Here is a 61,472-nt window from a genome sequence, read left to right as displayed (position 1 = left end):
TTACATACACCTGGAACTCCCCCTTATTCTCCCTTGAATTCTGTGGGTCCACTGTGACCTTCAGTCTCCTCCCTGGGAGCTGCCACAGAAGCAGCCTGGTCTGTGCATCTCTTAGTGAAGAGAATGTGATGGAATTACAGAACTTTGGTGCTGAGAGGCCCCCATAGAGCTGGGCTGGCCCAGTCACATTTCTCTACTTTATAAAGGCTACGGAGCTAGTGACTCACTGGCTCAGGTTGGATCTGCAATTTCAAGTCGTGTGGGCTTGAAGCACGCCCTCAACCTCCAAGCCTCAGTGTCTTGGTCTCAACAGGAGAATAATGTCAATATCTGCACCACCAATCTCACACAAATGAGAGGAGGTACAAGAAAAAGCTTCTTAAATGTAAAGTTCCTACTAGTTATTTGCATTGTTTTCAGATGTTCAAGTAGCTAAGTGTTTCCCCAACTTAGCTCGGGATCGGACTCACCACAGCCTGACCTTTGTGCCTCCTCCCTTCCCTGGTCCACAGAAGGGATGAGGTGGCCAGTCCAGGGAGTGGAGCTGTGCAGCCCTGGGGCCAAAGGCAGGCTCTAGCATTGACACTCCTAATTCAGTGCTAATAGCTGACGTGTGGGACCCCATCCTGTGTGCCAGGCCCCGGACATGCTTGGCTTATTAATCTTCCTCCTGGCATCCCCAACATGCAGATGCCCTGACTTCCCTTCCCAGTCTTCCTGTGTGCAGCACATGCTGGGCATTATGTTGTGCCAAGGAACACACACACAATCGGGAATGACCCTGTCCACCAGGGGAGTATGACTTAATTATAGTCGTGACCACAAAAATGATGGTGGCTGCCACTTACTGAGTGCTTACTACACCCTTGGAGGTTGGTCCTATTACCTACTTCTGCCTTTTTGCACTGGGGCATACTCTTAACCTCATTTTATAGATGAGAAAACTGAGGACTAATTAGACAATCGGCTGAGATTAGATCACAACCTGGGTCTTTCTGACATCAGAATTCTTGCCCTTCTTTCTACCATTCTTCTAAATACTCTTCCTCCCATCTCCTTCATCCTGTGGAATAAGCCTCTGCTCCAAGCACATCTTCCAGCTTCTGGTAATTCTAAAAATGTGAGCCATTCTTTTCGGCCCCCTGTGTAATCCCGCCCTCTTTCCTTTTAAACCACCAACACTGAGCCGTCTTTTGGAGTAAGGCTGCTTCAGTTATCTTCTGAAGGATCCTGTAGACTTCTGAACTCTGGGGTCCGCCAGGCCCCATGTGACCCAGATCAGAGTCATGACGGTGACAAAGAGGCTCAATCTATAGCCCCCCATGAGCTTTCTTCCCCAAGGGCAGTGTCTTCTCAATTCCTAGTCTCTCCCTTCCACTCCCATATGAAACAATGACATCAAAGACAAAATTAATATCTAGACTATTACCCTTCTCTACCTACTTAACCCTGCAATTAATTAGTTTATGATTAATTAATACATGAAAGAGAAGAAAGAGAAGGGAAGGATTCTCATCCGTTAGGTCTGAGGGAACCCATCTTGGCTTCTAGAAATTGCCACAGATTTTCTAAACATTTGCAATACCTGAAGGCAAGCTCCTTTGTTCCCTAGAACAGGGCTTGGCATATAGTAAGTTCTCAGCAAATACTTGTTAAATGAATAAATCTGAAGCCCTTTCTGTGTGGTTCCCTCCACCATATTTGTTCTGGGTCCTGGTGGCTCAAAGAATTTCTCTGGGCTTTGACTTCTCCTCTCTCCCCATCACCGAGCCTGTTTTCCTGGGGTTCTGCATGCTGCCTTGGCCCTGTCTCCTGCCTCAAAACTTTTCCTGTACCAGACGCAGGGTCCCAAGCACATTGACTCAGACTCCTCCTGTTTGAAAGGATAGAGATTCAGGAAAGAATTGCCTAGTGATTGATTAATAAGTCAAAATCTTCAGATACTTAATTCAGTCTCTTTGATTTCAACCTTTCACCTTGGTCAGAACTGTTCATAAGAATCTCTGTTAAGGGCAGTCCTGGTGGCTCAGCGGTTTAGCGCTGCCTGCAGCCCAGGGTGTGATCCTGGAGACCCGGGATCAAGGCCCACGTCAGGCTCCCTGCGTGGAGCCTGCTTCTCCCTCTGCCTGTGTCTCTGCCTCTCTCTCTCTCTCCTCTCTGTGTATTCTCATGAATGAATAAATAAAATCTTAAAAAGAAAAAAAAAAGAATCTCTGTTAAAAGATTTACATTTCCTCTCATCTCTTTTCCTCTGCACATGTCTTAGAGTAAGCAAAGAGGTGGCAAGAGACACTAGGATGAGAAAATGAGAAGTCTGGAAAATCCCCAACTAACAATCAAGACTGAGTTTCCAGAGCTCACAACAGCTAGTCTAGTAGGTTTGCAGACTGTAGAACATAAGAATTTTGGAGCCAGGTGAGACCTGATTTCCCATTTCGTCAGCCTGTATGTCCAGTTACAGAGGGGTCTCTAAGGGAGGTCTCACACTTGCCTGTGGGCTCGTATTCTTTATTGTGCTCATCTGGCCTCACCCACCTAGAGCCTCAAGATCATTTCATGTCCTGCTTCCTTGAGTTCAGAATCTGCCTTGGAGTCTCTTGCTTTCTATTTCCTGCCTCCGGATTCTGCTGGAATAAGGTTGAGCCTTTGATGCATGACATACTAACTTGCTTGTTTGGAGTGAGCCATCCACATTACTCACTGGGCCTTCAGCAGTACCCGGAACATGGCAGGCCCACAGAAAATAGTGAATGAGTGAATGGATGAATGGAATGAATGAATGCCCTAGTGGAAACCCTGCATGTCCTCATTCCCACCTCCCACTCTACCCACCATCTTCTTTTCCCCTTCCTCGTCCGAGACTAGCAGGCAAATGCCTTGGTTTTAACAACCCATGTGGAAGAGACCGTTGGAAGTCATTTGTTCATGCTCCTTCCTCTAGGAATAGGAAGCAGAATGTTTCAAGCAATCAATGTCTGTGTTCTTAAAGGCCTCCGAGGAAGAGGTCTCACTAATCCCTGGGGTTGTGTTTTAAACACTCTTTGATTGATGGGACATTCTTCCACGTTGTTCTCTGTTCTGATTTAAATCTCCCACACCCACCCACCCAATTCTTTTCCCCTAAGAGATGTGGGAGGCAGCTAGGAGAAACAGGTGGAGAGTGCCACGCTCGCTAAAGGGAGAAGAGTGAGAAGAGCTCAGTCACCTTTTAAGTAGTACCAGCCAAGACAAAATATCACGAGGATTGATGAGGTTTCTCCTGAGGCTGGAGATGGATTGTGTGGCCCCAAGAACTCCCCTTTCCAAGTCATGGAGTTCTCAGAGTTTGTGAGGCCACATGAAGATGGCTCTGAAGAGCCCAGGCTGTGTGAGCTGCCATTTTGGTGCTTCTCTCTGATGAGTGTGTGTGTTTCCAGGACTCAAAGGGAGGCTAATTAGTGGTTTCTGAGTCTCAATGAAAACCCAAAAAAGTAAAAAAAGAAAGAAAGAAAGAAAGAAAGAAGAGAAAGAAAGAAAGAAAGAAGAAAGAAAGAAAGAAAGAAAGAAAGAAAGAAAGAAGAAAGAAAGAAAGAAAGAAAGAAAGAAAGAAAGAAAGAAAGAAAGAAAGAAAACAAAGAAGAGACACCTCGATGTCTCAGTGGTTGAGCATCTGCCTTTGGCTCAGGTTGTGATCCTGGGGTCCTGGGATGGAGTCCCACATCGGGCTCCCTGCTTCTCCCTCTGCCTATGTCTCTGCCTCTCTCTCTTTCTGTCTCTTATGAATAAATAAATAAATAAATAACTTTAAAAAAAGAGAAATAATCGTGCAATAAAAGGGCACCATGGGAAAATATGAACAAATAATGTCAAAACTCATAAAAACAAATTAAGCAAATGAATTCTATCTGGCAACAAGAAGGGAGAGGATCCCTGACTGAAGGATCTGCTTGGCTGAAAATATAAGGAAATTCTTAGATGGCCTGATCTCCTAAAATCCTGTTGCCTTATTTGAAGTTGAATCAGTTTTCCATAGATCTTAAAGATTATGAATAACTAGTGTTATAAGAAGACAATATGTGTAGTGGATACATGGTTAATCAAACATATTTGCAGAATATACACCACTATGGCCAGGTGGTTTATTCCCACAAAAGTAATCACACTGATATTTTCCAGTTAGTGCACTTCACGTGAGAATCGATACAGGTATTATATCAGATATTTCTAAATGATGTGCTCTATAGCCTAATATAATCAGAGACTACTTGAGAGAGCAATACCTAATTAGCATTTTTTAAAATGTGAAAAATACTTCAATAAAGAAGTCTGTGTCACCTTGCCATCTAATATTTCTCCAAACTAATTTTCTACAAAAGCCTCTGTCCAGCAATATCTGTCACTCTAAGGAAATAGAACTTCTTGGGACATATTTAAGAAAGTGCTTAAGTATGTCATTCAGATATCCTTAACTCACTCCATGATTCATTAAACAGTTGATGTCCATTCATAGAGATGGACTGCAGAAGCACAAGAGACACAGTCTTTACCCACCTGAAACTCACACTGCACAGTTTGAGTTTGGCAACTGGCTTGGCAGGGGCTGTGTAACGCCATGAAACAATTCAATAGGAGTTAGAATAGAGAAAGCAGGGGCAGGCGCAGCAGTTTAGCGCCTCCTGCAGCCCAGGATGTGATCCTGGAGACCTGGGATCAAGTCCCACATCGGGCTCCTTGCATGGAGCCTGCTTCTCCCTCTGCCTGTGTCTCTGGCTCTGTGTGTGTGTGTGTGTGTGTGTGTGTGTGTGTTTCTCATGAATAAATAAATAAATAAATCTTAAAAAAAAAAAAAAAAAAAAAGAATAGAGAAAGCATAGGCTGCTGGAGACACACAGGAGGGCACTTACCCCAGGTAGGCAATTAGGGAAGGCTTCCTGTAGAGGAGCTAGCCAGGTTCATCTCTGACAAAGGCAGCATCCCGGCAAGCAGTTTTTATCAGGGAAGCCAACAGACTCACAATGGATAACATTCTCTGCATAGGCAGTGATGAGCAGGTGGTTCTGGCATCAGGTGTGAGGCCTATGGCCTGAGACCAGAGGACAAGACTTCGACCCTGGGCAAAGGGAGGAGAGATGAGATGGAGATGCAACAATAATAGGGAAGCTTTTTTTAAAAAGAGGAAGCTGTGGTGAAGAGGTAAAAGAGGGTAGTAGGAACTGGTACAAGTGAGAACTTGGTGTCAAGGACAAAAATCCAAAGCTTTGGTGATACCATAATAAGATCAGCGGGTAAGCATGACAACCAGAGCTCCTTAAAACTGTGGTGACTAAGATTGAGATGGGTGTTGAAGCTTGGGGTGCGGGTGGTGATTAGGTGGCCTTTGCTGTGAGGTGGAGGAGCTTCACCAACGCTGGAGACCAGGCAGGTCCCGGAGCACAAGTTGGTGAGAAAGCAACAAAACTGTTCTGGTCTATGCTGCCATCTAGTGGCCGGCCATAAAACTAGGAGCCCCAGATCTACTGGCGCACCATCTCCCGCTTCTCTTTTGAGAAAACACTGTGCCCTCACCTCTTTGCAACATCCCTTGGGTCGCCATCCAAAGCTTAGTGCACTCCAGAGCCAACACTCGCTCACATTAACACTCCTCTGCTGTCCTAACTCCCGCATCTCAGCCTGAGAGCTCATCCAGGTGCCTCGGAGGAAAGTTTCTGATCTTGTTTTCTCCTATTCTTTTCTGCATTTTGTTTTGAGACAGAAGCAGATTTTCTTAAAAGACCCCAATCATAACTGGAGAAAAGATAGCAAAGGGTCTGTACTAATGGAAGAACAATGTGTTAGGCTTGAAGCTAAGGACAATTTTTTTAAAACACAGCATCTTCACAGTACAGCACGAATTGGTGCTCAGGAGCCCCCTTAGATGAATTCAAAAGTCTCCAACTCTCTCTCCACTTCTGATTAAACCTATCTCTCCTCAGGAGCTTGCATTCAAAGAAGGAAACTGATTGCTTTTTTTTAAGAATTTATTTATTTATTCATGAGAGACACAGAGAGAGAGGCAGAGACACAGGCAGAGGGAAAAGGAAAAGCAGGCTTTATCAAATTTGTCATTTTGTTCCTTTAAATTATGAGTTTACGATGGCATTTACTTTTCATTACAAACATATGGCATTTTAGGCCCTGGGCTTAATAGATTTGAGGGTTTGGAGGATTGGAAGTATTACTGTGTTTGTACAGGGCGGTGTGTTACAATTTCGGGATGAAGCCATCTGTGAGCAGGGGCTGCCTGCGCCACCACTTCCTCAGCTTTAAGGCTGAGACAAGGTCTATGGCGACAGGTGGAAGTACACTGGGGACACCAGATCCTGACTGCCTCACATGAAGAAGACAGAGAACTCACTGACTGCATTTGTCTTTCTGGAAGTACTACCAGGACACCTGTACTGGACGGGGGAGCCAGGGGCCGAGGGCAAAGCCAGAGCGTTGGGAAAACCAGTTACTCCTAGCAGCTGTGCTGTCTTTGCACCCTGGGCGGGGCACCTCCAGACGGGAGGCAAGGTGTCCCTGACAAGTCCACAGGCAGGACTTCCATGAGAGACCAGCCAGGTCTGGCTAGCCAGAGGAGCCCGGGCAGTGACCATGAGGCTCCCCCAGAATGCACACGAGTTAGGAAACCAGAATAATATTTTCGGGCACCAGTACAGCTCAGCAGCTCCAGCTGCAGTTCCAAAGCCTAGGAATGATGGCTTCTGTGCTCCTGGTTCTGGGATAGGAGGGGCTGGTACGGCTCCTGGATGCCCATCTCTGCCTGCCTGTCCTGTCTGTGTCTCTCACTCTGTCACACACACACACACACACACACACACACACACACGTACACATGCACACACATGCACACATGCGTGTAAGCCCATCCTCACCTAAGACCTCTCCTTATTTGGGGCTGAGTGGTGACCCGTGTTCTCCCGGAGGCCAGAAGAGCCACAAGCCCCCCCAGGGACACTCTGCTCCTGCATTTGTAGAGTGACCTCCCAAAAAGCAAACTGACAAATTTCACTTGAGCAGAAACTCCTGGCAGGCTCTTCTCCTCCTCGGGGCCGCAGAGGGCACACTCTCGCCCTGCAGTGGAAGGACTGGGGTCCACGGTGGCAGCTACAACAGTGACACGCAGGACTGCAGGTGAACTCTACGCTCTTGTGATTTTGTAAAAGAGACTATTGATGACATTAAGGTTTGAGTTTTTTTCCCCTGTCTTTTTTCTTGTTTCTTTTCTTGACCCTTCCTTTCTTTCGGGATTTCCCATTCCTTTGAACGCCTGGGTGGCTCAGGGGTTGAGTGTCTGCCTTCAGCTCAGGTCATGATCCTGGGGTCCTGGGATTGAGTCCCACATCGGACTCCCTAGGAGGAGCCTGCTTCTCCCTCTGCTTATGTCTCTCCCTCTTTCTGTGTGTGTCTCTCATGAATAAATAAATAAAATCTTTTAAAATTTTTTTTAAAAAGGATTTCCCATTCCTATTCCGTGCCTTTGATTCTGGAATGTCCACATAGAAGGGTCTCCAGGCTTTTCTGCACAGCACTTTTCATAAAGCTACTTGGAAGATTGGGGGTGCCCAGGAGGTTGGGGGGGTCTGAGCCCCTCTGCTCACTCACCGTGCCCCAGCCCGACTCCAGTCCTCCTCTCAGCCCCCATCTCTCCTGGTCCCTGTCCCTCCCCTGCAGACTGCCGTCGTCCGCTTCACTCCTTGCAGCTCTCCTGTCCCGCAGGGTGGCTATCTGGCTGCCCATCAGCTGGACAAAGCATTTGTCAGCTTTAATGGACGTCCAGCTTCCAGCCCTGACATGTTTTATGCATCCCCAGGGGGCTTTGATCTCGTTGTCTGCAGACATAAATGAGAGGATTACCGGGACATCCAGAACAGGGCACCAAAAATGTCTTTCACTGAGGTGCTTTTGCCTCCAGCAGATAAGAGTAATAAGCTGCAATCCCCGGGAGCCATTAGGGCCCTGAGCTAGAGGGAAACTTCACTCAGGAGAAATGGTGTAGGGAGACTGGCCTAGAAGGATCTCCCTGTCATGATTCCCCGATATTGTTTATATCTGGGTGATGTGGATAAAGAAACCGATCACTTCTGGCACCGCCTTACCTCCCTGAAGATTACAAGCAACTGTGGCTGACATTTGCCAAGGGTGCTTTGACTGACTCGGTGGTGGCATATGGTTACTGTCAGGATTTCTGGACGTGGGGGCTGGGAGAGGACACTGGGCTGGGGACTGGTATTTTTAGGACACTTGGAGTCCTCAGCTGGACTCAGGCCAGCCCTCCAGACTGTTATGAAGCCTCAATGTCACTCCTGCTTTGCCCCATCTCCTAAGAGAGAAAAGAAGAGCAGAAGAGAGTTTGGGGGCTGTTGCCCTGGCCATTTACAGCCAGTGGATGCTGGGGGCCGGTGTTTGGGGTGGGGATTCTTTGAATGCACACCCACAGTTTCAAGATGGCAATGCAGAAAGCTGAGCAAGCAACAGCTCCATCCCAATTCTCTGACCCTCTTTTGTTGAATAGGCTACTCTATCTACTGCCGTATGTATCATATGTGCCCATATGTTCTAGGGACAGGGAGTCCATGACAAATGAGGCATATATCTTTCCTCAATAAATTCAAGACTTTGCCATCATTTTCTTCTTGGTGAAATAATGGTAAGCTTTCTGTGTTGGTAAGGGATCCTGAAAGACTGTCTAAACCAACTCATCTAAAGTTTGAGCATCTTTTACAACATCACTAAGCTCGATCACTTCTGGTGATGGGCACCTCACTATCACAAATCGTTGACACCTTTGATTATTATAAAGCTCTTCCTGTGTTGGGCCAAAATTTGCTCTCCCCTATCATCTACTCCTTGGTCTTCATCCTTGTCTCAAGGGCTGAGTAGAATAAGTGTGACCTACCTCCAAAGATCCAGTGTGGAGTAGTCTCTAACCTACTGGCAGGGCATACCCCACATTTGTCAAATGGCAAAGGAAAATCAGGTAATGTCTAAGTCCTGCCCTCCACCCAACCCCAGGCCACCCAACCCACACATGGCCTTTGTGGGAGTTAGAAAATGGCATCCTTCTCACGGACTCACTACTGCCACCTGCTGGAAGATTGTGCAATGCTCCCAGGGGGATGGACAGACTGCACACCACTCCCTAGGGTCCTGGCCTCCCTAGGGCCCCAGGCCCCAGAGTCAGGGCTCTCTATTTCCTTCTATTCACTCTGGGATGTGAGAAGAAAAAAAGTTCAGGAGTCTCAACAAAGGAAGGGGGCTGGTGATGTGTCATCTAAAGCCAAAGTGAGTTCTTAAATTTGTTGTAACAATCAAAAAATTCTTAAGCATCTAAACCGATGCTCCCAAATTTCAGAAAGCATCTCACAGTTCCAGATACTTTTAGCCTCTGTTCTCACCCCCTTTTTCTTTCTTTGTTCTGCCTTTTCCTTCTTCTTTCCTATGTTGGTGCATCATTCCAGGGCCCCAACCCCTGCTGCCTCATTCAGGATTGGATGGAGAGGTTCTGAGGCAATGAATTATGGATGCCTGCTAAAGAATAAGCCAGTTTTACCATTTTTCCCAGCTGCAGCAAGCAGGAGAGGCAAGCTCAGTCATCCGCACTCGCTCAGGCTCTGAGTACTGTGCTGGGAACCCCTGTGGGGGCAAGAGGCCCAGCCTCACCCTCCAGTAGCTTCCAACCCAGTAGAATATCTGACTTGGACTCGAGACACACATTTCCTTCTTGGGAGAAAACACTGCTCCATCTGTCTGATTTATTCAGTTACTTCCAACAAATGACTTTCAGTGCCAGGCATTCAATACTGAGCCCCGATTTGACAGAGCCTGTGAGCAACATGCAGACCCTTGCTGTCTATCCTGTTCAGGCCACCTGAGGATGCTGGGTAGGAGAGGGCCTGCATCCCCAGTGCGAATTCCTGGACAGCTCTCATCCACCAGTCCCGGACACAATTATGTGCAGTGCAGGTTTGTGGAGGAGGTGACATTTGAGCTGGGTCTTGAAAGTAGGTAGATTTGGGCAAGTGAAAACAACCCAAGGGATCCCTGGGTGGCTCAGTGGTTTAGTGTCTGCCTTCAGCTCAGGACATGATCCTGGAGTCCCAGGATCCAATCCCACATCAGGGTCCCTGCACGGAGCCTGCTTTTCCCTCTGACTGTGTCTCTGTTTCTCTCTCTCTCTCTCTCTCTCCTCTCTGTCTCTCATGAATAAATAAAATAAATAAAATCTTTAAAAAAAAGAAAAGAAAAGAAAACAACCCAAGTTACCATGGATAGGTGAATGGATAAACAAACTGTGGTTTACAACTGGTTGTGTGATCTTGATCAAGTCACTCGATTCCTCAGTCTTGGTTAACATCATCTGTAAAATGGGGTCCACATAAGTGCCCTCAGGAGATGTATCAGTCAGGGTTCAACCTGGAAAAAGAAAAGTGTTCTGACACTTAAAACTGGGGGATTTTTAGCAGAGGAACTGGTTAATCAGATGACGCAATTGCTGCCAAGCCTAACAAAGTGGCAGTGAGGCCCCTGGAGATGAGCAGTGCAGGAAGACACCACCCTCGGACTGGGGGCACCAGGAGGAGGCTGTGTTCCTGAAGCCCAGGAACCAGAGAGGTCCAGACAAGATGAGAACATTGAGAGGGAGCAAAGGCATGGATCTGAGGGCAAATAAGACAGAACAGAAATGAGGTCTACTGGGCACCCAGCCCATGCCCTTGTACCAGTATTGAATGCTCAAACAACTTTGCTTGACAGGGGCAACTTTCCCTCATAATCCAGCCTAGCAGAGGCCTGAGGGCATGGAGGCGGCCACAGTCCACGCAAGTCAGGTCCTAGAGTGGGCCAGGTGGGAAAGTGGGGCCCAGGGAGATGTCTTGCACTTCATGTGCAGGAGGGAGCACTGGGCCCTTGAACCTGCAGTGGGGGCTGGAATTCTCTAGGCTCTCTCTCTACCTCCGCATGGGTCTACACTGGTTGGGTCCTGCCTTGAACTGGAACCCTGATCTGGGGCTGACAAATCACTGATCCGGTCTTGGGCTTGGTCAGGGCTGATGTAGCCCCACCTCTGCCCTGGTTGGGAGTCTGACTGTCCTTCCATCCTGCCAGAGTGATCCCTAAGCCTCAGCCCAGCCACCTCCCTGGAGGCTCACCCACCCAGCAGGGCTCAGCCAGCCCCATCATCTGGGTCCCTTCCCCACCACACAGGACTAACCCAGAGCCTCTCCACAGCTTATCATCCCGGGCAATGGAGGCTTTGCTCTGACGTGGCACCCTGGTCAGTCACCCTGAGTGGCGGTCCCTCCCACTGCACCACAAGGCACAGAGCAAAGGCCCCCATGGCATCCCTATTGCCCGCACCCTGCCTAATCTGCCAGCCCCTCTAGGAGCTGTGTGGCCAAGAAGAGGCTGGGGTACACCATCCCACCACCCACTTCCTTCTACTTCCCACTGTCTCTTCTTCCATCCTCTGGATGCCCGGTCGCAGAAGGAATTCGCTTCCCCTCCATTGGGCCAAGCCACTCCTTCGGGTCACACTCGTCCCACTCCTGAGATGACAGCTGCCTCCCCCTTTCCTCCAGGCCCAGTGCTCTGGGGGGTGAGGTGCAGGAGCAGGAAGCCAGCTGAGCAGTAAGGGAACAGAAGTGAGAAGGAGTTTTGTTCAGGTGACAGTAAACAAGCTGAGCTCGGGCCTGGAGGGCAAAGCCAGAGGGCCTCCCAGTTGGCCAGAAGCTGCCCTCTCACCAGTTGGAGGATTCTGAAGCTCAGCTACCTTTTGACAAAGGTGCGGGAGCCCTTGTGAAAGTCAAAGTGTCTTCTTTGCTTTGGATTCATAGATTTGAATTGGGTGCTTTGGGCCTAAATGAATTGAGGTAATAGACGTACATTAGTCAAAGATAGAGTCTATCCAGTTATCCGTTATGAAGAACCCAGTATTACAGGCCAGCTTCACCTTCCTGAGGGCCCTCTCCCACAAACACCCATTCAGGCCCAGCCAATCTTTTTTTTTTTTTTTTTTTTTAAGATTTATTTATTTATTTATTTATTTATTTATTTATTTATGAATGATAGAGAGAGAGGGAGAGGCAGAGACACAGGAGGAGGGAGAAGCAAGCTCCATGCCAGGAGCCCGACGTGGGACTTGATCCCGGGACTCCAGGATCGAGCCCTGGGCCAAAGGCAGGCGCTAAACTGCTGAGCCACCCAGGGATCCCCAGGCCCAGCCAATCTCCTCTCTCAGCTCTCCGAATATCCTGATCCCAACTAGAACCACATCACCTTCCTCCTCCCCTCCCTGTCCATGTCCCTCCCTCTCTGGATCCATCATGCTCCTGGGAACCCTTCCCTCCGTGCACTGGGGGCATTCTTCCTTCAGCCACATGCCTGCCAGGCTGAGATGTGCTCTAAGTGGAAACTTGACCTGATCCATCGGTCCCCTAGACGCTGAACCAACAATCACCACTGGGGACCATCACACCACACCAGGCATCCGCCTGTGTAGCTCTTCTGTGGGTGGGACAGATGGAGGAGCCAGCGCACAGATGCAGAATTAGAAGACCTGTCCTTAGACTTGCTCTTCTACAGCCAGGTCACACTGTGGATCTCCCTCATAAGAACTGGGAGTAAAGCAAGACTGGGCCACTTTAAACGACTTCATTTTCAGTGACATTCAGCTCACATCAATTTGGGGTTTTAAGTGTGATCACTTCACTAATGGAATTATCTCAGAGCAAGATGTGGGGCTGCAGGATGGCAAGATCCCCTTACAAGTTCTGCCAGTGCTCAGTCCAAAGGGCCAGCCCTCACCACTCCAGCTCTGTGGGTCCCTCTCCTTGCTGCACCCATGAACAAGTGTGTGGTGAAAGCCTGAAATAAATAAGTATAAAATGGAAACTAAAAAAATTAAAAAAAAAAAAAAAGAAAAGAAAAGCTGCAGAACAGTGTCATAGTATTACCAACAGAAGGCTCTAAGTTTTTTTTTCTTTTTTTTTTTAGACCCCTCTTTCAGAGCTCCTGTTGAAATGCTGGTTATGTCAGCTCAGGCCCCGTCAACCTAATTAATATTAATATTGATTGTTTGAAACATGTGGAGAAAAGGGAACCCTCCTGCACTGTTGGTGGGAATGTGAACTGGTGCAGCCGCTCTGGAAAACTGTGTGGAGGTTCCTCAAAGAGTTAAAAATAGACCTGCCCTAGACCCAGCAATTGCACTGCTGGGGATTTACCCCAAAGATACAGATGCAGTGAAACGCCGGGACACCTGCACCCCGATGTTTCTAGCAGCAATGTCCACAATAGCCAAACTGTGGAAGGAGCCTCGGTGTCCATCGACAGATGAATGGATAAAGATGTGGTTTATGTAGACAATGGAATATTCCTCAGCCACTAGAAATGACAAATACCCACCATTTGCTTCGAAGTGGAGGGACCTGGAGGGTATTATGCTGAGTGAAATAAGTAGATCGGAGAAGGACAAACATTATATGGTCTCATTCATTTGGGGAATATAAATAATAGTGAAAGGCTCTAAGTTTCAAACCGCTCCAAAACTCTCTTGCCCGTAGACACCCCTGACAGGCTCCACCCACAGGCAGAGAGGAATGAATCACAGGAGGCCTCCAGATGCCACGGATTCTTTAAAATATGTCTATTTCAGTCTCTGAATTACTGTTTTAAATTTCTGAAATGCCGGAGAAGCAAAAGCTGCGTCTGACCACGTGTTGCTGCCTCCCACCCTGTCTCCCGTCCTCCCAGAGGCCTCCCCCCCCCCCCCCCCCCGTGAAGGGCAGAGGGGCCTCCCCCCGCTGCTCCGCACTGCGCGGCCCAGAGCCTGGCGCTTGGAGCCGGTCCAGCCCCGAGCCGAGCCGGGATAACAGCGCAGCTCTCCTCCGAGCATTTGAGCCAATTAAAAAGACAAATGACCATCCGCTTATCTTCCCTCCTTCTCTGCCCCTCTCTCCCTTTCCACCCCCACACTTCGGGCCCTCCCCTCCAGGGAAATGGGGCTAGGGACCTCCAGGCTGTGATTCCCTTCTGGGACAACTAGGCTTCCCACCCCCCCACCACCATCCCACCCTCTCTCCTGCCCCTCAAACCCGCCCCGGGCCTTTCAAGGTCTTGATGGATGGAGCTTCTCCAGCCTCCTCTTGGAGCTTCTGAGTGTTTCTGAGACCTTGTGTTGATGGGAGGACAGTGGAGGCTAAAGGAGTGGACTGGGAGAAATCAGAGCAGAAAGGACACAGGCTCAAAAAAATTGTTTTTTTTTTTTTTTTTTAATGAAAAAGCCTTATTTTCCAGATCTGGCCTTGGGGCCTGGAGCTTTAGGACCAGGCTCTAATTCTGGAGGGGTGTTTAATATATTCACTCCATGGTTAAGATGACCAGGTCCTCTGCCTTGAAGGAGGGCCAGCCTTTCCAGGAAAGAACAAGACTTTTGGAGATGGAAAGCCCTGGGTCTAATCCAGCCTCCAGCCCTAGTGAGCTCTGAGGCCCAGAGCAAGTTACTAAAGCCCTCTGAGTCTGCACTCCCATATGTCAAGTGCCTATCTCATGGGAGGGTTAGAAGGAATAAGTAATATTTCATGCATTAAGTGCCTGGCATGGCACTGGGACATCCAAGACATGCTATTAATATCCCTTCCTCCTTTTATCCTAATTTCTCTGTGGCTCACACCTTTACCTTCTATCATGACCTTAAGGGTCTCATAAGTATTGATAGGAAGTTTATCATGAAGTCTAACTGAAAGGGGGAAAAAAAAAACCTTTGTTGGTACCTTTACTCCCTAATGAACTCCTATTCATCCTTCAAAACCCAGTCCAATTGTCACCTCTCTGGCTTTTACTTTCTCCACTGTTCTCCCAGAACCTTGATCACACTTTCATTCTTATTCTGTAATTTTGTCATTGTTCCATTAAGTTAGTCAATATCTACTGAATGTCTGCCACATGCAAGGTACACTTCCAGTTCCAGGGACTACTTTGGTGAGCAGGATGCAGGAAATCGCCACTCTCCTGCAGCAAATATTCGAGCTGGAGGAAACAGACATTAAAAAAAAATTCTAAAAAATAAGCAACGTGTCTGTCTCCTAGACAGTAGACTCCTTGTCTTCTTCCTCTTTATATTCTGAGAAACCACATAGTGCCGACAGAGTGGAAGCACAGCAGATGTGAATTCTCCTCTCTAGACCACGCTTTATTTTCCATGTTTCTCTCCTCTGGGAAGATGACGAAGGCCTGTTCACAGGCCCTTTGGGCAGTCAAGGTCCATTGCTCCTTAGGTCTGAACAGCTCTGAGCGCCCGGTGTCATGGACATACCACTAGACTCAACAGCCTCCCCTGAGACAAAGTTCGAGCAAAATTTCGCTGCCTCTGAGGTGGAAAACGCAGCAAGGAGTCTCACCTGCTGCTCACCACCAAGCTGGGACCCCGGCCCTGGGGTGAGGGCTCCCTCCATGGGTGTGTGTGTGCAAGCTGGAAGGGAGTCTTGCTGACAATCAGGAACTGCCTGCTGACTCGTGGAGCTGCTTCCCAGAGGACCCGGAGAGGCAGGAGCCAGGCAGGAGCTGGTTTCCTTCCTGTTCCCGGCTGGGGCCAACTTTTTGTAGAGGAGCATTTGGGGTAATGTTTGGCTCAGCTGAGGCCCAGAGTCACTGGGATCCTAGAATGATGGAACGAAAAAGGAATTCAGAGGTCAGCCAGCTCAATTCTCTCATTGATAGAGAAGACAACTGAGACTCAATGTGGGGAAGAGTCACATTTTAGACTAATAGGATCTTACAGATCACCTCCTTCGAGAAAGGAAAACTCATGGATTTCATGCTCCTAATCCACTTTTTGCACACCTCACCAATCAATTTTGGCACTTTTCCTGCTGAACGGAAACAAGACCCCCATCCTCCCAGCATGAACCCCCAGGCCAGATTGTGAAGCTAACACATCAAACAATAATGAGGGTAATGATTATTTAGAAACTTGTTCTGTGTCGAATCTCTACATGCATGCCTCATTTGACTCTCACAACTCTGTGGGTCACTTTTATCATTCCTATCTTGCAGACAAGGGAGAGGAGAGAGAGTAGTGACTAACTCACCCGAGGTCCTACAGCTATAACCAGTGCTCACACAGCCTTTGAATTTGAGCCATGGTCAGCAAGGAGGGAGGACAGGTGTACAGAGAGGCAGGCTCATCCTGAGCCACAGGTGCCAACACATTTTCTCAGGACTGTACATCAGGGACTTGGCCCCCACCATGCTAATCAAGGTATTACTAGTTGCCATTTACTAAGCTTCTACTACCCATCAAGTGTAGCGCCAGATAATTGATATACGTGATCCCATTTTCATCCCCAAGGCAGGCCTACAAAATAGGCATCATTGCATTCGTTTCACAGGTGGAAAAACTAAGGTTCAGAGAAATTAATTAACACCCACAAGGTCAAGCAGCTCATCGGTGGCAGCATCAGAATTTGGACTTGGGCTCTGACTCCCAAGCCCATGTTCTATTTTCCCATGATGCATGCCTCTTTCCAGGAGTGGTCACCCCCAGCAGAAAGTGTTGGGGAAAGGCTAGGTGCTCCTATGATTGTAGGCTCAAGAGCTGCAGCCAGCACAGTCCCTGGCTCATTGAGGAGATGTGGCAGCTGGGGCAGGGACTGCGTGGGCTAGTCCCCTGGCCAGTGCACATACTCTCTGCCCTTCCAGCCACCATTGGTCTCAAGAAGCCACACTGTAATCACACTGAGGACAGGGCTTGGTCCCAAACCTACTGGGTCCCACCTGTCCCAGGAATGGTGATGTGATGGAGGAAAAAGTGCCCGAGATCTGAAGTCAGGAGAATCCATTTAAGTCAACTCTGCCACCAACCACCTGCATGATCTTGACCACTCACATAATCCCCGAGTGTCAGCTTCACCTGAGAAATGAAATGCACTGGACTCTCCTGTCAGGGTTGTTGGGGGGATCAAATGAGCCTGTGCAGGCATAGAACACCCCTTGGCAGCCAAAGGGCTGGTTCCCAGCTGCAAACGCACCACCTAACAACTGAGCAACCCTGGGAGCATTATTCCACTGTGCTGACTCTCAGTGTCTTCACCAACAAGATGGGGGTATGGGCACCCCTTACTGTGCAGACCAAATGGAGGGATATCTGTGAGGAAACTCTAGATTATTAAGCACCAATTAGATGGTATTTGCCACATGCTCAATAAATAGCCACCCCCTGACAAAACAAACCCTTATTTGCAAAGTAGCAATGTTAATGGCACAAAACCAACTGTTGTTCGGCTGCCTCTAGTCCTCTGAATGTCCTTGTGCATTCCCGGGGTCCTAGACAACTGGACCCTCAGGATTGGGGCTCTCAGGCCCTTCCTCAGACTGGCCTGGTTGTCAGGACCATCCCCTCCAATGCACAACAAGCAGCTAGAACCTTCTGGCTCTCCCTGGGCGGCTGCAGCTGCTGCCCGAGGCATCTCCTTGCCCTTGGAAGGTGGCTTGCCAGTGCAAGTTTAGTCTGAAATTCCATTCCGAGGCCTCCCCCTGCCCCAGAGCACAAGGCCTTGAAGATGTTGCATGCTGTGTGGGCTGGACCAGGCGAAAGTAACAGTGTGAGAGAAAAAGGAGCAAGAGAGGGAGACTGTGAGCATGATAGCCAGGAGGTCAAGGCCAGAAAGCAGAGCACAGACCGGAGGCTTCCAGGATCCCTCTTCTGGCTGAAGCAATTGTTAGTGGTGATAAATAAAAACAAGCCTGTTCTGTGGCTCCTTCATCTCACGCCCTCAGCTTGTTTTCCCAACCCAAGCCCCTCTCACATCCTCTGTCCCTGAATAGCAGCAATGCCCTCGGAACAACAGCTGAGTGATGTTCAGGCCTTTGCACACATTTCACCTGCCCCTTTTAAGTGGTGGACACTTGAGGTCTCCACCACCTTCCAGCCCCACAGCCTGCTCTAGTTTAGCTATGGCCTGAGTATGTCCCCTCCAAATTCCTGTGTTGAAATCCTAATACCCAGGACCTCAGAATACAACTGCATTTGAAGTTAGAGTCTTCAAAGAAATAGCTACAGTTAAGTGAGGTCATGAGGATGGCCCTAATTGATATGACTAGTGTCTTAATAAGAGGAGATTAGAACATGGACATGTACAGAGAGAAGGCCATGTGAGGACCCAGGCAGAAGATGACATCTGCAAGACAAGAGAGAGAAGCTTCAGAAGAAACCAACCTCACCTCATTCTCAGGCTTCCGGCCTCCAGAATTATGAGAAAATAAATTTCTACTGTTTGAGCCACCTGGTCTATAGTAATTTGCTATGGCAGCCTGAGAAAATGAATAATGGTTTCATATTAGCTTCATTCAATTCAAGAGATACAGACTGCCCAGCCACTGTGTGCCAGGTACTGAGCCAGACAGTGTAGATTTGAAGATGAAAAAGACACAGTCCCGTGCACCTGGTGGGGGACAGGGGGGTCAGTCAGGTAAGGGTCTGCCCTCAGCTCACATTATGATCCCAGGGTCCCAGGATTGAGCCCCACATCAGGCTCCCTGCTCAGCAGGGAATCGGCTCCTCCTTCTCCCTTTGCCCCTCCCCTGGCTTGTGCTCTCTTTGCTCACTCTCTTTCTCAAATAAGTACACAAAATCTTAAAAGAAAAAAGAAAAAGGCACAGCCCCTGCCATCAGTTTGCTCATAGTCCAATGCACAGACAGATAATTTCGAGGAAATAATTCATTTTGGGGGGGTTCAGAAGGAGCACAGAGTATAGGATGATTAATTACGTGAGAACATCAAGGATGACTTCTCAGAGGAGGTGAAACCTGAAGAAATTCTATATTGTAAGATGTTATTTATTTATTTTAGAGTGGGAGGGTAGTGGAGAGAGGAGCAGAGGGAGAGGGACAAGCAGACTGGATCCCATTACCCAGAGATCGCGACCAGAGCCAAAATCAAGAATCGGATGTCCAACCTACTGAGCCACTCAGATGCCCCATCTGAGGAGGTTTTAAAAGGATGGAAAAAGATGGACAATTTATCAGGCAGAGAAAAAGAGGGACAGAGTGCTTGGCAGACACTGACACACAAAGTGAAATTGTAAATTTGGGAAATTAACCAGACTATAGGAGTAAAAGAAACACAAACTGAGGCTCGTGGTGGGAAACCATATAACCTCTCTGAGCTTGGTTTCTCCATCTGTAAAGTGGAAATATTAATATTGCACACAGTTATATGAGTCAACTACAACAATGGAGGAAGAATGTTTAGGGCAAAGCACTCCAATCTTACTTCAAATAAACTCATCATAATCCCTTACATTCCAAATTCTACTCACCTCCCCCCAACTACCACCTGCAATCTTCATTTGGCATGGGCATCCATTAAATCAGGTCAGGCTTGATTTTTTTTTAAAGATTTTATTTATTTATTTATTATTGGAGAGAGAGAGAGAGAGAGAGAATGAGGGTGGGAGAGAGCGGCAAGGGGAGAGGGAGAAGCAAGTTCCAGCTGAGCAGGGAGCCTGACATGAAGGTTGGTCCCAGGACCCTGAGATCATGACCTGAGCTGAAAGCAGGTGCCTGACTGAACCACCCTGGCGCCCAGGCCTGATTTTTTTAAACAAAAAAATTTAGAATAGATTTAGATTTACAGAAAAGTTGAAAAGACTGTACAGAGAGTTTCCATACACCCCCACCCAGTTTCCCCTGTTGTCCACATTTTACATTAATATGATACACTTGGTACCATGAAAGAACCAATACTGATACATTATTATTAACTGATGTCCATAGTTTATTCAGATTTCCTTAGTTTTTACCTAATGTCCTTCTGTTCCAGACTTCCAGTCCAAGAGACCACATTACATGTAGTCGTCATGTCTCGTTAGGCTCCCCTTGCCTGTGACAGTTCTGGCCTGATTCCTTTATTCCACACATATAATATTTGCTAAGAAAAGTACCAATGCACAGAAGTAGGGAGTGGGAGAAGGAGTTGGAGAGTTTTCTGAGAAAAAAAAAAAGTCCTCTTTTTCAGTATTGTATCATTTGGTTTATCAGCAACAGACATTGGTTACAAATGAGACCTGTCTGTTCACTGAAGGAGCCCTAAGGAGCCCGTCTGCTGTATTCTCAGGTCATTTTATCCTTTGTGCCAACATATAATAAATAATTTATATTAGTAAATGCACACTTTTAGAATTCTCCCCCAGTGGCAGCCTGAGTCTTCTCCGCCTTCCCAGTAGCGCTTCTGTGATCCAGGTGTCCTGTGATCCTCAGACCACCTGAGCCCCTGGCCAGCACCTGATGGAGAGGCAAAGAGCTACCTCCCCTCCTGAGGCCCCAGTAGGCTGGAGGGACGGATGACAAGGGCCTTCCATGCATGCCCCATGGCATCTGTTCTCTCTGAGGACCTTCACTGTAGCCCCCCAGGGTGCACATCCAATGCCACATTAAATGAGATGCTTCCACCCTCAACCTACCCAAGTGGCCTCCAGGGTGGAGTGGGCTGGGGTGGAACCGTTACTGGCTATTCCTCAGAAACAGGGTGGAGGACTGTCACTGCGAGTGAGGGTTTGCTACAAGAAGCACCTCCCCAGACTGCCTACCAGAACGAAGATCAAAGGAAAGTGCCTCACTGGCTTGCCAGAACAGCCTCTCTGTCCAGAACACTAGGTGCTAGGACTCTGTCCATTCATCGGTCTCACATCAAGGCCCCATCACAATGATGAGGAACCAGAGAAGAACTTGCTGTAGAGGCAAAATTTTTGAGGCTGGAGCGTCAGAGAACACCAAACCCCACCTCCCGCCCCACTTGCACCAGGCTGGCTGCAAGGCCACCAGTAATCACATCATGCTCTCAGCTGGGGGCATTTTGTTTCATCTTGGTTGTTGTTGAAATTAAAAAAAAAATTTTTAAATGGCCTGAATTATTGTAAAAAGATTCAAACAAGCAGATGAAGTGAAAATGCCTTTTGAACTCTATTCCATCTCTGTGCCCTCCCAAGGGTGGCTGATGCTATCAGCTGAGCACATGTCCTTACAGATCTTTTTCAAGGGATTTACATGATGTATGAGTGCATTTAGAAATAGAGTATATTTCTAACATACTATACTAATATACCAGATATGCTATCCTAATATACTATTCCCATAGTCTAGAAATACAAACTTTTGCATAGGATTTTTTCCCAAAGATTTCTTTATTTTAGAATGAGGTGAAAGGCAGAGGGAGAGGGAGAGAGAGAATCTTAAGCAGACTCCACACCCAGTGCAGGGCCTGATGCGGGGCTCCATCCAACAACCCTGATCATGACCTGAGCCGAAACCAAGAGTTGGACGCTTAACCGACTAAACCACCCAGACACACCTGCATAGGATTTCTAAAGTAAAAATGTTGTATGGCTTGTATAACTATTTGCCTATAGAAATTTGGGGGTTTTCCCCTCACTTTTCTTCTATAGAAACCATGCTGTAGTTAAAGTGTCCCTTTTTTTAATTTGTAGGCATGGCCGGTGGGTGTCCCTGTCCCCGCACAGATGACCATGTATCTTTCTTTTCATCCTGGGAACAGCAAGAGACCACCCCTTGCTATGCATATTTACCCAATGTGGCTCATGTAGGTGGCCAACAGCACCCAATGTTCTCCCCAAATTATGTGTACTTCCACTAATACAGCTGATGAATCATTTAAAAGATTGGTATTGTTGAATGGTATTCATAGTCCTAACTACTTAGGCTTCAGACTGTTTAGCCTGAGGATGATCATAGAGATAATATAGATAGACACTGAATTCCTGTGCTGTGACTGTCATAACAAATGATCGCAAACCTGGTGACTTAAACAACAGAAAATTATTCTCTCACAGTTATGAAGATCAGAGTCTGATGTCAAGATTTCTGCAGAGTCGTGCTGTCTTTGAAGGCTCTAGAAAAGAACCCCTCCTAGCTTCTTCCAGCTGCTGGTGGCTCTAGATGTTCCTTGGCTGGTGCCTGTATTACTCCACTTTCTGCTTCTGCCTCCATGTGGCTTTCTTCTCTGTGTGTCCGTGTCTTCTCTTCTGTCTTTAATAAGGACACTTGTCACCAGCTAATCCAGGATGACATCATCTCAAGATCCTTAACCTAAGTACATCTGCAAAGACCTTTTTTCCAAAGGAGGAAATTCATAGGTTCTGGGGGCTAAGACATGGACAGAACTTTTTGGGGCCACCATTCAACCCACCACTGATCATTGGCTCAGTCTTCCACTTCACAGATGAACGCACCCTTTCCTGCCAGAGGATGATAAATGCTCTGGAGAAAAATAAAGCAGAAGAGAGATACAGGGAGGTGCCAGGCTAAGGGTGGGTTTCCTCTTTCAAATAGGGTGGTCAGGGAAGGCCTCTCTGATAACATGACATTGACCAAAGAACTGCAGAAGTGAGGATGTGAGTCATACAAGTGCCTAGGGGGAAAGCCTTCTAAGCAGACAGAACAGCAAGTGCAGATGTGGCCTGTGTTTTCCCTTAGCATGTTGTCCCTACTGTTATAATAATTTACCACATTACTTTTGCTTTAACCATTTACATATTGGTCTCCAGGATTAGACTGTGGGTTCTTTAAAACTGTATCCTTCTCCTAGTAGCATCCCAGGTACCTAGTGCATAATGCATGATACATGGTCAGTAAATATCTGATGAGAAAGCAAATAAGTGACAGAAAGTATAAAGAGATACGTGGTTTAAATGCCTGAGGTCACACAGCTGGTCAGGGGCAAGGCCAAACTAGAACACCAGAACTCTAGTTCTCATGAGAAAGCAAGGTGGTGCATTTTAATGGAAGCTATTTTTCTAGCTGATTTTCCTTGAAGAATCAATTGTATCAGTATGTATTGAGAGACAGAGTAGATGTGACCATATCATGGGCCAGAACCACAAGCCTCCTCAAGTTATGGGCTTTATTAAGTATCCCCACTGCTCTAATTCCAGGAATCATTTCATAAATGGCTAGGTATGGGGCCAAGAAAGAAGAATGGAAAAAAGTCAATAAATTGTCTCTCGGAAGTCTATCAGATGAATAGGCACCCAAGAAACCAAGTGGCTTTGTGAGGAGGTAGGGGATAGAAATGTGTGCAGTGCTGGGCAGGTGGGTCAGCTGATAATCAGCAGGGACAATGGTAGTTAAGAGTGACCCCTGGACTGGCTTGGAGGCTTGGAGTCAAGATTATCATGGACAGAGTCAGGTGAGCTCAGGTGAGCAGGGCCTAGAAAATAAGGGTAAGTTACACAGGAAAGGTTTTGTGAGGTCCAAAGCCAGGAAAGGGAAGAAGGGCAAGAACACAGGTAGAGAGATGGTTGATTAAACAGAGCACAGGTCAAAGCATTTGCAGGACCTTGGATAGCTCCACAGGAGTTTCTGCGGAGGGGCGTTGGATGACTGGACTTTCAGCCTCTGGAGTCCCAAGGGTGAACATTTGGAGCCTCCTCTCAGAGGGAACTCTGAGATTTAAAAGACCTTGTACAATCATGGTGGATCTAACACATTCATTTTGAAGAACAGAAGGGCTAGTACTCTCTGAACACATTTTCCAAAAGTAGTGGCTTTTTCACCATGGTGAGGATGCTGCATTGACATGACTGAGGATTGTGAAAACTGCAATGAAGCATCAGAGAAATCAGTGGTCAAAGGAGGGGCCTTAGCTAAGTTCCAGATCTCCCAATGGTGCAGACCCCACTGCTGGCCTGGCCTGCCTGGTCCAGTTGTTGGAACCTGGCTATGTCTTGAGCAAGGGATAATCTTCACCTATGCAGGAACCCCCAGGCTTCCCTAGGCCATGCTAATACACCTTATAGTATGTCAGAATAAGCACGGACTTTGAAACCATCTCAAAGCAGAGCAAGTTATTTTGCATCTTTGGGCCTCTATTTTGAAACCTATAAAATGGGGTCAATAACATCTTGCAAAAAGAGTAGTAAAGCTATAGAAAGTGCCTGGCATGTAGCAGAGGTTCCACAAGCAATCACTATTAGTAGGATCAAGGCAACTCACCATCCTTCTTAGGGCTACACTAGGAGTCCAGTATGCACCTCTCAGAGGTAGCATGGTTTTTCTCCCCAGTCTTCATCTCTGTCACATCCCACCCAAGTTTGAAACCCAAGTCCAGACAGGATATTAAAACATGATAGAAACAGAGAGCCAGAAGTAGGATTTTCAAAAGCCAGTGGAGAAAGAACTCAGTTGCTTAAGAATTGCTTCTTACATTAATAAAACATAGCATTTGTGGAGAGCAACAGTGGCACAGCCTCTGAGGATGGCTGATGAGGAACTGAGTGACAGGATAGCCTGGCTAGACTTCTGCCTTCAAAGTCAGCCCAGGTCCAGTGGGATGTCTCCTTACCAACATAAAAATGCTGGGAGGGGGGCAGCCCCGGTGGCCTAGCAGTTTAGTGCCACCTTCAGCCCAGGATGTATCCTGGAGACCCGGGATCCAGTCCCACATCGGGTTCCCTGCATGGAGCCTGCTCTCCCTCTGCCTGTGTCTTTGCCTCTCTCTCTCTCTGTGTGTGTGTCTGTCATAAATAAATAAATAAATAAATAAATAAATAAATAAATAAATAACAAATGCTGGGGGGACCATTTGTGACTAAAAACTTTATCCCCTGTGAGGAAGAGAATCCAGAGTGCTGGAATCAGACAGTTCTGAATCCAAACCCTACCTCTGATTCTTACTAACTCTGTGGACTTGAGCCAATTACATAGCCTCCCTGTGCCTTGGTTTCCCCAGTTGTGAAATGGAGGGCTAACCCGTATTTCAAAGAGCTATGGTGAATACTAAATAAGAGAACATGTGTACAGTTCCTGGCAGATAGTAAGCACTCAGCAGTTGTTAATTCCTTATCTTCCTTCTTTAAAAAAAAAAAAGGATTTTATTTCTTCTCTTTTATTTAGTTTCAGACCAACTCCACACTGAGTGCAGAGCCCAACACAGGGCTTGATCTCAAGACCCTGAGATCACAACCTGAGCTGAGACCAGAGTCAGATGCCCAACCGACAACTCCACCAGGTACTCCTCAATACGTTTATTTTAATGAATAAAATAGTCAGTGGAGTGCTAGAGGTGAGGTGGTCTTCTGTTTTGCAACTCCTTTAGCTGCATATGACCAAAATCCAACTCAGACAAGGTGAAGTAAAAGTGAAATGTTTGGGACATCAGACACTGCTGGACCTCATGTGGGGTTAAGGGGGCAGGGGCAGAGAACATCTCCATCCATTCTGTTTGCCAAGTCACCCAGCCAATTAGTGGGTAAGTGTTCTGGTTCCTCATCCAGTATTTTTTCCCCTCCATCAGCTCAGATTCCTGGACCCATTGATAGACTTTATTTACCCAGTGGTGGAATGATTTATTTCAATCCCTTAGGAGATGTGGGGGCCTGCAGCTCACATTTGAAGGCTAGTCAATGAGAATTCATGGTGAGATCAGCCTGCAGCCATGGTCAAAATTATAATCTGGAGCTCCTTATTACTCGCCATGACCACCTGGTTAACCTGCGTCTCACATTCAAAGGTGTGCTGGGAGCAATGGTGTCAACACTAAGCTATGTCTCCCATCAGAATTCCTGAGCTTCAAAATAGACACACTAAATGGGCACACTATACACTCACACTGTTAGGAAAGGATCCTTATCTGTCTATGAATCCAGCTGTGCCTCTCTAAAAAACATAGCAAAAACATAAGCAGGTTGGTTCTGAAAAGTGTTCATGCATCTGGTGCTATCTTCACAGTTTATGGACCTTCCAGCATGGTCATCCAATCTTCTGCTCCCATTGAAACAGCCAAACAAACCTCAGCACCAGGTAATGTTGACTTATAGCCAATCCACAAGGAGCTCTTGGACCACTGGTGTCATAGAATGTTAGAGTTGGAAGGAGCCATAGAGATTGTCCAGTCTTTCTTCCATCTTACAGATGAGGAAGTTGAGGCACAGAAAGAACCATATTACTTCAGGGGAGAGGTTTTCAACATTTGTACAACAAATATTGAGTCTGGCCATGACCAAGTAAGTGCTGGTCTAGGGGCAGGGTGGCCACCACAAACAGAATACTTGGGCTTTCCATGAACTCCCTCCATGACCATTCAAGTCCTGGAGGATGCCGGACCTGAAGTCCTTCTGTCTCACATGGACCAGCAGTGGGAGAGTTGGCTGGCTTGAATGGAGGCCTGAGCAGAGTCCTGGCATCTGGAGTCCCCAGATCCTCTGAGGCTACCCCCAGCACCCACCCAGAAAAAAGTGTTGCAGCACTTGGGAGACCTGGCTTGGCCAGCTGTTCCTTTTCTATCTGAAGAGCTGAAATTCTAAAGGGATGATTTATGAGTTTCTGAGCGAGGGGAATAGGAGCGGCACTTTCCCCTGACATAGAGCCTGGTCCCGCGGGTGCCGGGATGAGTAATGTTCTCTTGTGGGGCAAAGGGCTCTTGTCTGAGTCAAGAGATGATTTAACTAGTCAGGGAGCCAGAATTCCCTCCAATAACTCACCCTCCTTGAGAAAGGGAGTGGAGTCCCCCTGTGCTGTCGGCGTCTGTGCCCATTCAGGGCAGGAGGCGCCTCATGAGCAATCAGCGAGGAAACCCCATGGTTAGCATCCTTCAGAGCAAAGCCAGCAGGAAGCCGGTCAATGTGCTGACGGCTGGGCCAGTGGCTGATCCAGACCGCTGAAGGCAAATGCCTAGGGGAAGAAGGAGCAGCCTTAGACTGGCTGAGTCTCAGGGCCAGGCTAGGCCAGTTGTAAAGGACACAAGAGGATTTGAACTCTGGATAAAAGACCATTCACTCTGCACCCTAACCCCTCATAAAGAAAAACTGTCTTTTGAGGCAGTTGATGAGGATGTGAATATGCAGGAACCCTATGTGCTACTGGTAGAATGTGAAATCATGCAACCACTATGGAAAACAGTACGATGGTTCCTCAAAAAATTAAACATCAGGTTACCATTTGACCCAGAAACTCTACTTCTAGATATGTGCATAAGACCATTGAAAGCACAGATCTGAAAGGATATTTGTACACTATGTTCGTAGCAGCATTATTCATAATAGCAAAAGGTACAAACAACCCAAGGGTCCATGAACAGACGAATGGATAAACAAAGTGTGGTCTAGCCATACAATGGAATATTATTCAGCCCCAAAAAGGAAGGAAATCGGGCAGCCTGGGTGGCTCAGCGGTTTAGCGCCACCTTCAGCCCAGGGCATGATCCTGGAGCCCCGGGGTTGAGTCCCGCATCAGGCTCCCTGCATGGAGCCTGCATCTCCCTCTGCCTGTGTCTCTACCTCTCTGTCTCTCTGTTTCTCATGAATAAATAAATAAAATCTTAAAAAAAAAAAAAGGAAGGGAATCGTGACACATGCTACAACATGAAGGTTCCCTGTGGAATTTTATGCTGAGTGGCATATCCAGTCAGAAAAGGAAAAATCTTATATGAGTCCACTTATATGAGATACCCAGAGAAGTCAAGCTCAGAGAGGCAGAAAGCAGCATGGGGATTGCCAGGGGCTCTGTGAGAGAGGGAGAGTGGGCAGTTAGTGTTCAGTGGGGACAAAGTATCTGTTTGTGCTGCTGAAGAAGTTCTAGAGATGAACAGAAGTGATGGCTGCACAGTAATGTGAACGTACCTAATGCCACTGAACTGTACTTTAACTAAAACGGTGAGTTTCAGTTATGTATACTTCACTATGGTAAAAAAAAAAAAAAAAGGGCGGGGGTTCAATAATCACAAGAGAAGGGACTCAGGTTTAAGGACCCAGATGACTTTGGTTTTTTATGACTTTGAAATTAACAGGTTTTTCGTTTGTTTGTTTGTTTTATCACTGGGGAGACTTACAGTAAACTTGAAAGAAAAATAGGAAGACAAATTCTGGATCCTACACAGTGCAGGTTCTCTTGCTTGAGATGATGATGCCCAGGGCAAGTGTTGCATGGTCTTTGAAAAACAGATGCAGAATTTATATCAACCCTGACAATCTGCCTCCTAAGTCACTCTCCTGTGAAACGTCACCCCCTAATAACTTTCCTGTAGTAGTAATAGTAATGACCAAAATGCTCATGGCTAATATTTATCTACTATATACTCTGTGCAGTCACTGTGTAAACACACTGTATGCACAGTTTCTTTAAAACCCACAATGAGGGGCACCTGAGTGGCTCAGTGGTTGAGCATCCGCTTTTGGCTCAGGGCATGATCCCAGGATCCTGGGATTGAGTTCTGCACCAGGCTCCCTGCATGGAGCCTGCTTCTCCCTCTGCCTATGTCTCTGCCTCTCTCTGTGTGTCTCTCATGAATAAATAAATAAAATCTTTAAAAAGAAATAAACCCCACAATGAACCTAGGAGAAGGTACTGTTAGTACCTTCCTTTACAGATGAGTAAAACAGAGACTCAGTGCTCTTAAACATCTTGAGCCAGAGAGAGATTTCTCCAGAGCTCACTCTCCCTCCCTGCGTGCTGGTGTGCTGTATAGACCAAGGGGCTTGAGAGTGGGGATGAAGCTGGTATTTGAACTGGGCCTTCGAAGGGAAAGGAGGCTCTAGCCATGACTGCAGGTGATGGACCCATTACCTCACTTCCTTAAACCTCAGCCTCTTGTCTGCAAATTGAGGATGATAATCACACCTGCTGCACGGGTTTGCCAGGAGGAGGAAAGAGGGGACTATGAAGTGCTTAGCAGTGGCTGGCGGCTGGCTGGGGCTGGGCTGGTGTGGAGAACGCTGATAAGCATCAGCTCCCCTTGTTAGCGTCCATCTCTCCCTCCTCGGAACTCTCAGAGCCTCTTGTGTTCACCCCCTCTTGTTGCACTTAGCAATCGCTACCACGCATTAGATAGAGCACTTTAACTCAGTCCAATGACCTCCCTACTCCCCACAAATTATAGGCTGTTTGAGGGCAGAGGTCGTATTTTGCTCATCTCTGGGTCTCCAGCAGCAGCGTAGGAAGTGCACGGTAAATGTCTGAGTGAATGGCGACATAATAAATGGATGCGTGATGCTCTTTGACCAAAAACACCCCCCTCACATGGCTATAATCAGAGCCACAGCCAGCCTGCTAATGAGCAAGGCCAGAGCACCGGCCCGCCCCACCGCGGCGCAGACAGCCAGACGACCAGCTGGGCAGGGCTGATCTCAAAAGGATAAAAGGGAGCAGGGGGCTTTGCAGAGGGGACAGCCTTGGGTCTACCGGTGCCGACCTCCTGGCAGACGGTCCCTGAGGAAGTGACAGCCCTGGGCTCAGGGGCCTCGGGGTGCAGGGGTTCCCGAGGTGGAAAAGTGGAGCCTGTGAAAAAATGAGAGTGGGAAATGGGAGTCAGGGAGCCAAGGGAAACGGCAGATCTGTTAACAGGCTGTTTTTGCTTTTGTCTCTGGAGAAGGAAGAGGATGGAGAGTAAAGAGAGGAGAGTCACAGGCCGGCTTCCTGCCCTGCCCGGCCAGGGTGGGAGAGCGCCAGATAATGGCTGATAGCGTGGAAACGGGGAGACAAGATAAAGGGGAGGCCGGCCACAGGCAGCAGACCCCCGGAGCCAGGGAGGAGCCCCGGAGGGACAGACGAGGAAGATGGTGCGGAAGCACAGAGGAAGTGCTAGCAGAGAGAGAAAGGCCTCTCTGGGACCCTAAGACAACTGGCTGGGGGTGTCAGCTGTCGCTCAGGCCTGGGGCAAACCCCACACTCTCCAGCAAGTTCTTAACCCACCCAGCGTGTCTGTCTCCTCTGCTGGGGGGGCGGGGAGGGGAATGGGGCTGTGGAGGTGGGTTATTTAGAAACTTAGCTTCCCCTACTTGAGTTTTGGTAAGAGAGCTGAGAGGTGCCAAGGTGAGCAGCTGGTACCCAGTGGGTGCTCAGGTTAAGGGCCTTTCCTCTCCTTCCTTAAAAGTGGCTTCAGGGATGCTCCCTCCTCAGCATCTCTTCTGGCTCCTGAGGAGGAGGCTGTGATATGGAAAGAAACCCGGCTGGCACCTGGCTGTGCAAACCCTCCCTGCTTGAGTTCATGCTCACTGGGTTTCCCCTAACAAAACCTCCTTGGAAATTCCAGACACAGGGGCCCCTAAGTGGCTCAGTGATTGAGCATCTGCCTTTGACTCAGGTTGTGATCTTGGGGTTCTGGGATCAAGTCCTGCACCAGGTCCTGCTTCTCCCTCTGCCTAGGTCTCTGGCCTCTGTGTGTCTCTCATAAATAAAATAAAAATTTTTTAAAATCCAGACACAGTTCATTCTCCCCCAGAATTGTTGGTCTTTGATGAGCACCCCAGTCTTCATCAGCTCAGACATTCATCCAGCCCATATTTGCTGAACACTCTCTGTGTGCCAGCCCTGTGCAAAGACCTGGGGATGGGCATGGACACACAGGTGACCTGTTCCTGCCCTGAGGGGGCTTGTGATCTAGAGGCAGACACAAGACCAAATGATAGTGACAAGCCCAAGAAGTGCTATTAAATGCTCTGTGAAAGTTAAAATTTGGTGTGTGTGGGGGGGTGCGTGATCAAGGAAGAATCCATCATTTCCTCTTCTAGGTTACAGACTTCTTGGGTGAGTGACGATTTCACCTGTAAACCCCCAGACCACAAGGAGAAAGGTGAAAGGTGAAGGACAGGCAGGAGGGAGAAAGGAGAAAGGGGATGAACCTGACTTTGTATGCTAAGCACTATTGGTAAAGCCCTGATAACTCTCTAAACTCCAGTTTATCTGGGAAGGGAGGGACACTTCAATGTATGTAAGAATTTTCAAAGAAACCCAGCTACACCCTCTAACCTCCCAAAAACCACACACTGAGACCATCAAAGCTCAGGAAGCCTAAATGGTGGGTTGAGCACAGGACACCCAGCAAATGCTCCCTTGAACCAAAGGAACTAAAGGAATCCATGTGCCACATGTGGAACAACTCATTAAAAAAAAAGTGACAAGTGGGGAAGAATGTCAAGTGGGTAGCAAGTCTTCTGTTTCTGTACCCCCTTCCTCTTGCGCCCTCTCCCCTCAGTACTTAGGGTCGCTACCTGCACTCTTAGAAGACAGCACGAAAGTTACTCATTCACACTAAGGTGTTCATGACAGTTGTGTGTTGGCCCACACGGAAATATTTGCCCTTAAAATGGGATCGATGGAATTTGGTGGAATTTCACCCAGTCCTTGGAGGACAGATTTGAGACACATAGGAGCCCTTTGAAGCCTCTGGGATGAGAAGACTTGCTTGGCTTAAAGCAGCCCTGGCAAATTTCCCATTCGCACAGCCTATTATTCCTGCCCCCTCTCCTCCTCAGCCTTCAGCCTTTGGAACTACCAAAGGAGAGGCCTGTCAGGAAAGAGAAGGAAGAAACCATGTGGTCTGGAATTGCAGTCAAGGAAGAGCACCCCTACCCTGGACCTCTGGTTCTCTTCATCCTGGTCTCCGGGCCAAGGTCCCCAAGGATGGCTGGCAGTGCATGTGAGAAACCCAGCAAGCTCCTTGCAAGCGAAGATCACACAGTAAACATGCGACAAAGTAGACCCCAATCTCTATGCATCTTTTGATCCCAGGAATATGTACTTAAGAGACAGAGCCACATGCTTTGTCTGCTGTCACTGGATGTTGTGGGAAAAGGCCTAGCTGTGGACTCAAAAGACCTACATTTGACTTCAGACTCTGTGAGCCCAGCTTCCTTAGTAGAACATCAGTATAGAACTCCCCCCTCGTGTACTTCACGGGGTCTGGCGAGAACCAGCCAAGTGGGAAGGTGTTCCCAAGTGGACCTCTTGACCTTTAGGATATTGGCCTGGGGGAGGGGGGAGTGGATGGGAAGGGTTTCAACAGCTGTGTTGGAAGCAGACTGAGGGAGCCGTGGGGAGGTGACTAGACTCTTGGTGGCCTGAGAGCTCTGCTGTGTTCTGGGTGTCATCAGGCAGGCCTTGAGCCCCACGCTTTTGCTTAGAGCAGCACCTGCTTGCAGGGTTTGTGTGTGTGTTCAGTTGGGTTTCTATGTTGAGGCCACTTGGCACAGGTCAAAACTACCTTCACCTGGAGCTTGCCAACCATATTCCAAATTCAATTTTCTCAGCAACACTTCAAGACAGACCCTTTATATATAAATGTTGACTCCACAGAGACTAGTCTCTGAATACTTACAGTATGCATTTAGTTTCTGTTGAAAGCTCAGGCAAGAACTTGAGGCCCTGTGGGCTCATTCTGCTCCTGGTAGCCCAACATGGGCTGAGCTAGCCTGCAGGAGCCACCGCCTCCTCTCTGCCCCAGCTCTCCAAGAGAGAACTGGCTCCTCTCCTCTGCCCTGCTCACCAGTTTGTGCAAACCTAGGGCTTTGTGCAAAGCCCACAAATAGCTGTACTAACAGCAGCCACTATTTACTGTGTGCATATGTGTGCCAGGCACCCAGCTAAGCACCTAATGGTTGTAATTCCAGGACAATCCCTTGAGCAGCAACCTTACTGTACTGCTTAATGGATGAGGGGATGGAGTCTTGGAAAAGTTGTTTTTTGTTTTTTTTTTTTAATTTATGATAGTCACAGAGAGAGAGAGAGAGAGGCAGAGACATAGGCAGAGGGAGAAGCAAGCTCCATGCACCGGGAGCCCAATGTGGGATTTGATCCCGGGTCTCCAGGAAAAGTTAAGCAATGTGCCCAAGCATACTGCAGCAAGGGCCCACTCCATCCCAGAGCTCACCACCACTTTCTCTCTTAACCAGATTCTCAGAGGGGCTTTACAATAACCAAACACGCAGCGCGCGCGCGCACACACACGTAGTCTCCTATGTTTGGGCCTCCACAACCAACAAAGAGTATCAGAGAAGCCCTGCGGACAGTAGAGACAGCCCAGATCATATTTTTAAGACTTTCCTTAGGAGTTGGCACAATTTGGGGCAGCAGTTGTTGGAGATGAGGGGAGATGTAGTGGAGATGAAGTCCAGTCTCAGTTTTCCATCTGCTCTCAGACTGGACCTTCCCAGCCCACCGCCTTTTTGGTTTGATCCCCAGGCGTTTACCGAGATCCTACTGAGAACAGGCAGGGTGGGGCCTTTAGAGGCTGCAGGAGATTCCAAGAAGTGAGAGCCATGGCCCCTCCCCACCCAGAGCTCACCAGACGGGGGTCACAGCCCAAAGCAAAGAGGGACAAAAGCGGCCCACAGCATCCTGGCCACCCTCCTCAGCATTTTAACTTCGAGGGAGGCCAGCCGGGTGGAGACGCAGGGATGGAGAGAAAGGCCAGGGATTGTGGCTGGGAACCCACCCCACCGTGGCGCCCTCGGCGGCCCCACTGGAAGGAGGAAAGGGGTGAATTCTCATGAGAATTCTGATAAATGGGCTCCTCCACCCCTCCCCCTCCCCCCAATTAAAGCGAAGCTATCCCAGCGCCGCGATGCAGAAACCACTTCCAAGCCAGGCATGACATCAACATTTCAGTGATAAGGGGTGGACAATGGGGTGTTAGACTAATAGAAAAACACCGCTGGATAAGGCCGGCTCCTGATACCCAGGCTGATGGGAAATACCATTGTCTGTCCGCTGTCAGCTGAGTCCCGGGGCGACAGGGATTCCTGCGGCCGCGGGCAGCGGCGGGGAGGGCGGCCCGTGCGGGGCGGGGCGGGAGGGGAGGGCAGGGCGCCGCGGGAGGGGGCGGGGCCGGGCCGGGGCGGGGCCAGTGAGGGGCGGGGCGGGGCCGGGCGGGGCCAATGAGGGGCGGGGCCGGTCTGGGCGGGGCCAATGAGGGGCGGGGCTGGGGAGCGGGGCGGGACCGGGGGCGGGGCCATGGAGGGGCGGAGCCGGGGCGGGGCGGGGCGGGGTAATCGGACCCGACTCGGCAGCTCGGCGCAGGTCCGGGACCGTACGCGCCGGGTCTTTGGGACCTCAAAGGGGAGACCGCTTAGCCCCCGCGGAGGTTCAAGCCTCCCCCCCGCCATCTCACGCTCCCGGACGCCTGCAGCCCCGCGGCCGGTCCTGCAGTTCAGCAGCCAAGGGAAGGCGGCCCACTCGTGTCTCCCGGCGGTGGGACTGGGCCGCTTGACTGCTCATTGCTCGCAGGTGTATTTGCTTCTTTGAGTCTCGGGATTTTTTTATCAAAATAATATGCGCACAGAGTTTTTATATTTCAAGCTAATCAGTAATAGAAGAATGTCTCACAACAAGACTGATTTCCCGCGGTCTGCTCTCCACCCTGTCCCTGTGCCCTGTTCTCCCCAAACCACTGTCAATTCTTAGGACTGCTTCTGGCATTTGCCTTTCTAGTTCTGAATAATGCACTTGTGCTGCTCTTAGTATTTATCAGTTTCAGGCATCATCGAACGGCTTTTTTATGTGGCAGATGAGAACGTAGCAACTTTGCCCTGCTCTCCCTTTGACCTTCTCTCATCCTTCAATAATTATATAGTATATTTGAGTCAAATAATAGTGATTATTCTCACAATAGAAATATTACTGTAACCCTGTTCCTAGATCCTGTTTCCTCTACTTTGCTAAGGTACTCCTTTGTCTTGCTGGAGTATCTCCTTCGGTATCTTTATTTGGTGGGGTTTTGAAGTCTAGAATGGAAATCATTTTTTCATAGTACTTTAACAGGATTACTTCCTTGCCAGACTTCTCAAGACATACGTTCCTCTTCCTGAGACTTTGTATGGGGCCTTGTCTTGTTTGCTACTGGAAGCTCTTAGGAAATTCTCCTTATACCTGTTGCTGGAATGTTTCATGGTGATTTTTTTTTAAGATTTTTTTTATTTATTTATTTATTTATTTATTTATTTATTTATTTATTTATTTAAGAGAGAGAGAGAGAGAGAGAACGTGAGCAAGAGAAAAAATGAGCAGGGGTAGGGTAGAGGGAGAAGCAGATTCCCTGCTGAGCAGGGAGCCCGATACAGGGCTCCAGCCCAGGACCCTAGAATCATGAACACAGCTGAAGGCAGATGCTTAACCAACTGAGCCACCCAGGTTCCCCTCATGGTGATATTTCTTAATGTATCTTTTCTTTATGTCTTAATCATTCAATAGGCTCTTTATCTGGAAACTCACCTCCTTTATTCTATGGAAAATTCACCTATTATTTCTTGGCTAATTTCTCCTCTTGACCATCTTCTCTCATTCCTTCTTTCTGGAACTCCTATTAATGGATATTGGATATCCTAAATTGATAGTCTAGGTTTCTCATCTTTTATTTCTTATTTCCCTCTATTTCTTTGTCTCTTCTACTTTTGGAGAGATTCTTTTTTCAACTTTATCTTCATAGCCTCCTATAAAATCTTTTTCTTCTGTATTTTAATTTCTAAGAGATCTTTCTTGGTTTCTGATTGCTCCTTTTTCATAGTTTCTGGTCTAATTAAGGCAACATCTGATTCTCTAAAATATATTCATTATAATTATTTTTTTGAGTTTCCTTCTGTTCTTTACATTGTTTATTACTTTCAGCTTCCTTTTATCTATTTGTCTTGGTCTCTGTTTTTGAAGTAGGAGATGTGTTGTGATCTTTGGTTGTGTCACTAAAGTATCACTGGATGTTCTAAGTGCACAAGGGTCTCATGCCCTGTGGGAATTCGTGCCCTGGTGACGGAGGGAGAGCTTAGTCATTTTCTTGGACTAGTTAGTTTCTCCAGCTTCTGTCATGGGACCTACATGAGGATCTTGCATTCTGGGATTGAGGAAGAGGAAGGCATTTGTGTGGGTCTGATGGTTTAGTTTGCTAACTTCTTATCCTCTTGGTCAGGGCTATTCCTCAGCCCAGCCCTCCACTCTGAGTCAGGGGTCTCTCCAGTTCAGGTTCCACCAGAAAACACTTTATTTAGCACCTAAAGCACCATTTAGTATATGGCAAGTCTTAGGATTATGCCTGAGATCTCATGGAACCCCTTCATTAGGCAGAGAAAGAACTCAGAGAAATGGCTTACCTTAGACCTCACAGGGTGGGAGAAGTGCTGGGCCAGGGGGAGCCCAGTCCATGATCTTGACCTTTCCTGCAGAGAACATAGCTGCTGGGCAAAATGCCCAGTCTCCTTTCCCCTTTCCGTCTCTCTATGTATTGCTTTCTATTCCTTCCTCGGTTTCTCTTTTCCCTTGACTGATCTCTTTCCACTGACAGATCACATTAGGGTAAAGACATTTAGTATGAACTGCACAAAGGAGAGCCTTGGATATTCTACTCATTTTTTTTTTTAAGTAATGAAAAAGAAGAAAATTTTTACAAAAATAAGTCCGTAAATTAAAGTTAAGTGGTTCTCAGTTTTATATATTTGACTCTCATATACCCCATGCTTTCATATACAAATACTTAGGAACTCCTTTTTATGTGCCTATCTTGGACCTTTGTATGGCATTTCTTGAAAGAACTTTGAGTTTCTCATGGTGGTGCTGCCTGGTTGCAGACAACCGCTGTTGGCCATGTCGCCATCTCTGTCCATTTAGCAGTTCACGTTACCACAATTATCTGTATCATATTAGCATATTTTCCTTCATTATGTCACCTAACTAAATGGAAAACAAGAAGAAAAATGCCTATACTAGTGATGAAAAGGGTTAGGTCTCAGGAATGTCCTTCAGTTGAGGCACGACGCTAGCCCATCTTCAGCTTTGAGCTGAAGCATGCTGAATTAACCTGACTGGTGGTGGTCAGTTCTGAGGGAAAACAGCACAATCAGAGAACCAGGTGTAATTGAAGAGTTTGCAATCCTTTTGGATCTCAGGAAAGAGAATCCCTTTAGAATATATAAATCTAGTGCTTTGTTTTACACATTTGAAATGATCCGTACTTTGTTTCTTATTTGGAGAAAGCGGACAAGACAATGGGACTGTCAGAATTTCCACAATCCCTGAAAGTGTCCCTGCCTGTGTCAGCAGCTGGGCTCATATGAACCCCCTGAGAAAGTACTTGTAGGTTTGGAAAGCTCATATGCTCCCCTGGTGCATATGTGCAAGGGTCTGGCCACTCCTCCATGTTCCTGGACGGTTTGCCTCCTTCAAAATATGACTCTTGGTGCTATTTTAGGACAGAGGGCTCCCTGCTGAGACCGCTGCCTGCCTGGATCACCCCCACCCCTGTGACTGACCCAGTATCCCTCATCCTCCATGTATGCACCCCAGGTATCCAGGTGTATTGGAGCCCAACCAGGAAAGTCAGCCTGGCTTTTCCTACCCCCTGCCCTATTCCTACACACTCCATAATGTCCTATGTTTTCCAAGTCACTATGCCAAAAAGGCCTGGGAGCCATCCTCCACTCCTTCCAGCTTCACATCCAAACTTTTTCACATCCTTTCTCAATTTTATACCTAAAGCCTCCCTTGACATCTCCACAGCTACCACCCTGGGACAGGCCACGACTGTGTCTCATCTGGGCTATTTCTATCACCCCCAAGTGGTCTTCAGCCCCAACTACCCCTTCTCCAGTCCATCCTTCACAGTGCTGCCTGAGTGACCTTTGCAGAACACCATTCTGATCACCTCAGGTCCTAATTAAAACCTTTCAGGATGGTTGCCTGGGTGTCTCAGTAGGTTAAACATCTGCCTCTGGCTCAGGTCATAATTTTGGGGTCCTGAGATCCAGCTCTGCATCATGCTCCCTGCTCTGTGGGGAGTCTGCTTCTCCTTCTGCCCTCTGCTTGCTCATGCTCTCTCCTTCTCAAATAAATAAATAAAATCTTAAAAAAAAAAAAGACTTTCAAGACCTTCTTATTGTCAGAGTCCAGACTCCAAAGCATTCACCCCCTACGAGCCTCTTCAACTTTTTCCACCTCCTCCCCACAACGCCCAAGTGAAAGCCACAGGACACCACCCAAGTCTCTAGACTTTTGCCCAGGTATTCCTTGGCTTGGAATGCCTTCAACCCCTTGGTGATGACCACATCTTTAACTGTCATATTCCCCTTGTTGCTATTCTTTATCCCTTCCCCTAGAAGAATTCATTACTCTTTCCTCTGTTTCTACAACTCTTGTATCTATTCTCCCTTTAAACTGTCCCATGTTATAATGATCACATCTCCTCTCCCCCATATTTTCTCAAGGCAACACCAAGTCTTCCATTTGTCTTTAGGGCCTAACTCAGCCTTGGCATATAGCCTTGGCACCTAATTAAATGTCTATTGAGGGATCCCTGGGTGGCGCAGCGGTTTGGTGCCTGCCTTTGGCCCAGGGCGTGATCCTGGAGACCCAGGATAGAATCCCATGTCGGGCTCCCGGAGCATGGAGCCTGCTTCTCCCTCTACCTGTGTCTCTGCCTCTCTCTCTCTCTCTCTCTGTGACTATCATAAACAAATAAAAATTAAAAAAAAATAAAAAAAAATAAATGTCTATTGAATTTCTTTAATTAAACTGAAAATATGTAGTCCCTGACCACGTATGGTTTATCCAAAAAGTAGTTAGAGAACTGTTGACATAGAATCAAAGATATGTTTTCAAATACCAAGACAAGGATATTTTATTTAAAATAATTTATCAGCACCCAGGATGAGTGGCTGCTCCATGCATGCTCACTTATCTGTAGAACTGAAAAGATCCTCCCAGCCAGACAGAGGACACCCTCTTTTTCACCATCTGATAGTCTGCTTTCCCAACACTTCAATCATTCTCAAGCAGAATATGAGGCAAAATTATTGACATGGAAATGGATGGGAATTGGCATTGCTTCTCTGATTGATCCATAAATTATGGATAGTAAGAACAACTACAACTTAGTGTCTTCTGCGTACCAGGCACATATCTAATAATAGCCCTATGCTGTGGTTATAAACCCATCCTTTTTTTTTTTTTAACCAGAAATAGATTAAAGTATGGTTCCCACATCTAAGCATTTTATATCCACATTAATTTAAATAAATTGAAGAGAGTCTTCCTCAGTGAATCCTTCCCCCAACCCCCTGACTAGGTTAGGTACCTATGCTTCCTGCTTCATACTACTGTGGACTCCCACATAATTACTTTTTAAATATCTGTCTTCTCTACAGGGCATAAACTGTATGAGGGTTGGGACAATGTCATTATGGTCACTAGTATAACCTTGACAGATGATATAGTGCCTGACATATAAAATCGGTGGATGAAGGGTGGGAGAGATAGATGTTATCCTCGTATCTGGCCTAGTTTCTACTGATGGCCAATCTTTACTCATTTTAGCATGATTTACCTGGTTCTGCTGCCCACACTGGCCTGCTTCCCATGTATACTGAGAGTTTATCTTCCCTGCCCATTCAGTCTCATTCTCCCTATCTCTGCCTCAGCTCCCTATGTCAATGGCTGAGGCTGATTTCATCACTATCCTCCAGGCATTTTGCTTATCTATGACTCCAAGCTCCTAAGCATTTTTTGGCTTCCCTCAAGTGCCCAAGCTTTGAGTTAACCTCTGAGAGTATGGAGACCACAGGACTATATCACACCAAATTCCTACTATTCTCTCTAGAATCTGCCTGAAATTCTTTCTACTGCTAAGTGAGGTTCAGAACAGGATACTCTTACTAATGATCCAGCCATAAGCATTAGTCATGACTCTTGGGTTTGAAGAAAAAACCCAATTAAAACCAACCTAACTGGGAAAAGAGGGAAACTATTCACCCTATAATTGGTGAGTCTGAGCTATAATGACTTCAGGCAAGACCAGAATGTCAAATGCCATCAACCTCTGTTTATCTCTCTCTCCATATCCAGCCTTTGCTTGCCTAATACAGTTGTCTTGATTCTTATAAAAAACTCTCAGCATGATAATAAATATGCTATGTGAACCTCTGGGTGTCCTCATGGTCCTCACAGCTCATAATCCAAAAGCAAGAAACATTTTTTTGGAGCCTATGTATCAAATCTCATGAAAGGATTCTGACTGGTTCTGCTGAGGTCGCAAGGCCACAACTGGGCCAATCACTTTGGGGACTAAAGTAAACAATCAGAATCAGACCTAGTGTGCTCCTTTCGGCAGCACATATACTAGAATCAGACCTAGCTCCTATGCCATCCCTTAGGCTTCTGTGTTTGATATCCCATTAGAGCCATATTAGGTTCATATTGTGCTTCCCCAGTGAAAGCTTGCTGGCAGACAAAACCTGTCCCCTAAGGTCATCCATACAATAAACATCTATGAGCACCCTCTCAGAATAAAGCACCATATTAGGCTTTGTGGGGGAAAACAAAGATTAGTCAGACTCATCCTGGCCAAAAGGGGCTTGGAGTCAGTAAGGGTTTAGTTATGCACACAAATATCTATCATAGAATGCAGTTGGGCCCTAAAGGCACAGACTGTGCCCTTAGAGGCCATCGAATGGACATATCCAAGGGGTGACCCAAGAAAGTCACTGCAGAGGAATAAGCCAATAAACATAGTGGTTAATTGGTTGGTGGTTAAGAATGAGGGGGCATCAACCCTGTTTACCCAGAGCTGGCTACTTGCCTGGGCATGACTTTTCAGAGGTCCTTCCAAATATCTGTGATGCTATTTTCTTTCAGATCCAGCCTCCATCTCTTTTATTCACTGTCCTGTCCTGAATCACTCAGCTCATGTCAGGTCCCAATTCTTCCCTTTGTAATCTACCAGGATGGCCACATTATGCTACCATCATCACAGGCATTTCTACTAGTGATTCCTGAGCTCTGCTAAGGGACCTGGGTAGTGACGGTCTTTAGGTCAGGTTGGGCTTTGTTCTAAGGGCCTCTTCTATCAAATGCTTTGGCCTTTCATCTCTGGATTTTTGTCAGTCAGCTGACAAGAACTATCTCTCCAATCACAGCCAACCTGCTGCCCATGGAAGCTCGGTTTCCTAAGATATCCCTCCCCTTTCATCCCAGCACGCCTTCCATCCCAGGATTTGATCTAAAGGTAGAACCCTTTGTAAAAGAGGGAAAGTGGAAGTAGCGCATTGGATAAGGACAATGCTGCTTGGCAGCAGGGACATATCTGGTTACAAGGGAAATCTCAGCCTGCTAGCTCAATTGGCCTCTTGGGTTCAATCAGTTCATAATTTCAGCTTATTCAGTACATGTGTTTCACAACTCTGCATGCTCCAGAAAATGCATGTGGGTTTGTTTGTTTTTTTATTCCCCATACTGGCTAAATGTGAAAAGTTTGTAAGAAGCATACAGTAGGTTTAAATACTTTTTTTTTCTCAATGATTCTCTGAGTGAATTAACTCTTTTGTTAGGTGAAATTCACATAGCATTAAATTAACCATTCTAAGGTGTATATTCAGTAACATTTAGTACGTTCACAATGTTGTGCAGCCACAATGATCACCATCAAATTCCAGAACATTTTCATCATCCTAAAAGAAAACTTCATACCCCTTAAGCAGTCACTCCTCATTCCCCCTTGCCTAAGCCCCTGGCCACTACACACCTGCTTTCTGTCTCTGTAGAATTACTTATTCAGAGATTTCCTATGAATGAAGTCATACAATATGAGATCTTTTGTGCCTGATTTGTTTTACCTGGGATAATGTTTTCAAGGTTCATTCACATGATAGCATGTATCAGTTCTTTGATTCCTTCTTGTGACTCAAGCATATTGTATGGATATATCACTTTTTATTTATTCAATAGCCTGTTCATGGACATTTGGTTTTTTTTTTATTTTTTTATTTTATTTATTTATGATAGCCACACAGTGAGAGAGAGAGAGAGAGAGAGAGAGAGAGAGAGGCAGAGACATAGGCAGAGGGAGAAGCAGGCTCCATGCACCGGGAGCCCGACGTGGGATTCGATCCCGGGTCTCCAGGATCACGCCCTGGGCCAAAGGCAGGCACTAAACCGCTGCGCCACCCAGGGATCCCCATTTGGGTTTTTCCTGCCTTCTAGCCATTGTGAATAGTGTGGCCATGGACATGCAAAAGTATTTGTTTTCATACATGTTTTCTATTATTTGGGGCATATACCTAGAAGTGAATTTCTGGATCATGTGGTAATTCTATATTTAATTTTTGGAAGGACCACCATTCTACTTTCCACAGCTGCCAAACCATTTAACAGTCCTGCCAGCAAAGTGCAATGGATCCAATTTCCCTACATCTTCTCCAACACTTGTTATTTTTGGAGTTTGGTTTTTTCATTATAGCCATCCTAGTGGATGTGAAGTGGTATCTCATTATAATTTTGATTTGTATTCCCTTAAGTACTAATGATGTAAAGCATCTTTTCATGTGCTTGTTGGCCATTTGTATAAATTCCTTGGAGAAATGTCTATTCAAGACTTCTGCCCATTTTTAAATTGAGGTTTCTGTCTTTTGGTTGTTGAGGTGTATGAGTTCTCTATATATTCTGGATACTAGATATTTATCAGATTTATGATTTGCAAATATTTTCTACCACCCTGTAAGTTGTCTTTTCACTTTCTTAATGCATAAGTTTTTAATTTTGGTGAGTCCAACTTATTTTTTAAAAAAGATTTTATTTATTTGTTCATGAGAGACACAGAGAAAGAGGCAGAGTGAGAAGCGGGCTCTCTGCAGAGAGCCTAATGCAGGACTTGATGCCCAGACCCAGGATCACACCCTGAGCCAAAAGCAGACGCTCAGCCACTGAGCCACTCAGGTAGTCCAAATGATCTATTTTTTCTTTTGCTCCTCTTGTTTTTGATGTCGTATCTAAGAGAACATTGCCAAATCCAAGTTCATGATGATTCATCCCTATCTTTTCTTTCAAGAGTTTTATAGTTTTAGCGCTTGCATACAGGTTGTTGATCCATTTTAAGTTAAATACCATAAATAGTATGAGGAAAGAGTCCAGCTTCACTCTTTGACATTTAGATAGTCTTCTCAGCACCATTTCTTGAAGATATTATTATTTCCCCACTGAATGGTTTTGGCACACTTGTTGAAAATCAATTGGCCATAGATGTATAAGTTTATATCTGGATTATTTTAGCTCAATTCTATTACATTGGTCTATACATTTATCCTTATGCCAGTACCACACAGTTTGGATTACTGTGAGTCTGGAGTAAAATGAAGAAGTATGAGTTCTCCAGCTTTGTTTTTCTGTTTCAGTATTGTTTTTGTGAATTAACTCACTTCAATGACAGGAAAGGCTCCTTCCTGGGTCACCCATCATCCCATGAGTCAACTTGTTGGGGTGGAAGGATCCTTGGAGAAAGAATCTAGAGACCTGGGTTCTGCTGGCTTTGCCATCAACTCTCTAGGTGTCCCTTATAAACCACATCTCTTCTCCGTTCTAGCCTTATTCTTCTGCAAAATGGTGACAAACTTATATTTCCTGCTTGGTGTGGGACCTGAAGCTCTTTAGTAAGCTCACCCTGAAAAATGCTTTTAATCCTCAAACTGAGGCCCCAGTTATCAGGGAAGTGACTGTCAGATAACTTCCCTCCCACAAACCCCACATCTATAGCTACCAGGCTTCTGTCCATTCCTTCCTAGATCATCAGTAAAGATGTTATTCTAGAAAGTACTAAATCAGCAGAGAGGTGAGAAGTCTGGGCCAGGAAGAAAGTTAGAGATGGAGTCACCTTCAGTTCTTCCTCCAACTGTCATTGAATTATGCTTGATATTTTCTAGCACTTGTCTGATGAATAAAGAATGAAGTCCCATATATTTTATTTAATTTATTTTTAAAGTCTCATATATTTTAGATTGTAGACATTTATTTATTCAAAAACATTTACAGAGAACTATTATGTGCTAGGCATTGGGTTGGGTACAACGAGTTCCACCCTCTGGTAATCAGTGTCACATTTGAGTAACATGAAGGAAAATTTTAGTTATTTTGGAAGTCCCTACTTTTTTTTATTGATTTGAGTATCACTTTCTACTGTTTCAATTGCTACTGCATGTATTAACGGCCTTACAGGAAATCAAAGCTCTGAGCATAAAAGGTCAACTACTGATACACCTGGATGCCACCTTCAGTACCAAGCACAGTCTGTGCTACATGCTTGAAATCATGGTGCACTTGCTACCACAGGTTGACTTTTTAACTTGATGTAATTTCATAGAATTGTGTTCTTGTAGATACAGTCCAAATTCTAGAGTGTGTGCTAAATGTCATCATGTCAACATCTGTCTTTCGTCTCCATTTCTACTTTAACTGCTCTGTATCTCATGTTCTAATGTGGGAGAATAGTTAGACCATCAGGGTACTATGGAGGAAGTGAAGGTAGGTTGCACAAGTGTGGTGGACCAGATGATAGATTGCATATGGTAAGGGAGAGAGAGAAAGAGGTATCAAGCATGACTCTGAAATTTCTGGCCTGTAATACCGTTTGATTGGTTCTATCCGGTGAGTTCAGGAGCACGAAGCAGATTTGGGGAGAAAATCAGGACACAGCTTTGCTCAATAGTGTCTGGCAGAGTTATACAACACTGGAATCGCAGGGAAGATCACGAGTTAAGTTTGAGGTGTCATTGAGGCATCCACATGACATCAAATGGAGCATAAAGCAAAGGTCAGGGCTGGAGATGTGTGGGTGGTGGTAGAAACAGTGGGTCTGGATGGAATTGGAAAGGGAGAGAGTATAGAGTGGGGAGAGAACGTAAACTTGAGCCTTGAGGAATACCAGCTTAATAAGCACTAGAGTGAGGATTTCCTGCAGTCGAGACAGAGACGTGACCAAAGTAGTCAGAGGAAGCAAGGCTTCTGTGGAAGCACAGAAGCAAAGGAAGAGAATACTTCAAACTGAAAGAGGGGATTGTATCAACAATGTCAAATGCTGCTGAGAGGTTAAGAGGAAGAGAGAAAATGTCCATCAAGTTTAGTGACATTGAGGTCATTGGTCACCTTAAGGGCTGTTTCCGTGGCATGACTGGAGGAGACAGGACTGAAGGGGACTGCAGAGCAAGTGACAAAATGGAGAAAGTCGAGGCAACTCCTCTGGCAAATTTGGCTTCCAAGGACAGCCCATTTCTAGTCCTTCTCCACCTGCACTGAACGCTGCGCAACTCGGTAAATCTCATCCCCTCTCGGGATCTGTTACTCCCTAAGGAAGCTGGGGAAGCAGGGAGATACAGTATCTCTAAGTGCATGGATAATTTGCAAACCAAAGGCAGCATGTGTAATTGGAAAAAGGGAACTAGGCACCTACGAGGACGATGGATCAAAAGAGAGTTGGGTGGTATCATTTCTTTAGGGACTCCCCCAATTTCTTTGCGTTAAGAGGGTCATCGAGGACGTTAGGGAATAGAAGGTCCTGAACCACCTCCAGGGATCAAGTGGGCAGTGGGTCTGCATAAGGAAGAATGAGGAAATGGGGAGGGGGCACCAGAGGGACAGAGAGAGAGCTAGAGCTGATGTAACAAGCCCTGAGAGCCAGCTAGTGCTGGGGGAAGGAGGGGGTGCTGGTCTTGCCAGTTTATTCTTTCCAGAAACTGCAGGGGAGGAGGGAAGTCAAGTAGAATTGCTCCCCTGCATCTACTGCAGGCCTGAAGGAAGGCACAGCTGGGCTGGGAAGGGATGAGGAAGGTGAAGAGGAAGCACAGCAGGAATAATTACTTGAGCTGGCAGCCAGCCCCAACTAGAGGGTGACCCCTGGGACCCCAGGCTAGAAAAGAGTGAACGTTCCTTTAATGGCCACAGGTGTTAGAGTAGAAAATTTTCCATGAAAAGGGGGCTGTTCCACATGATTAAAATAACCACTTGGGCCCTCCTGGCAAGCTCAGGCCTCGTTTTTTTCACACTTTGCAGCGTGTCCTTCAACTCCTTTTGGAGGCTGCTCCAAGGATAAATGGCAAAAGAAATTCCTTTTCTTCTCACACACACACTAATAAGCAAGGAGTGGAAGAAAGTGGGGCCCCCAAGGGCAGGCTGGGGAGGCAGAGGCAGGGCACTGGGTGTTTTCTGCAGAGGGAGGCTGGGGGCAGCAGGATGAGGAGGTGCTGTGCTGGGGGTGAAGCTTGCCCTGGCACTTGGTAACCAGTTAGGGCGGGGTAGGGGTTGGTACTGAGACACTGTCTGGTTGGGGACTGCTCCACAGGAAAAGCTGGATATAGAGTGACAGAGACTGAGGTCCTGTCCAAGAGAGAGAGCTCAGGACCTGGTTCCTGGTGGCCTTAAGGGTTAGTTGACCAGGGCAATGTCCCGGGAAGAAGGCTGAAAAGAAGACAAATTAGTATCTTCTGGGGTGTTCCAAGACTGCCCCATCTGTCGGGAGAGGCCAAGACCAGGCATAGCCTAACAGCAGACTTGCACTCCACTACCTACCACCTGGGCAGGTAAGTGGACAGCTTGCTGTCTTGGCTTCCCCTCTAAAATGCAGTTGCATGATGAATGAGGCATTCCCCGAAAAGCCCATAGCAGATAACGCTAATGATGATGACAATGACCATCTCTCTGTCTTCATTCAGCCCAAGACTTCTAGGGTTCCCAACTGCTCTCATCTCGACCCCAGTCCTAGTTGCACTTGGGTTTCCTTGGTTTCTGTAGTGCTGGATGAGGTATTAAATAACACCTCTTTACCAGGGAAGGTCCACATAGCCCCTAGGAATGAATATAGGAGGTTACCCACTTCCACTGAAGGAGTTGGTGAAACGGTTCTTGTTGCTATTGCGGCATTATTGTTAATGAGCAAAAGCTAACAATGGCCATTTCCTGCCATCTTGCTTCCTATAAAACACCCTTTGCCCCTTCATGGGCGTGCCTCTTGCTATCATGGATAGATGCTGGGATGCTGGGCCTTTGCCCAGGTTACCAGCCCCTGGATTGTTCTCCCCTTGCCATACCACATCTTCCCAGGGTTACTTAGGCCCTCTCAGGGGATGTCAGAGTGCTTGGCCTTAGCACCCAGGTCTCACTAATCATCTTCTCTGAACAACACTGTCCAGACAGTTGTTTTTCAGCATGTGATCTGAGGGTTATGTCTATCAGACACCCCTGGGGAACTTGAAAAAGCAGATTCTCTGAGCCCCTCCCCCATTCTGAATTCGAATTTCTGGGACGACCAGGGAATCTGCATTTGTAATGATCCCTACAAGGGAATTTTATGAGACACACAGTTTTATCCCTGATCATCTTCTGTCCCTCATTGTCTATGCTAAATTGGCAAGACTGAAACACATTGCAGTTCCTCTCAGAGTGTCTTATATATGGCAGGGTTTAATAATGCTGATAGATGATGAGATAGATGACAGATGATAGATAGATAATGGATAGACAGATGATAGAGCAAAACCTTATTACAGTTTTGGCCACAGTTCTTCTGGAATGTCATGGAACTAAAGTGTGCGATGCCTGGATCTACAAAGCTACTGAGAGCAAAGGCAGCAGGAAAGTTCCACTTGGATGCAGTAACCTGGCAAGACAGGGCTCAAGTCTACCGCTCACTGGCTGAGTGTCTTTGGGTGAGTTACTGAATGTCTCCAAGCCTGATTTTCCCATTAGTATGACAGTATAGTAACAGTACGTGCTCTCAGGAGTACAGTGAGCATTGACCTAGATGCTGCAGACAGCAAGCGCCCCTGTAAGCCTGGGCTGAGCTCTCCAGTCCTGCCTGTCTCTACATGGCTGCCTCCTCTCTCGAAGCCTGGCTTCCATGGCTCCTCCCTGCTTGTGGCCAACTTCTAGCTAGCTTACAACTCCTCAGAGGGAAATATCTCCAGATGGAGGCCCATCTCTCTCAGTCGCCATAGAAGAGAATCTGGAAGGCCTTTAGGTCCATCACAACCCTAAGCCTCCCCAGTCAGGTATAGGAATCCCTGGGGTTGCAGCTCCACCATGCCTGCCCACCCCAGTTCTCAGAGAGAGGGGAGGAGTGTGGGGACAGGCTGATAGACACCCCCAGGCATCTACTGTGACTCCCCAGAAATAAACATCTTTCCAGCCCTAACCCTACATCTTCCTAGGATTAAATCCTCCAGCTTCTGAGCTACTCCCCTCTCCCCCTGCTCCATCCCCTTAGTCCCACAAGCCTCCCTACCCAGTGTGATCCTCCCAAAACTAACAGTGTGCCTTCCACTTGTAGGATGGTGGAAGAAGTCCCAAAGTATGAGCCTTACCCTCACCTCAGGGTGCTGACAGAGTAGCTGGTAATGTCAAACCAGAGTACCCAAACTGACTGGAGATGTGTCTGGTACTAAGCCATGAGCAAGGGCTCTGAGGGCACTAGGAATCCAGAGGAAGGAGAGTCCCATATAGGCTGGACTGATCAGGGAAATCTTCCTGGAAGAGGAGGAACGAGCTTGAAGGCTGTGGGGGTTGGGAAGAACATTCTAGGCAAGCACTGGAGGAATGGAGAAAGCCCTACTGATAAGCTGCCCAGGTGGGAAGGATTGCAGGGGGAAGGGGTGGCAGGACACAGAGGGAGAGAAGCCAGCTCAGCAGGTGCTGTGATTATGGAGGGCCTCTTTGGCCAAGCATGAGCCTCCAGACTGCGTGCTGGAGGTCCGGGGAGCCATGGCCTCCCTCCCACCCTGCTCGGGCAAGCTGGCTCTCAGGCTTCCCACAAGTCCGGGTAACACCGAGGCTGCCCCATTGATTGGCCTGTGAAAGGCCACTTGGTGGGCCCGTTGCCGAGAGACGGCCCCAGAGGCCAGGGCTGGGATTAGCGAGTGGCCCTGTTTGCTCTCCTTGCTGGAAGGAAAGAGGACTTTGGTCTCAGCTTATCAAACTGCCCCGGGTTTGAAAGCCTAGGAATGCAGCCTTGGGCAAATGTGCAGGTTCACAGGACACCCATTAATCAAACAGTCCCCTTCCCTCCACCCCTAATAACCTGACTCCCACTGTACACACACACACACACACACACACACACACACACACTCCCACTGCACTTTTATATGGTCTTTTGGAGATCTAAGCCCAGTTGGCAGCTGTGCCAGGTCCCCTGCTATTTCAAGAGAGCAGGTTGGCTCGGATACTGTGTCTTTTCCCTGGTTTGCCTGGTGGGCCTCCCGGGGGCAGCCCCAAGTCCAGCCGTGGGCTTCCACAAAGGTGTGTGGGGCTGGTCAGCCACCCCACTGCTTCTTTGATTCATACAAGTAGCAACATGTTGTCCCCCTAAGATGGAAAGAAAAGCATTCTAGGCAGGAACTTCTGGAGAAAACTTTTAAAAATCATAAAATTCTTTTTTCAAGCCTTATGAAAAAGGACATTATTTGTTCTTTTATGCAGCAGACGTAACTGTAGTAGAAAGTCACGTATCAATCCGGAGGTCAAATCTCATGGCTCCTAACCCAAGGGCTCCTGTCTCTTAAGGGCAAGGAGGTGGAGATGGGAGCACTGAATCTAAGCAAATTGAATTCCTTAGGAATAGGAACGCCTGGGTGGTTCAGTGGTTGAGCGGCTGCCTTCGGCTCAGGGCATGATCCCCGACCCGGGATCAAGTCCTGCATCGGGCTCCCTGCAAGGAGCCTGTTTCTCACTTCTCCCACTGTCTATCTCTCTGCCTCTCTCTGTGTGTCTGTCATGAATAAATAAATAAACAACCAAATAAATAAAATCTTCTTTTAAAATAGGAATAAATATAAAAAAAAATTAGAAATGTGAGTTTCTATTAATTAGAAACCAAATGCCCAAACCCCAGATGGGAGCATGTAGCTTTGTAATACCCAGCTGGAGAAGGTTCATGGCTGTGAGAAGATGGTTTGAGTTGCCTATGGACCAACTGTGGGCAGTGGCTACCAGGTCACTGATGTCAGCCTCCGTGGCAGAAAGGATAGAGACAAGAAGAGAAGAGAGAAAGGGCCAAGATACCCTACACCGTTCAGACGTTGTCTAAAATACTGTGTTCCGTTCTGGACAGCACACTTGAAGTTGCCCTATATCGTAAAGGGGAGCGCAACCCAAGAGGGTGAGTGGCCAGCGAGGAGCTTCAGAGCTATGTCTGGTGAGGAGTGTGTGCAGACTCTGGAGATGCATGTCCAGAGAAGAAGTTCACTAGCTTCCCTGGGGATGCATTCGTTACGTCTCTGAGCTCTGCCCACTGCCCTTCACATCGTGGCTGCTGCTCAGCACAGACACCCAGCACCTCTGGCCCAGACTTCTCCAGCAGCCCCTCCTGGACACTCGGCCCGAGTGAGTGGATGGCCTGGGAATCGGCTCCTTTATCCACAGCCAGGGTGGCCTCATTAAAATCTACACCTGGGGACGCCTGGGTGGCTCAGTGGTTGAGTGTCTCCCTTTGCCTCAGGGCATGTCCCAGGGTCCTGGGATAGAGTTCTGCATTGGGCTCCCCTTGGGGAGCCTGCTTCTCTCTCTGCCTCTGCCTCTGCCTCTCTCTCTGTGTGTCTCTCATGAATAAATAAATAAAATATTTAAAAAATAAAATAAAATAAAATCCACACCTGATCCTGCCTTTCCCTGCTTTGAACTCTGCAGTATGCTCTCCCACCCACTCACCTTGCCATGGCCCCAGGATAAGATCCAAATGATGCCCTGCAGATCCTGCAGCTGCTCTGTAGCTCCATGCTCTAAGTCACCTGAAGTTTGCATACCCTGTTGGGAGGGCTTAGAGCCCCGGCACTGCCATCCAAGTACCCACTGAATGAGCTCCAGCACATGGCTTGCTGCCGTCTCCTCTGGGCAGTGCAGCCCCCCATGTGCTCCCCTAACCCTGCAGGTTCCTGACCCTGTGAGGCCTGCTTGGCTTTCCTGTCTGCCCTCTCCAGCTGCTCATGGTCAATTCCATGTCTGCTCCCAACTCCCAGCACTGGGCCCAGTACCTAGTAGGTATCCTATCAAGTATTTGCCAAATGTATGAATGCCAGCTGTTTTCCAATATTTGAAAGGCTGTCATGTGGAAGAAAGGTTGGTCCTCACCTGAGTAGCTCCAGGGGCCCCGTCAAGACCAGTGAGTGGAAGTGACTGAGAGGCAGGACATCAGTGGACTCTGCCTACCACATAGCTGCTCCCAAGGGAGGGAGCTCCCTGTCACCTGTGGTCAGGACAGGATGGCCCCTTGAAGTGGGGGCAGTAGAACAGATTTGTTTCAATGAGATCACCTCTGTGCCTTCAAGCTCCAGGGCACTAAGGGTTAGTTTCTAATTTGGGGCCCCCTCCACATACACGCCACTCATGGTACAGAGTTGAGCTCTCCCAGCTGAGAAGCCTCAGGGCTGTCAAGGAGCAGGATGCAGCCCCAGCTAGGATGGAAAATCTGTCACCATTCTGGAGAGGCATGCTTTGTGTCTTTAGGAAGGCAATGAGATTGATGTTTGGCCACTAGACCGTGGGCCCCTAGGAAACAGATGGACTCATGTCCACCCCAAACCTGCAGGGCCAGCACTTGGCTCTCAACCTCTCCTAGAGAATCAAGCATTGTGTTCCTGCCCAAAGCTGGGACCGAGGTCTTTGACATTAGATCCAACCCAGGTGCAGCAGGGGAGGGGAAGTGACCTCAGCTCAGCCAGCACGGCTCCTTGGCCTCAGCTGGGCTGTCCTCCCTCACCAGCAAGGTCACTGTTATCTGCTCTGTGAATGCGCTCGCAGGGCCTGGACGCCCTCCAAATATGTAGAGGGAGTTTTAACCTAACCCAAGACTAGAAGGCCTCCCACGCCTGACATTTTCCAAGTGCTGTAAACTCCAGGCAAGGACAAGAAAGAAAGGCGCTTGAAAGCACTTCTACAGCCAGAGGCAGTCCATGTTACCTGCCATGTGTTGTGTGTGTCACAGTGTGTGTCTATGTGTCAGCGTGCATGCCGATGCCAGCATGCATGCATGTGTGTGCACACGGCAATGTGTCTTGTGTGTGTGTGAACATGCACGCATGCGTGTGTGCATGGGTGTGTGCGTGTGTCTTGGGAAGGCGTAGAGAAGCCATTTGCCTTGATTGCAATGCTGGAGTTATAGAAGCATTTTGTCCAGAACCCTCTCCAAGGCTGGGAGGACAGAGTAAAATGGCCCCAATTCTCAATCTCTAACTGCTTGTTGGATGTGGTCACCAGCCCTCTGTCCCTTTGAAACCTTGAACTGAACCTTCTTCAACCTCCACAGTAATTTCTGCTTCTCCTTTGTTGCCAGAGGTGCCATCACTTCATAAGGGTCTAATCCTCTAAGCCCCGGGGAAAGAGTAAAACAATATGGGACAGCCCTGAATCCGTACCATCCCATTGCCAGTTATGTGACTCAGGTGAGCCAGCCTCTCTGTGCCTCAGTCTCCCTAACTGTCCAATTTGGAAATGGTCTGATGAGCTGATACATGTGCAGCTGATACATGAGCAACACTATTACTTGTGGCTTCCCAAACCCAAGTGTGTGTTTTTGTGGTTCTCTCTGGATTTATTGTGGTTCCCCGCATTGTAGAGCCACTTACCCAAAACAAAAGACAACAGAGCAATTTCCCAACCTCCTTTCCTGCAAGGGCACAGGTGCATAACTTAGGTGACACCAAGCAATGCACCTGCATGAGACTTTGAGTTGTTCGCAAGGAGGCAGGCTGGGTGGGACATCTGCCAGGGGGCATGAAGAGCAACCGAGGCCACTGAACAACAGTTCCTTGACCAGGCCAGTTCCACATGGCTCTGGGGATGGCTCCCCAAGGAACAACCTAGAACTTAGAGCTCACACACATCTTTAAATTTTTTCCTGCCCTAACTACTGGCTAATACTGATTCTGTGGTCTGCAACTAAGCACCCACCAACCTCTGAGAATTCACTACCACCTTAGGCATCCAAGTGGGAGCAATTAGTAATGTGTTAAATGAGACTAGATGTACAAAGCACCTAACTTTGTGTCTGCTTTTCTCCATAAAAGACCTCTGGCGTCCCTCAGAAAAGAGCCAGGCTCTTTCATGAAGCACATGCCCTTTTCTGAGCTTTGCAACAAAGCCTGATGGATCAAGCCCCAGATGTGTGCAAAGCCTCGTGGTGCCCTGTATCTCATGCTGTTGGTGTCTGGGAGATTTAGCCTCGAGCAGACCCTAATGTTAGCCAGCCTAACCTTATTGTCTCATTTTAAGATTTTCCTCCATAGCTAATGAAGACCCTCCAAGCACTAGGTTCTGAGTTAAATAGTTTAGGGAGCATTAAAAAAAAAAAAAAAAAGGTAGACGATCCAATACCTAATCCTAAAGAAGTTAGTTGGGTTGAGAAGACATCTCAAATGTGTGGGAGAAAAGAATGACCAATTTATAAAGTAGATTTGATCTTTTATTATTGAGAGGAACAGACTGTACCCCTGCTCCCTGCCAGAGAGGATGAGATGGGTCTTGCTGAAGGAGACAGGGAGGTTTTCCCAAAGGAAGCTAGACAGAGCCTGGCCTTAAAGGGTAGGCAGGAACTGGAGGGAACAAAAGTCGGGGGCAGGGGTCCCAGGATGAGGAACAACATAAGCAGAAGGGCAGGGTGGGGAAAACCTGTCCCTATTCAAGGCTCATCGGCTAGAATGGAGGCTTGTGGGGAAATAGAGAGAAATCTATCTGGAATTCCTGGGACCATCAAAGCCTGGATGAGGAGCTTGGGTTTTTGTCCAGGATGAACATGTGTTTGAGTTGGAACAGACGTGACATTGACTACACCTGTTTGACCCCAATTTTTTTACTCAGAGTATTTTGAACAACCTCGTTTTGATCTCATCAGCTTCTCTCTTAAAGTCAAAATACCCTGGACCCATTTTTGCAAGATTAATCTACTATTTTCTTTCACTCCTTCTACTTCACTAAAACTGCCTTGGCCAAGAACACCCATAATGGCCTTCCTGTTCCCAAATTTAAGGCACATCTTTCAGACTTTGTCTTACTGGACCTCTTGTGTTTAGTGCTATGAGCCTCTCTTTTGTTCTTAGAACTCTCTTCTCATGGCTTCTGTCCAACACACTCCTTGTCTTTCTTTTCTTTTTTCTGACCATTGTGCCACTCCTGGTCCACCACACTTTTCCCTCTGTGACCTGGGTGATATCATTTGTTCTCATGATTCCAACTGCCATCTACCTACTGACCACATGTCGCAGCCCAGATTTCTTCCAGAGCCACAGGCAGACATGCTCAAGTACCTGGATTTGACCAGCTCCTGGTGGGTGGAACAAAATGCAGGCATTCTAGACACCTTCAATTCAACATTTCCAAGAACAAAGTCATGATTCCTCTTCTCCCACCACCCATAGCTCTTCATCAAACTACTTTCCCTCCCTCTGTTAATGGGCACTAACATCCACCTAATGATCCAGGCCAGAAATGAGGGAATCATTCTTTTCTTTCTCCCTTGGCCCCACCCCTTACTAATCATAGTCCCTCCAGACTCCTCCTCATCTCTGCCCTGCTCTCCCATACTGCCCCACCTCAGTCAAGCTTCCCAGCATTTCTCACCAGCTCTGCACTACCCCTGCCTCGATGCTCAGCCCCTGTTTCACTTCTTCCCACCCATGCTCACTCCATTAGCATGAGCTCCTAGACCTACAGATGTGACCACATCACACCCTTCTTGCATTTTTCAGGGAGTCCCCAATGCTCAAGATAAAGTCCAAGCTCATTAGTGAAGCATATCCTGCCCCTCTGTGACACGGCCCTGTCTCCTTCTCCAGCCTTTACCTTTTATTCCTCCACGGCATAATCCATGCCCGTCATCATGACCTGCTTGTGGTTCCTGAAACTGTCAAGCTGTTTCCTGCCCCGATGCCCTTTACCTGGGCTGTTTCCTCAGTTTGCGTTATGGACTGACTATTTGTACCCCCTCCCCCACCTTCACCCCCCCAAAAAAAGGTGTATGTTGAAATCCTAACTTGCAATGTGATAGTATGAGGCAACAGGGCCTTTGGAAGATGATTAGGTCATAAAGGTGAAGCCCTCATGAATGCAATTCGTGCCTTTATAGAAGAGACTCCAGAGAGATCCCTTCCCCTTTCTTTCACGTGAAGACACAATGAGAAGACAGTTGTCTAAAAATCAGGAAGTAGGTCCTCACCAGACACTGAATCTGCAGGACCTTGATCTTGGAGTTGCCAGCCTCCAGACTTTGAGAAATAAATTTATGGTTTATAAGCCACCAGTCTATGGTATTCTGGGATGGACTACTGTGTCTGGAGTGCCCTTCCCTCTCTCCTTTACCAAGATGATGCGTATCTACTTTGCAGGATGAATCTCAGAAAACTTCTCCTCCAGGAAGCTTCCTTACCCCAGACTGGTTTGAGTGCTCTCCTCCTGGCCCCAATGCCCGCCATACAAAAACACTTACAGCAATGTGAATGTTCTAAATACTACTTAACTGTGCACTTTAAAAATGGGTAAGATAATAAGTGTTATGCTACGAACATTTTACCACGACTAAAAATAAAGAACATTTAGGGTATTGTACTGATTTTATCTGATTATAGCCACATCTTCCCCACTAGTCTTTGAGGTTAAAGTCCTGGGACGATGTCTTATCCAGCTTTGTAAAGCCTGTCACCTAGCACCATGCCTGGCACATAGTGGGAGCTCCATTCATTTAGTCAAATGGAACCAAACTAAACTGCAGGATGCTTTGGAAGTGAGGGTGGCCAGGGGGCAAGGAGGACAGAGTGGAGCCTGGAACAGAAGCCAAAGTATAAAGCATCAAATTCAACCATGAACATTTTCTTTCTTTCTCCGAGGAGATCTTCTGAACCAAGAAGGGTCCCTGAGGTAGGTGACTAGGCAAGTCAAGGGACAGACAGACTTCCCTCAGCTCCCTGGAACTGCTTCTCACAAGGGTTCTCTGCCCTGTAAGGAGATGTTGAGCCACAGGTCAGAACGGCAGGGTCAACAGTGGTGGAGGGGGGAGACATTGGGAGCCCTTGGGCCACAGAACTTTCCACTTAGAGGTTAGGCAGGGGACAGAGCAACAAGCTAGAAGACATCATGTGGGAAGCAAGGAGACAAATCCAGAAGGTGGGAGATTGTGCACATCAACACCACTAGATAAATGAGCATGAAGGGGCAAAATGATCAGGTGCATTGCATGATCATAGATTAGAGTCTTGTTAGGACATCTAGAGAAATTTGAATACAAAAATGGGTATTAGAGGAAACCAAGACAGTAACTTTTTTGTATCATAATGCTATTCCGACTATGTAAGACAATGGTCTTATTTTTTAGAGCTACATTGTGAAATACTTGGAGGTGATACTATGATAGCTGCAATTCACTTTAAAAGGCTTCATCAAAGACAGTGAGTTTGGAAAGGAAAATGCTTTTTTCTCAACTTCAAGTTAGAGAGTTAATAGCAATTATCTTGGGGAACCTGAGTGGCTCAGTGGTTGAGTGTCTGCCTTCAGCTCAGGATGTGATCCCAGGTCCTGGGATCAAGTCCTGCATCAGGCTTCCCACAGGAAGCCTGCTTCTCCCTCTGCCTATGTCTCTGCCTCTCTCTCTGTGTCTCAAATAAATAAATAAAATCTTTTTTAAAAATAGCAATTATCTTATGAAAGTAATTACAACTGTTGAGTCCATGCTGATAATAGGTTTATATAATGTTGTCTGTGGTGTATAACAGATCAAATCATTTATAACTTTGCCACACAAAGAGCTGTATAAGGTGTGTGTTATGGACCAAATGTTTCTGTCCCCTTCAAATTCTTATGTTGAAAGTCTAATCTCCAATGTGATAGTTATTTGGAGAAAGGGTCTTTGGGAGCTAGTTAGGGTTCCATGAGGTCATGAGGGTGGGATCAGTGCCCTTATAAGAAGAGGAAGGGATAAGATCCTCATGGTCTCCCTCAACTATGTGAGAAACAAGGAATAGAGAGCCCTTACCAGAACCCGACCATGATGGTACCTTGCTCTCGGACTTCCCAGCCTCCAGAACTGAGAAATAATTGTTTGTTGTTTAAGGCACTCAGTCTATGGTATTCCTGTTATAGCAGCCCAAACAAAATAAGACAGTGGGAGTGAAATCAATGAATCCAGTCAAAATTATTTTAATGGCAAAGAGAGACCCTCAGATGTCTAGGACTGTTTATATGCAGTTAATGGGGAGTCTGAGAGCTAGCTGGGAGGGAGATAAATGCCTGAGAAGTGACTCAGGGAATAAATGAAACAATACTTGGCAATGGCCAAGACCATTTAGATCCAAAGAGCAACAGACCTCAGAAGCGCAACTTAAGCAGGGTCTGGGCTGTGCTGAAAATCCCAGAGCCAGAACCAAGGGAAGCTTGAGCAGATGTTGGAGAAGCAAAGACAATGAGCCCAGAGGAAGGACTTTGGGAAGGCAACACACAGAAATTGTTTTGTATATGCTATGGTCCTCCTCTCCTTGTGGCCCTTGTGACATCTGTCTAGTTAGGATCATAAGTCTCAAACCAACCCTACAACTCTCTCATGCTAGAGAGAGTGAGTGTCTGTGCAAGTGTGCATGAATACACATATGTGTTTGTCATGGTGTCTGGCACAAGCAAACATAAGGTGTTCCTTGGACAGCCACACACACTAATATTAGTGAAATCTGGATTGACAATTTAAGAGTGAGTTTAGTAAAACTTAAACCATGGAAAGCAGACCAATATGGTAATTTAGCTTAAGGGAAAATAACTGTACACATCTCAATGGTCTTGGATGACATCACTGTGTTACCGTAAGTACAAGAAATGAGAGATATCATAATATCTCTTTATCATCAAGAAAAAGTTATATGCAGTAGTACCTTTCATTTAGGGAACCAGGGAGCTCTATGCCAGTTTTAGGGTCATCAAACATTATTGACATATATTAAAGTGAAATTTTCAAGGAGTGTCATTTATCAGAATATCAGTGCTACAAATATCTCACAAACAAATGCCACATAACTGAAGGTGACTGTAATAGAATAGCCTGAATGAATTTATTTCCAGGGTAGATCCAAACTTTCAAAAAATATGGTTTCTTTACTTTTATACATGCAAAAAAACTCTGCAATTCTTGGGCCAAAGATAACCAGGAAAGCATGAAGAAATGTTCTTTATCATGATCAGAAATTATTAATGACTACTCAAGTCCTAAGAGAAGTATTTAGTTGGCATCCAAAAGAGCCCACCAAAAGATAACATTTGAAAACGAACTTGTGCGCGTGGACTGAAATACATTGTTCTTGCAAAGAACATATGTGTATATTATCTGTGTTATTAGAATAAGGGGATAAGATAAGATGCCATCTAACCCATTTTTACTAAATGAGCTTTTGTGTCTATGCTGCCCTTCTGAACACCTGATCACTGTGAACACTGTGCCATCCCACAGTGAGGGACTTACCTCTCCCAAAGCAGTCCTTTCCAGATTTGCAATGCTCTTTTTAGCACTTATTCTCTGGTATATGGTGCGATGCATTTCCCCAGACTTCCACCTGTAATCCTAGATGGATTCCTGAGAAATTTAGGACTCTAGGTTGCACATACAAAAATCAGCTGAAGTTAGCTTAAGCTAAGGAGTCTTTAGATTAATCATGCAGAATGTCTCCCAGGATCTTAGGGCAGAAATGCAGAAAGAACAAAGCCAAACATAAGAAAGGCCCTGAGGCTCTCTTCATCTTACTGCCAAAGAAAGGCCAATCTAAGAAGAGAGTCCAACTTCTTTCTCAGCAAAGCACCTTTTCTGTGCTACATTGTCCCAAAAAGGATTGGGTGGTGAGGGAGGTAGCTGTCCATTGTTCTCAAGGTCACAGTTAAAGATATGCAAAAAGATGGATTCTCAATCTTACAGAACTAAAAGATGTCCTCTACAAAGTCTAGCCATCCTTCTTCATAGCAGCCTTTCAAATACCCAAGTCCGAGGTCATGTCTCCTTTGGATCTTCTGCCAAAAATTCTTCAGTCATCTGTCACCTGACCTGCATGTGTGTCCCTTCTCCATCTTGAGTTATCCAACAGAATTGTTATCCAATGCCTCTTTTTAGGCATTTATGGATTTTTGAAAAAAAAATCTAATTTATCCAACATATGGACTATTCTATTGTGCCCTTAGCTAGGGAAAATGAGCTGGTGTCTGGATTTCCATACCACCCAAAAGGCACTTCTTACCAAGTGATAGGAGCCCTGAGGGGAAAGAAACACACATGTGATGGGAACCAATACAAATGTTCTCACTGACAGAACAACTGTTCCAATATTCTCATATTATAGGTAGGAAACAAGACAGCTGGAGATTGGAAAAGATTTGCCATATACACAAATCATTTGAGGGATAAAACCAGGGATATTCCCTGATTCCTACTCTTTAGCTCAAGTAATGCCCAGAGGCCAAGGTCTTGCCTTCTCACAGAACTATGTGAGTTTATACAATCAAACTGTGTTCCTCAAGATATTTGTTCCAACTATATCTTCATGGCACAAACAGGCTTCATATGCCTGTTTCCTCATCTGTAATTTGAGGATGATGACAGATTTGGCAGGATTGTTGTAAGGGCAAAACTAAATATTGTACATATTCTCACATCAAATATGATCAGTGAATAAATCATCACCATCATCATTATTATCACTGTCATTATGAGACTCAACTTCATAGAGTGGAAGAGGTTCAAGGTCACGGCAACAGGATCATCCACCTCTTTAACAGTAGAGCATCTTCCATGCACAAGTCCCCGTCCACTTACTTTTCTTGAGGCCCTCCAATTATATGTATACTGACATTCCTCATTTTATGGTGCTTCACTTTATTTCCCTTTGCAGATATTGTGTTTTTTACAAATTAACAGTTTGCAGCAACTCTGCCTCCAGCAAGTGTATGGGTACCATTTTTTTCAACGATATTTGCTCATTTTGTGTCTCTGTGTCACATTTTGATAATTCTCATAATATTTCAAAGGTCTCATTATTATTCTATGTGTTACAGTGATCTGTTATCAGTGATCTTTGATGTTACTATTGTCATTATTGGGGGGGACCATGAACCACATCCATGTAAGATGTCAAACATAATCAATAAATAATGTGTGTACTCTGACTATTTTACCAAATAGCCATCACCCCATTTCTCTCTCTCTCCTCAGGCCTTCCTATTTGCTGAGACACAACAATATTGAAATTAGACCAATTGACAACTCTATACGGGCCTCTAAGTGTTCAAGTGAAAGGAAGAGTCTCATATTTTTCACTTTAAATCGAAAGCTAGAAATGATTAAGCTTAGTGAGGAAGGCATGTTGAAAGCAAAGATAGGCTAAAAGCTAGGTCTCTTGCACCAAACAATTAGTCAACTTGTGAATGCAAGGGAAATATTCTTTAAGAAAATTAAAAGTGTTACCCTGGTGAACATATAAATGATAAGAAAGTGAAACAGTCTTATTGCTGATATGGAGAAAGTCTGAGTGGTCTAGTAGAAGATCAAACCGCCATAACATTCCTTCAAGCCAAAGGCTGATCCAGAGCAAGGCCCTAACTCTCTTCAATTCCATGAAGGTGAGGAAGCTGCAAGAGAAGGCTCTGAAGCTAGCAGAAGTTGCTCATGAGGTTTATGGAAAGAAGCCACCTCCATAACATAAAAGTACAAGGTGAAACAGCAAGTGCTAATGTAGAAGCTGCAGCAAGTTATCCAGAAGATCTAGCTCAGAGAATTAATGAAGGTAGAAACACTAAACAATAGATTTTCAATGTAGATGTACAATATACCTGGGTCACCCGAGAGCTATGATGGAGATAGACAACCAAATGAATGTTATCTGTCTGCTAACAGAGCATCCATTCTGTAGCGCATGGATCCAGGAGTAATTCTGACCTTAAATCTTATTATTTAAGTTTTATTATTTAAGAAACACAGTTTGCAAGACTCTAATTGCCGTAGATAGTGAGTCATCTGGTGGATTTAGGCAAAGTAAATTGAAAATCTTCTGGAAAGGATTCTCTACTCCAGATGCCCTTCAGAACATTTGTGATTCATGGGAAGAGATCAAAATATCAACATTAACAAGAGCTTGGAAGAACTTGATCAACCATCATGGAGGACTTTGAGAGGTTCAAGACTTTCATGGGGAAAGTAACTACACATGTGGTAAAAATAGCAAGAGAGGCAGAATTAGAAGTGAAGCCTGAAGATGGGACTGACTTGCTGACTTGCTGAAAGCTGAGATGGTGGTTAACATTTTTTAGCAATAAACTGCTTTTATTTATTTTTTATTTATTTGTTTGTTTTTATTTTTTTAAAGATTTGTTTATTTATTTATTTATGATAGACATAGAGAGAGAGAGAGGCAGAGAGAGAGAGAGGCAGAGACACAGGAGGAGGGAGAAGCAGGCTCCATGCCGGGAGCCCGATGTGGGACTCGATCCAGGGTCTCCAGGATCGCGCCCCGAGCCAAAGGCAGGCACCAAAGTGCTGAGCCACCCAGGGAATCCCTATTTGTTTTTTGTTTGTTTGTTTGTTTGTTTTTTAACGATTTATTTCTTTATTCGGGGGGGGGGGGGGGCAGAGACACAGACAGAGGGAGAAGCAGGCTCCATGCAGGAAGCCTGACGTGGGACTAGATCCCAGGTCTCCAGGATCATGCCTTAGGCTGCAGGCGGCGCTAAACCGCTGCGCCACCGGGGCTGCCCTATTTTTTTGTTTTTAGAGAGAAAGCACAAGCAAGGGCAGGTGGTAGGGAGGAAGAAGAGAGAGAATCTCAAGCAGGCGCAGTGCTCAGCACAGAGCCCAATGTGGGGCTTGATCTAGTGACCCTGAGATCATGACCTGAGCCAAAGTCAAACACTTAACTGACTGAGCTACCCAGGTACTCCTGTA

At 46.7% G+C, this 61,472-nt stretch overlaps 1 long non-coding RNA gene across 15 annotated transcripts; it reads left to right on the top strand.

Annotated features, from left to right (window-relative positions):
* The first annotated feature begins 19,329 nt into the window (after positions 1–19,329).
* LOC140615924 (uncharacterized) lies at positions 19,330–60,868 on the top strand. Of its 15 annotated transcripts, none has more exons than XR_012016432.1 (7): positions 19,330–19,390; positions 24,926–25,040; positions 25,760–25,831; positions 47,095–47,241; positions 51,858–51,966; positions 54,904–55,053; positions 59,748–60,868. It is a non-coding gene; the product is annotated as an uncharacterized lncRNA (long non-coding RNA). The 15 variants fall into 15 exon arrangements; XR_012016433.1 differs by lacking the exons at positions 51,858–51,966; positions 54,904–55,053 and adding exons at positions 25,395–25,541; positions 44,693–44,851; XR_012016441.1 differs by lacking the exons at positions 51,858–51,966; positions 54,904–55,053 and adding exons at positions 25,128–25,280; positions 44,693–44,851.
* Positions 60,869–61,472: the final 604 nt, after the last annotated feature.

The sequence above is a fragment of the Canis lupus genome, chromosome 24 (genome assembly GCF_048164855.1).
Source record: "Canis lupus baileyi chromosome 24, mCanLup2.hap1, whole genome shotgun sequence".
Taxonomy (NCBI): Eukaryota; Metazoa; Chordata; class Mammalia; order Carnivora; family Canidae; genus Canis; species Canis lupus.
This window is presented reverse-complemented; position numbering and strand designations above follow the sequence as displayed.